The sequence below is a fragment of the Monodelphis domestica genome, chromosome 2 (genome assembly GCF_027887165.1).
Source record: "Monodelphis domestica isolate mMonDom1 chromosome 2, mMonDom1.pri, whole genome shotgun sequence".
Lineage (NCBI taxonomy): Eukaryota > Metazoa > Chordata > Mammalia > Didelphimorphia > Didelphidae > Monodelphis > Monodelphis domestica.
The window spans coordinates 528,073,701-528,145,789 of record NC_077228.1 but is presented as its reverse complement, the minus strand read 5'-3'; the positions used below and the strand labels follow the sequence as shown (position 1 = coordinate 528,145,789).

The following is a 72,089-nucleotide window of genomic DNA, read 5'->3' as shown; positions in this document are numbered from 1 at the left end:
TCTGGTGCTGAAGCTGGATAAGGGAAAACCTTCTTAAGGACTCTCCTTCCACTGCTCCTAGGCTCAGGAACATGGCAAGCAAGAAAGTCATTGTTGTGTTTGGGGCAACAGGTAAAAAGGACTCCCTTTTTCCAGGGGGTGGAAGGTTACCTGAAGATTTTGTCTATGCTTCTGACTGTCCTTCAGTGTGGGCAGGCTTAGGCTGACACGTGGAAATAATAGAAGCAGATGAGGCATTGGGCCTGGGTTCAATCTTTACTATTTAATACCTGCATGACCTTGGGACAAGCTTCTTAACTTCTGGACCTCAGTTTCTTCATCTATAAAATGGGATGGGGTTGGTCTTGACATTTCTATTCAATATTGGTCAGGTCTCTAAGCTTTCTTTGCCCTCAGTTTCCTCATCTGTTAAATAGGGGGGAGGGGGGTTGGGTTGGACTCATTAATCTCTAAGGTCCTTTTCAGTTTCTAATCTGTGATCCTTCTAGGGGTCATTAACAAAAAAAAAATATCCACTTTATTTCTTGTATTGGCACCAAGAAGGGAAATTAATTTGATGGGCTTTCAGGAAATGTTTCCTGAAAGAGTTTCCTGATTTTTTCCCTCTTTTGCTTATTATTGTTTTTGTGTCATGCCCTGGAAACCTGTGCTTTATTTACCAAGGTAGGCTGTGTCTTCAGTTCTCTCCTTTCCTCTATTTTCTGAGGTGAAAGAGAAATAAGAAAATGCATACTTAGAGGTCTGAGGTAAATGGAAAGAGTTAGGAAATGTATCCTTCTGGCAGGAAGGTAGGAGAGGTAGGGTGGAATAGTGGATAGAGAGTTAGATTTGGAGTCAGGAAGATCTAAGTTTAGTTCCTCCCCCCCAGACCTTAATGATCCATTGTGTGTTTTGGGAAAGTCCCAACCTAGCTGAGCCCCAGTTCCCTCATCTGTAGTCTAGAAGATATAGGTTTGCCAAATTACAGCTTTAACAACCCATAGCTTTTTGGATACTTTAACTAGAACCCATTGGGTTGCCATGCTTTTCATTTGTAAGTCTCCAGTTTAAATATAGACCATGTCCTCCCACTTCCCAAGTGTCCTACCTCATCAACTAACACCTTGTGGCTCAGCATCTTAACTGAATCTAGTGGTACTACTGGGGGCATCCTGGAGCAGAACAGATTGCTCAATTTTGGTGTCAATGATTATAACTCAGAAATCAGCAACTGCTTGATTTGTTGTTTTCTTAATTGTTCTAGACTTGAGAAATCAAATCAAAGTTAAAACTACAGGTTGTATAGATTTCCCACCCTGCCCCACCACACCTATATGATAAACATCTCCAAACACACCTCTGCTCAAGGCCATTTGGAGGAGCAGTGGATAGAGCATTGAGCTTTCAATCAAGAATACTCACCTTCATGAGTTCAAATCTGACCTCAGACACTTACTAGTTGTATGACCTTGGGGAAGTCACTTAACAAAAGCAGGAGGGTAGGAGAAGGCCTGGGGACAAAGTCATTGTTACACTAGTCACTATAGATTGCTGCTGATAGTAATAATTGGACATTTGTAGAATCATTTACAACTTCTGCTCCTGGCAGCCAAGATGACAGAATGAGAAACATTCTGAGTTGCCCAAACCAACCTCTGAACAACCACAAAAGAAAAATATGTCTCAATAAAAGTTTTTGAGAAACAGAATCAATAGTAGACAGAATGAAACAGTAGAATCAGCAGTGTGAGGAGGTACAGTGCAAACACACACTGAGGAGCTTGAGGAGTAACCTGGTGTAAGCATAGCTGAGGAGGAGCTCTCAGTGGAAGGAACATCCTCAGTGATCACATTCCAGGGGAACTAGCATCTGAGGAATGGAATCTAGCTAAATTCACTGCATGTAACACCTGGGAGAACACAGGGACAGTACTCTCTCCATCCCAGAAGTGGAGCTGAACCCCGACATATAGGCAATGTCTTTTTAAAAAGCACCCTAAAATAAGTAAAGAGACAAAGAAAATAGGAAAATAACTGAAAAAGGAAATACAAAGCCTCAAAGAAGAAAATGGCACCTAAAAATTAGAACTGAACAAATGGAAGCTAATGACTACTTAAGACCCCAGGAAAGAAACAAATTCAAAAGAATATATAGTGCTTCATATCTATTATCTCCCTTGAGTCTTAGGGTGCCCCCAGTCACTATTCCTCATCAGAGGTGTAGGGCAGAGTGGGATGGGGAAGGCACTGAAAGAAGAAGTGGGATAGAAGAAAGAAGAGCTCAATAGACTAAGTCCACATTTCTTCAGTTACATATTGTTAGTTGCTTCCTTGCAACCTTTTTTATATAACTCTAGTTGGGGCAGGGATGGGGAGAGATGGGATTATAATATTCCAAACCAACTCCTTAGTAGTGCTTGTATTATTAGCTCCATTTTAAAAATGAGGAAACAGGTGATTACAAAAGTGAAATGATTTAAGACAACTACTAATTATGGCTTGTTGTTCAGTTGTGTCTGACTCTTAGTGATCCTAGTTAGGGTTTTCTTGGCAAAGATACTGGAATGGTTTGCCATTTTCTCCTCCAGCTCATTTGATAGATGAGGAAACTGAGGCCAACAGGGTGAAGTGATTTCTGGAATTGAACTCAGGAAGATGTCATTATGACTTCAAGTCCTATGCTCTATCCACTGTACCATCTAGCTGCTCCAGTACAAATACACTAACCCAAGATTTGACCCTAAGAGAAGGGTTCTGAGAGTATCTCTTTCCAATCTTTCATACAAACACACACACACACACACACACACACACAATACACACACCTGTATACACACACATATATACATACACATTTGTTCATTCATTGATTTATCAAGTCTATTCATTTGCTTATTTTCTTCCTCATCAGGAAATCAAGGTGGTTCTGTGGCCAGAGCCATTTTGGAAGACAAAAATATTTGTGTAAGAGTAGCCACTCGGGATGTGACCAAACCTGCTGCTGTGGCCCTACAAGACCTGGGAGCTGAGGTGGTGAAGTGTGACCTGAATAGCAAAGAGGATGTGAATGGCATTCTAAAAGGTGCCTATGGCGCCTTCCTGGTGACCAATTTCTGGGAAGGCTATAGCAAAGAGAAAGAAGTAAAGCAGGTAGGGAACGGGACTATGTCCATCAAAGGAAGGGGTTCTAGAGCTCCAGGAAAGCACTGAAGGAAATTGACTTTGTGCCCAATAAGAGTACAATCTATTCTTTTTTTTTAATTCAAGTATTAAAAATTTTTTCCCAATTACATGTAATAATAATTTTCAACATATGTTTTCCAAAATTATAAGATCCAAACTGTCCCCCTTCCTTTCTTCCTCACCCCCCCCACTCAGAGATGGTTGGACAGAATATATTTAATTGGTCTCTAGGTATTTAATTACTAAATCCCAAAAATGAATGACTAAAGTCAGCCTTTACACTTACCATGTGTCAGTTCAATCAGCAGATTCTTTATCAGCCTCAACTCTAGTAGAACTGCTTCTTACAGGAGATTCTACTCCAAGTGTGAGTCTCCACTCCAAGTGTGTCTCTTCACTCCAACCGTGTCTCTCCACTACAAGTGTCTCTCTCCACTCCTAGTGTGTCTCTTCACTTCAAGTACCTTTGTGTGTTTCTGTTTCCAGTTTTAACGACTTCTTTTCTCTTGCATCACTTCCCCTAAATTTTTACGTCTACCAATCACAGCTGTCACTCCACTCCAGAACTGCTCACTCTTTCACACGTGGGTCACAGACCTCCCACTCAATGTATGAAATGGGTGTTCACACCTTTTTGTGGTTAAAATCCAAAATGGGTAGATCTCCATACTCAACTTTAAGAACTATGCTTAAATTTTGGGGGATTAAAATCTAAAAATAGACAGGGGAGTACAATTTAATCTTCACAATCAAGGAAGATCTAATTGCCTTCATTGTTACAATCAGGGGAAGGCCAAATCCAATCTTCACATGGTAAGCAATTTGATCTGGGTCATACGTGTAATATCACATAAAACACTTCTATATTGGCCATTTTCATAAGAGCACACTAAGAAAAAAAACAAAATCCCCAAATAATCCCATAAATACACTGATATGAAAGTTAGTATGCTTTGATCCACATCCACCTGACTCCAACAGTTCTTTCTCTGGAGGTGGATAGCATTCCCTGTCATAAGTCCTTCAGAATAGTCCCAGATAATTGCATTGCTGAGAATAGCTGTTTTCACAGTTGATCATCATACAATATTGCTTTTACTGTGTACAATGTTCTCTCAGTTCTGATTATTTTGCTCTGCATCAATTCATGTACGTCTTTCTAGTTGTTTTTTTCTGAAATCACCTTGCTTATCACTCATTATAGCACAAAAGTCTTCCATCACTAATATGCACCACAATCTGTTCAGCCATTCTCCAATTGATGGACATCCCATCAATTTCCAATTCTTTGCCACCACAAAAAGAGTTGCTATATAATATTTTTGTAAAAGTAGCTCCTTTCCCCATTTTTATTATCTCTTTGGGACACAGACTCAGTAGTAGTATTACAGGATCAAAGGTATGCAGTTCTATAGCCCTTTGTGCATAGTTCCAAACAGCCCTCCAGAATGGTTGGATCAGTTCACAACTCCACCATCAATGCAGTAGTGTTCCAATTTGGCCACATCCCCTCCAACATTTATCACTTTCCTTTATGGTCTATAATCTCTACTCATAAATTCTCATGACTTCATGTCAGCATCACCTTATTCTTGTCTGGTGACCAAAGCTGATGATTCTCACTCTAAGTACAAAGAAATGATGTTTAGGCAGGGCTCCCTTATCCAGAACAAACCTCTCCCTCTTTAAAGTAAACATGTGCATTGGTACCTTGAAAGGACAATTTCTAACTTCTGATTGGCTTCCAATGATTGGGGCTGTCCCCGAGGTGGTTGACTGGTTGGGACTCATAAGAATGATCTTGCTTGAAAGACCCACTTCTTTGTATTGGCAAGTAAAAGAGAATGATAGAAAGGACCATTCTTGCTTGTCCCTTTTGACTTTTTCTTGGATGGCAGAATGTTAGTGTATGGTTTGGAGAAGGGATTTCTCCTTTTTCCTCTCCCCTCAGGAGCATTGATGGGGACTTTCAGTACAATCACATCTGGAATCAACATGGGCTGAATGGATTTCCTCAAGAGTAAGAGATGCCGTGGTGGGGCTCTGAGAAAGTGCCTATAAGAATGCATGGCAGAAGCAGGCATGTGCCTGCCCACTTGGTCTGAGAAGAGGCCTAGTTCATTCTTGAACAACTCGGTCTCCTGTGCAGAAGAAGAAGGATTTAAGTTCTTGTAGTCATCATTGTTCTAGACTAGTTTTCTACCAAGAGAATGGAGATTTTTTGGCACCACCAGCCATAAGTGTTGTCTGGTTCTCTATCCAACAAACCATCTAGCTGCCCCTCCTTGAGGTTTTATGCTACAATTGTTGATTTTTAGGGAAAATTCGATGCTAACTTGTCTAAGCTATGTTTTGGTTCCTGGGAGCAAAATCTAGATAGAAACATAATAAGTAAAAAACAAGAAAAAATATTTCACTTAGGTCCATTCTCAGAACTTGTGTGTATAATCATGGAGGGCTTGAAGGGCCCTGGGGCACAAATTACAGGAAATGACTAGAAATATCCCAAAGGGACTTGGTAGGCTCTGGTTGAGATTCAGGACCTCTCCAAATCCTGTATCACTGGTAACTGTCAGGAAGAAAGCCAGCTCTTAGATACTTGGTAAGCCTCTGTTTACCTGGAGCCCACAAGTGCTGCTTTTAGCTTGAGTGGAGCTATCAGAAAATGGAGTAAAGAAACACCTCATTTATACATACTGAACCGGGGCAGGGAGGAAGGACTGACATCTTTATTTTTGTCTCTAACTGAAATGTAGCATTTCCTTCAATTACTTTATTATTTTTTAAACCCTCACCTTCCGTCTTGGAATCAATACTGTGTATTGGTTCCAAGGCAGAAGAGTGGTAAGCGCTAGGCAATGAGGGTTAAGTGACTTGCCCAGGGTCACACAGCTGGGAAGTGTCTGAGGCCAAATTTGAACCCAGGACCTCCCGTCTCTAGGCCTGTCTCTCAATCCACTGAGCTACCCAGCTGCTCCCTTCAATTACTTGAAATGCAGTTCTGAGAAGGAGTCCATAGGCTTCACCAGCCTTTCCAAGGGACCCAAGACACAAAAAGAGAACACCTGATCTAGGCTCACCTATCTAGCAATCTCAATTACTTTAAGTAATTATGGCTTTCCATCCACTGAACTACCCATTTGCCCTGAAAGCAATAACTTTGAAAAAGAAAAAAATTGAAAAATTCCTTTTATTTTTATTTTTTTGGTTCACAGGGGAAAACCGTAGCTGATGCCAGTAAACATCTAGGCTTGGAGCATGTGGTATACAGTGGCCTGGAGAATGTAAAGAAGTTGACCAAAGGGAAATTGGAGGTGCCGCACTTTGATGGGAAAGGCGAAGTGGAGGAGTATTTCTGGTCCATTGGAGTTCCCATGACCAGTGTCAGGTTGTCAGCCTACTTTGAAAACTTCCTAAACCTCTGGAAACCTGTGAAGGCATCGGATGGTGACTACTACAACTTGAGTATGTTAGAAGATGGCTGGGGGAGTTAGCAGGGATTACTACTGGGCAGTCATTCATTCAGTCATTCACCCAAATATATACTGAAAGACGGTGTGCACAGATGGCTGGATTTGGGCTCAGAACTTAGATTCAAATTCTACCTATGATGTTTGTTGGCTGTATGATCTCAGGCAAGTTTCATTCCTTCTCCAACCTCAGTTTCTTCATCTATAAAATGGGGAGGAAGGAGTTGGACTAGATGTCTTCTGAATTCCCTTTTATCTGCATATCTGTGACCCTATATCTGTGTGCAAGACCCTGGTAAAGTGAGGGAAAGAGGTACATGGGAGATACATTGAAGGAAAAGTGGGATAGTGGAAAGAACACTGGATTTGGAGACTGAAGACTTAGGTTCATATCCTGCCTCTGATATCTCCTACCCATGTGGCATAACCTCATCCCATTTGACCTCAGTTTCTTTATCTGTAAAAGGATGGAGTTAGACTAGAGGACCCTGCGGTCCTTTCCAGCTCTAGATTTATGATCCTTTAAGTCTCTTAAGCTCTCTTGGGTCTCAGTTTCCTCCTCTATAAAATGAGATGGGTTGGCCTCTAACGTCTGTTCCAGCTCTAGATCTGGAATCCTAAGGTTCTAAATCTAAGCAACTGGTCTTTGCTTGAGACCAGTCAAAGCAGAAGGGAGCCAGCAAAGGGTACTTAGTGAATATTTTGAATGAATGAGTAAAAGAAAAGCCCACTACAGTTTCTTGGGCTACCTGAGGTTTCAGGGACTTCCAAAGAAAGAAGATTCTAAAGCAATCTCTGATCAATCAGTATTTTAATTATTTGCCCCATCAATAATGTTTCTAGGATTGCTAATATACAGGTATAGAAATCTAGAAATGCTAATAAACCAGCATCTCTTAGACACCTACTATTTGCCCAGCACCATGCTACGTAAGTTGTATGGATACAAAGGCATGAGAGTTACTCCCCCAAATTCTGTCCTTCCAGGCCTGACATTCTAATGCAGAGACCCCATGAACAACAGATTTGTGTCCCAAATGTGGAAACAGTCCAGGCAATATTGATAGGGTTGGGTCTCACTCAAGATCATATGACTAGTTTCCCACGAGGTGGGACAGGGCAGAAGACACCACTTAGCAAGACTTCGAGGAAGATTCCAGTTATGGGAATTTCAAAGAAAGGGCTGCTGAGGGGACCAGGTGGGAAGGTCATCAGAAATTTAGAGGCCAGATAGTCTAACCCTCTCATTTTTACAAAGGATGAAATCGAATCCCAGGGTGGTATAGGGACTTGCCCAAGATCACACAAACACTAAAGATCAGAGGTAAGATTTGAACTCGGGTCCCGAGTCCAGAGGCAGTATTCTTTCCATTTTACCACACTGCCTCCTAGAGACCAACTCTATAGCATGGACAGACAGTCTGTGATCAGAGAGGTTGGATTTGTGGTGGTGGTGGGGAATATTTCTCCTTTGTATGGTTTTCTCTCTCCATCACACCTAAAATGCACTGACTTCTTTCTTCTGCTTCTTAGTCCCTTGAAAGCTTAACTAATGGACCAATTCCTCTGCTTTCCTTCAGGTGCATACTCGACTCATGATCTTGCATTTATTTTGTACATACATGGTCTCTCCCAGTGGAGGGCAAGGTCCTTGGAGGCCCAGACCATCAGACTTTTGTCCTTGCAGCCTTCATGTCTAACAAAGCACCTGGCCCAGGAGAGGGATTAAGAAATACTTATTGATGGATTGTGGTCTCCCGTAGATTTGTGGCATTTTTCTACTTATTCTGATAATATCTAACCCAAACTGCATTTGAATGACCAATGGATTGTGGGAAGAACCTGCTGTGGGAGGCTGTGTTGTAACTGACTGTTCTGTCCTCTTGGCCAGTGTTGCCTATGAAGGACATCCCCCTGGATGGCGTCTCTGTTGCTGACATTGGACCAGCAGTGGCCAGCATCTTCAGGTCCCCAGAGGAGTTCCTGGGCAAGGCTGTGGGTCTCAGTGCAGAAGCTCTGACAGTTCAGCAGTATGCAGACATCCTCTCCAAGACCTTGGGGAAGGTGGTTAAAGACTCCAAGGTGAGCCATGCCAGGGCAGAAGTGACAATGATGTCCTTTCCTGATTCTTCAGGGGAGGCATCTACTTCACTTGGGAATTCTGGGAAAATCCTTATGATGTGGGCTGAAACATCCCATAAACCCTCCCAAGTGACTAAAAACAGTCAAAAGAACATAGAAACACTATCCATTTGATTAACATGGGGCCATCTTTCATATAAAACCAGAGATGTTTAGATTCACATCGGTGAGAAAACTCACAACCTAGATCCTTGGTGGGGGTCTCTGAAAAGTGGTTCAGATTCCCAGCCACGGGACTAGGTTCCAACAATGCCCAATTCCTACACTCACTGCCTTCCTTAGAATCTGCAGAGAAAAGAGCAAACTTGGACCTAAAGTTAGCCCAGGGTGTTTAACCTATCACTAGCATCCCATTTCCATTGGGACTTGCTTCCCCACTCCCAGCCCCAGTGGGCATAGGTAAAGCCACACAGACCAGGGGTAAAGTGACACCAGTTCCTTGGAAACACGGGCAACGACTGCCCAAAGAAATGACCCCTTCTTATAACTAATCAAGATAAAAAGCATTCTTGAGAACCCAACCCACTCTTCCTCTTGCTTTTACCTTTTGCCTTGGCTTAGTGACTTCCCTACCTTACCTTACTTACTATACTGGCTGGCTAACTATAGCCACATTCTTTTTTTTTTTTTTAAAATATATTTTATTTGATCATTTCCAAGCATTATTCGTTAAAGACATAGATCATTTTCTTTTCCTCCCCCCCACCCCCCATAGCCGACGCGTAAGTCCACTGGGCATTAGATGTTTTCTTGATTTGAACCCATTGCTTTGTTGATAGTATTTGCATTAGAGTGTTCATTTAGAGTCTCTCCTCTGTCATGTCCCCTCAACCTCTGTATTCAGGCAGTTGCTTTTTCTCGGTGTTTCCACTCCCATAGTTTATCCTTTGCTTATGAATGGTGGTTTTTTCTCCTGGATCCCTGCAAGTTGTTCAGGGACATTACACCGCCCCTAATGGAGAAGTCCATTACGTTCGATTATACCACAGTGTATTAGTCTCTGTGTACAATGTTCTCCTGGTTCTGCTCCTCTCGCTCTGCATCACTTCCTGGAGGTTGTTCCAGTTCACATGGAATTCCTCCACTTTATTATTCCTTTTAGCACAATAGTATTCCATCACCAACATATACCACAATTTGTTCAGCCATTCCCCAATTGATGGGCATCCCCTCGTTTTCCAGTTTTGGGCCACCACAAGGAGAGCAGCTATGAATATTTTTGTACAAGTCTTTTTGTCCATTATCTCTTTGGCTATAGCCACATTCTTAATGGGTTCTCTTATAACAACATCCATCAATTCTTTGGATGAGACCTCAATCAGCCTAGCCTTAGCAGATGGAGGTATCAGGCATTGTCAGTTGGTGGTCCATTATGGGATTTGGTAGGCATCTGGGAGGAGGGATCCTTGAGCTCCCAGAATTAATAATAACTAACACTTCCATCAGGATTTGGGATTCACTAAGTGCTTTTCACATATTATCTCATTTGAGTCCAACAATGGCCCTGTAAGGCAGGTGCTGTTGTAATCTCCATTTTACAGATGAGGAAACTGAGGGAGGTTGAGTGATTTGACCCACCCTTCATAAGCTATTCCATCCCCATCTCTCATCTCTCTAGTCTTCCTATACCTTATACCTATTGACTTCCTGACTTAATTATTGTGGTTTCATAAGGGTCAGCCTTTCCACTCCAGCTGGACTCTTTGGGAGCAGAGACCATGCCTTAAATATAGAATTATAGGCTCATTCCTCTATAGTGTAAACCTTAAAATTCCTTGGCGACCTTAAATTAATATATATCAGTCTTTTAAAGTGATTTCCTTGTCACAATAGGTAGAAGAGACCTCAAAGGACCGTCTGGTCCAATTCTTGCATTTTGGAGAGAAGGAAATTGAGGTCCAGAGAGATGTCCCAATACTACAAAGGTAGTAAGAATAGGGGAGCTAGGGGGTATAGGGGAATAGAGTGCTGGACCTGGAATCAGGAAGATATTAGTTCAAACACATCAATTGTGTGACCCTGGGCAAGTCACGTCACCCTGTTTACCTCAGTTTCCTCATCTATAAAATGAGCAGGAAAAGGAAATGGCAAATCACTTCAGTATCTTTGCCACAAAAAGCCCAAATGGGGTCACAAAGGATCAGACCTGACTGAATAACAAAAGTAAGCATCATGTGTCTTCCTTCTAGCAGTTAGCACAGCCATGGGCACAACAGATTCACAATAAACTCCAAAACAGTTGAAGAGCTAATTAGTTCAATGTCCCCTAGGGAAGTCATTTAACCTCAGTTTCTTCATCTATAAAATGGGGATGGTAATAGCACCCAATCAGAGTTGTGCTGAGCATCAGATGGGTTATATAGACACATGTGGTGCTATGTAAACCTTAAAGCACTCTATAAGTCTTGCTTTTATTATAATATTATGATTATCATTGTTATTATCTCCCTTCTCCCTTCCTCTCCTTCCCTCCTACCCCCACACATAGATTTTCTGCCTCTTGCCCTGGGACTCAGAACTACCGGGGCATGATGAGCCTTGGGGTTCTCTTCACCATTCTGGTGACTTGCCCAGACCAGACTTCCCACTCTCACTTGGAGTTCCTTAGTCAGGGAGATTCTCTTCTTTTTATATTTGTGTCCCCAGCCCCTCCCATATATGGCTCCTGGTGCATAGAGGGCGCTTAATCACACATTTGTAATTTATCCATTCATTCGCTAATTCATTTATTCATGCATTCATTCACTCATGCAGTTTTGCATTCCTTCCCCCTCTCATTCCATCCATTCCTCCATTCATCCATTGGCTCTTGCCTTCATTCTCTCCAGACCTGGAGCTGCCTCCACCTAGGTGGGAGCTGGAAGGTTCCTCAGGAGTAGCCCAGTTTGGCTAGAATATAGTGTGTGAAGGAGGATAGTGGATGATAAGCCAGGAAAGGTCAGTTGGAGCAAGATTGTGAAGGACTTGAAATGCTAGACACAATAGGGAGCCATGGGAGCTCTTTGAGCAGAGGAGGAAAATGGTCAGTTCCCTCATTCAGGCATTTGTGATGCCAAGGGCCTGTGGGGCTGCATTCCACCACCTGCAAAGTCTCTTCCAGTGCAGCAATCCCCTAAGGGCCCGGAGGACTGAATTGAGGGAGTTGTTTTCTTTTCTTTCCTTTAAAGACGGGCTCTGGCCAAGTGGTGGCGCCTCCACCCTAGCAGTGGCTCCAGCCTGGGGTCTGCCATTTAAGGCTCCTGATGGTGTCTTGGCTAATGTGCTGGCCTAGAGGTGACATGGGGTGGAAAGAGCTGAGGTCCCTCAGGCAGCTCTGCTCTGGCTGGGCCTTGCTAGAAGGCTGGTCTTGCCTCAGGAGAGGTCTGGAGGCAGTTGTGCTTGGACAAGTGAGGCAGGCAACAGAGCTCTCCCTCTGTAAGGCTCCCAGAGCCTTTAGTCTATCCAAGGCACATCAATATCTCTGAAACAGATGAAGCAGATGAAGGGGCTGAAGCATAGAGAGGGTGAATGGTCACAAAGCCAGCAAATGGAAAGGCAGCAGGATGCGGTGGAGAGAACAGGGAACTTGGAGTCATGGCCCTGAGTTCAAATCCCTCTTCTGCCACTTAGCTCTCTGTGAGACTTGGGGAAAATAATTTAATCTTTCTGTGCCTCAGTTTACTCCTTTATATAATGAGGAGGGGTGGACTAGATGTTCTCTAACACCCCTTTTGGGGGTGGCCAGGTGTTGCAGTGGATAGGACACCAGACCAGGACCTCAGACACTATGTGACCTTGGGCAAGCCCCTTTACCTTTTAGTTTCTGTTTTCTCATTTGTGAAATGATCTGGAGAAGGCCATGAAAAACAACTCCAATGTCTTTGCCAAGAAAATCCCAAGAAGGGCCATGAAGAGTTGGACATGACTGAAAAACCACTGAACAACAAAAGATCTCTTCTAGCTCTGGTCTATGAGTCTCTGAAACCTCTCTGGGTCTGTTTCCTCTTTTCTGAAATGATGGCATTGAACTAAGCCTCTCAGGTTCCTGTAAGTTCTAGGTGTCAGATTCCCATATTCTATGTCAGTTAGCCCCCTGGGGCCTCAGTTTCCCCTGTTGCATAAAATGAGGAAGAAGGACTAGACTATGGCTTTTGAGGTCTTCTCCAGCTTCAGAGCTCTGATCCCAATTATCACAATAGAATTTGAACTCAGGTCTCCTACTGCCAGTGGAAGGTTCATCCCACTCTGCCATTTGCCTCTTTGGGACATAAACCTGCAAAGAGAATCTTCCATTTTCTTGTGAAGGATGGATATTTGCACATTTTCAGAGCTCCCATGACTGCCTCCAGCAGGCTGACCCAATCTGCCTTGCCAAAGCCAGGGCTGCCATCTAATCTTTCCCTTCCCATGGTCCTGCTCCTCATTCCATCCTCCAGGGTTCTCCAGCAGGCTAATTAACCTCCAGCTCCCATTATTGCCCATGCCAGCTTTCCTTTCCCCCAATGGATCAATCTCCCCTCATCTTTCCCATCAGTCTTCATATATTGTCAAAAGATGCAGGAACTATATTCTCCTGCAGGCTGCTTCAGCCCTTGTTATTGGGCACCCAGAAAGCACTCAGACCATTGGTTAATTCAATTGTGTTTCTGAGAGGAGACCAATGGAAGCGGAGCCTTATCATTAATCAGCAGATGGAGCCAGTGCAAAATCAGATTTTTCAGACCAGACAAATCAATGGCATTTAAAGCCCTCCCCAGACTTGTTGCATCACAAAAGGATTATTTCCTTTATAAAGGGGTTCATAGGAGCATAGTGCTGGATCTGGCCAGTGATCTCAAAGGCCATGTAGACCAAGTTTGCCATTTTACAGATGGGGAAATTGAGACCAAGGGAGGGAAAGAGTCTTGAATCACAGCTATAGACCTAGAAGGACCCTTAGAGATGATCTAGTCTAGTTCTCTCATTTTCCAGAAGAGAAACTGAGCCCCATGGTAATGAAATGACTTGCCTAAGGTCACTCAGACAAAGACAAAAGGAGCACAGCATTTCCAGGCTTCCATTTCCAAGGGGGTTTATTCTATGACTTCTAAGGCTCCTTTTGGCTTTATCTCTCTGATCCTAAATTAGACCAACAATGAATGGAAAACATTGGATTTGGAGATGAGGAAGTCATTGGTGACCTTTGAGAGGGCAGGGCAGTGAAAGTGGAGAGAATAGAGGCCAGATCACAAGGCTGGAAGGGGAAGGGGAGGCTTCCTGTGAGACAACTTTTTTCAGAAGTTTATCAGTGAAGTGGGGAGAGAGAGAAGGGCCAGTGACCAGAAGAGGTAGAAAGATTCAAGGATGGGAGAGCTTGCCTGGGCTTGTTTGTAGATTACTGGGAAGGAGCCAGTAGAGAGGGAGGAACTGAAGATGCAGGAGAAAGAAGGAGTGGATTCTGGGAAAGATTCTAGAGAAGATGAGGGAGGAGGAGCAGGGGCCCAGGAATAAAGACTAGCCCTAGTTAGGAGAAACTAATAAATCTTTTGGGCTTCTCACTAGGTTATTTCCCCCCATCACAATGTAATCTCTTTGAGGATAGGAACTGTTTTGTTTGTTTTTGTATCCTTAGCCCTCAGCACAGTGTCAATACTTAGTGTTTAGTAAGTTCTCTGCTCTCCCTCCCTTTCCTTTCCCTCCTTTCTCTCTCTGGCTCTCTGTTTCTGTTTTTCTCTGTCTCTGTTCACAACTTCCCTCCTTTCTCAGTTTATCTTTGTCTCAGTCTCTCTGTCTGCCACTCTCTCTTCTTCCCTCATTTCTGTCTCCATTTTTTCTCTGTTTCTGTCTCTATTCCCTCTTCTCTCTTTCTCTTTCCAGATCTTCTTCCCCTTCTTCCTCTCTCCATCTTTCTCTTCCCCTCCATTCTCTTTTTCCTTTGTTCTCCCTTTCCTTTCCCTCCTTTCTCTCTCTGGCTCTCTGTTTCTGTTTTTCTCTGTCTCTGTTCACAACTTCCCTCCTTTCTCAGTTTATCTTTGTCTCAGTCTCTCTGTCTGCCACTCTCTCTTCTTCCCTCATTTCTGTCTCCATTTTTTCTGTTTCTGTCTATTCCCTCTTCTCTCTTTCTCTTTCCAGATATTCTTCCCCTTCTTCCTCTCTCCATCTTTCTCTTCCCCTCCATTCTCTTTTTTCTTTGTTCTCTCTCTCCTTCCATTCTTTCTTTCTCTATATTACTCCTTCCCTTCATTCTCTCTCAGTTTTCTCTATCTTTCTCTGTCTGTTTGTTTCTTATTTATTCCAATGGCTAGAGAGGAAGAGGAGAGAGGGTGAACCTGCTGAGAAAAGGGGAGTGAGAACATTTCAGGGAAAAGGAACTGGCCACTAGGTTCAATCATCTCATTTAAAAAATGGGGAAACTGAGGTTCAAGGGGATTTGTCACATAGACAGTAGCGTTTTAGATAGAATTCAAACATAGGTCCCCACACTCCAGTGTTAATGCCGTGATGTTGCACAGAGTAGTCCAGTATGAGGGGAGCAGTATGAGAGAAGTCTTGGAAAGATGGAACTGCTTTGAATTCTAGGCAACTTTGAGCTTTACTCAGTGGATGATAGAAAGCAACTGAAGGGTGTAGATGGAGGAATTTCCCCCAAGTATCAAGGTTTTTAATAAAGTCTAGCCCCAAAGGAAAAAAGTGTCAACAAGAACGTTGACCAACATATTGAAATGTTTCAGGCATAAAAAATTCCCCCAAACATTGTAATGTTGTTACAGTGAAAAACTAAAAGGATTTCCCTCTTACTGTGGAACCCTGTTATTCTACAAACTCTTTTGATGGTTTCTCTACAGGAAACACTGGCGAATAAGTGGGCTCCTTCTTGGTCCTGGTTCTAATTCCAATTTAATGACAACTTCAATTAAAGGAATGATTGGCAAAGTCCCACATTCTTTTTTTTTTTTAACCCTCACCTTCCCTCTTGAAGTCAATACTGTGTATTGGTTCCAAGGCAGAAGAGTAGTAAGGGCTAGGCAATGGGAGTCAAGTGACTTGCCCAGGGTCACACAGCTAGGAAGTGGCTGAGGCCAGATTTGAACCTAGGACCTCCCATCTCTAGGCCTGGCTCTCAATCCACTGAACTACCCAGCTGCCCCTAGTCCCACATTCTTCATGAATTTTTCTTTGGAATTCTGAGGAACATGACAACTAGGTCTATGTAAAAGGGCATAAAAAAATCTGGAAGCAGAGTAAAGAGTGGATTGGAAGGAGGAGAGAGGACTCTATCGGGGTAACCAGAGGAGTGGTGCTAGGAAACTCTCCTGAGGCAATGAGAATAGAGAAGGGCATGTGACTAGCATATTGGAGAGGGACAACCAATAGAATCATGGGAGAGTTGAGGGGGCACTCAAAAGAAAACAAAGTTTGGAAATGGGAGACTTGGTGAAGGAATGGGAGCTCCCCAGACAGAAAGGGAAATCAAAGGGAGTTTAGGAAGACAAATAATGAAGTCATTTTTCCAACTGGAGCTCAAGCACTGGTGGGAAATCCAGGTGGAAATCATGGTTGGGTGGTGATGGTGGTGGCAAAGATGAGAGCAGAGTTCAGGAGAGGTCCGGGAACTTTTGCTTTAAGTAGGAGTCAGCCCAGGTTACCCTATGAGACCTCTTTCCATGGCTGAGGTCCAGGTGATGATTGGCTTAACAACAACCAACCCTGTGTGCGAATCTTTAGTTGGCACGCCACTCTGAACTTGGCCCATAATGGCTTTCTAAAATTTTCTTTAAAAAAAATGTGTCATCTGGCAAGTTGCTCCTGGACTGTTTTCTCAACTATAAAATAAATGAATGGTAATATAGATGGCCTCTGAGGTACCTTCTAAGTCCCTTTAGAAATATAATCTTGTGATCCCTACCTGTGCATCCTTAGGCAAGTCAGTGTAGCATCTTGTGACTCGCTTTCCCTATTTGTAAAATGTGGGAATGGACTTAATGTCTTCTAAAGTGTCCTCCAGCCATAACACTACACTCTTAGAATCTCATCAACAAAGATGAACATTTCCATGGACAAAGAACAGAAAAGGAGAATTATATGAAACTCTGAATCTCGATTATATACAGTTTGTTTTTTAAAACGTGTATCTCCTACATTTAACATGCTGGTAGGACAATAACATTTCCTCTTTTGTTCTCTTTCTCTCTGTTTCCCTTCAAAGATCACCCCAGAAGCTTACGAGAAGCTGGGATTCCCTGGAGCCAAGGAAATGGCTGACATGATGCGTTTCTATCACATGAGGCCAGACAGAGATGTGCAGCTCACCCACAAGCTCAACCCCAAGGTCAAGAGTTTCTCCCAGTTTGTCTCTGAGAACAAAGGTGTCTTCACAGACTTGTAGGAACCATTCAAGTGCTTTGGACTGGCCAGCGGTTACACATGATAATTTCCTCCATGATTCCTCCATGATAATTTTAAAGCACTCTGCGTGGTGGCCTGGTGTGGTGGTCAGAAGACTGCATCTACAGTGAGGAGATCTGGGTTCAAATCTTGGTTTTGCCACTTATAATCTCTGTGACCTTAAACAATTCTTTGACTTCTCTGGGACTTAGTTTCCCCATCTGTAAAATGAAGGGGTTAGCCTAGATGGTCCTTTCTAGCTTTAAATCCTCCGATGATCCTCATATAGGAAGAATGGGAAAAATTTTGAACTGATTCAATCCAGTCCTGTGGAAAGTGATTTCTTTCCATTACAGAAAGAATCCTTCTCATCAGGGGAGAATGAGGGCCTAATTTCTAGAATTTACCCAGGGGCATCAGAGCATGATGGATGGATAAAGGGCTGGATTTGTTGTCAGAAGATCATGGATTTAGACCTGGGAAGGAACTTAGAGGTCATCTAATCTGAGGTCCAAACAAGGGGAATGACTTGTTCAAGGCCATACAAATAAGTAGCAGAGCTGCAACCTAACTCCCAATGGAACACTCTTTCTACCTCACCATGCCAGGAAGGTTCAGATTCAAATCCTGCCTCTGCCCCTGAGAAATGAGATCATGAGTGGTTTCACCTTTTTAAGCTTGTTTGCTCCTCTATAAAATGCAAATAATTATACTTGTAGTTCCTCATGTGATTGCTAAGAGATACAGATGAGATTCATATCTGTTAAGGGCTTTAGAAACATTAAGATGCATAATATCTGTTATTAGACTTGTGAATTCTAAAGCTACTTCACCCTAATCAGATCTTACTTTAGAAGATCTGATTTAGCTATTTCCTGATCAATAACAATAGAGATACTTGGACTAACAAAATCAAGTCTTGGGAACTCTACATTTCTCCACCCTCCTTAATTTAACAAGATTAGGAAGGTCTGCACCAAACTCAAGGATTAAGTATCTGAGAAAAATGGCCTTCAACAGACATGTGCAGAAAAAGCCGACAGACCCCTGGGTGGTCCCAAGTCAAGCTAAGCTATGATTGGTACAGATGAGATGCAGGAGAGTGACGTAAAACAGTCTATAAAAGGTACGTCACGGGCTCTCTGCTCCCTCTTTCCCTGGAGAGGTGACACTGGCTGGCAGCATGCTAGGCATTCCAACATCTTGGAGTGGTGGCAGTTATTTGTCTGGGTTTGGTGGTGAGTTTGCCCTTGAGCTGATTCAGGTTCAGGCACCTTGGCTGAGCCCTTTGGAGTTCAGGCAGATTCTTTTCCTTCTTAGTCTTCAAAAAACCTTACTTTCTATATCTCCTAATCTTTCCATCTGGTACTAGTCAGGCGGGAGAAATCCTACTCTTTTTCCTTCTTCCTTCTTCTTAATCTCCTCCACTATATCAAATAAATCACCATAAATTTCCAGCTGACTTGGGTATCTTATTATTTGGGCTTTTTCCCTAGCGACCAATTAAATTTTAGATTTTAAGTCACAACGCTAAAATTATCCTTTACAGACTTCCTTGTTGTTGTCATCATTGTTGTTGCCCTGCCTCCTCCTTTTGCTTCTCCTCCTTCTTTTCCTTTTCCTCCTTCTTCTCCTTTTTCTTCTTCCTCCTCTTCCTTTTCCTCAGCCTGGGCTTCTGACCACTTCTGCCTCACCAGACATTCAGCCTCAGCATGGTTTGGGCTCGGAGGTCATCAGATCTTGATTTCAGGCAAGTAAAAAGTCTGCTACGTTGGGCAAATGAATCTCCAACTCCTTGATCACAGTACACTGACCAGCCAGAAAAGAGCTGCTAATTAATAAATTACTGAATCCATCTATCCATCCATTTATCCATGCATTCAATAGATATCCCATAATGAGACCTCAGTAAGGGCTTAACAAAGGCTTTGCAATTAATTTATTTTAAACGCCTACACTGTATTGGATACTTAGTTGGATACCAAAATTGTCCTAGAGCATTGTGGGTATAGAATCAAGTCTTCCTGATCCTGTATCTCCCTGGAGGTGGTTCTTTCCTAAACTCTTGTGACATGACTGACTCTAAACATGGGGGGGGGGGCGGGACTTTTCAAGGATGCACCTAAAAAGTACCTCTCTGCCTATTTCCTGATGCTCTGACCTCATTCAGAAAGAGCACTGACCTGAGAGTCAGGAGACCTTATTCTGGTCCTGGCTCGGCTTCTCACAAGCTCTCTGATATTTGGCATGTTATTTCTCTTTTCTGAGTCTTGGTCTTCTCATCCACTAAATGGACATAATAGTGTCACCATACCATGGTTGTTGTAAGCATCGAACTAGAAAATGGCTATGAAACTATGAAAGAACCATCAGAAAAGACATGTGAACTTCCTTGATCCATAACCAATACTCCTCTCCCCCCCCCCCATGACAACCCTTTTCCCACGTCTCCCTGATTGGACAGTCTTGACCTGAGGCCAGGCCGGATGCTACCCTTCTGGATGGGAGACAAGCGGAAAGTGTCTTCTGAGATGTCTGGAGTTTATCTCATTGATCAATTGCCCCAATTAATAGACATTTTCTATGAGAAGAAGAAACAGAGACAATGAAAACAGCATCAAAACTGGTCCTTTAGGCCTCAACCTAAGGGCACAGAATGCCATGCTTGGCTTCGAGTAAGAGGAGAGATAGGCAGCAGCAAGACCAGAAGGCAGATCTGTGAGCATCTCTCCTATGGGTAGGAGGACAAAAGAGAAATAGTGGTTAGGGAAGCCTCCTCCAGCCCTCCTTCCTTTCCCTGTGGCGAACTCTTCAAAGAAGCCTTGGTTTTACTAAAGAGAGCAGTCAGATTGCTGCGCTGCATCAGTCCATCAGGTCTGAGTCCTGTCAAACTGGCCTCGAGACTGATCTGGCCCGAGGAGTTACTTGATCAAGTTACCATCAAAACCAAGTCAAATAACCTCTATGTTTCACAAGACAAAGAAGGGACTGCTTCAATGCTCTCTATTTGAAATGGGGCTTAGGTGGAGAATAGAAGACTGGTTTTGATGGAGAGGATCCATGATGCCATCTTAGTGATTCTTTGAGAGGAGTCCACCATCTTTCTGACTTTATCTCTCACACCCTGAACCTGTCTAGCCAGAGAAGACCATCCCTGATGACCACCTTTAAGAGGATATAGATGGCATATAGTATTTCTTCTTTCTAAGATCTGCATATCTCTTTTAAAATTTAAAAATGTTAATTTATTATTAATTTAAAATCCTTTCCTTCAGTCCTGGAGTCAAGAGTACTTGTGTATTGGCTCCAAGGCAGAAGAGCAGTAGGGGTTAGGCAATGGGGGTCAAGTGACTTGCCCAGGGTCACACAGCTGGGAAGTGTCTGAGGCCAGATTTGAACCCAGGACCTCCTGTCTCTAGGCCTGACTCTCAATCCACTGAGCCACCCAGCTGCCCCCTACATATCTCTTGATAAACAACTTCTTCAACCCCCAATTTTCCCCCAGTGACCTGCCCTTGCCAGTCACAATGCCAACCTCAGGCCCTCTGTCAACATGGAATCTAGAAGTCCCCAAACTTATGGCCTAGAAAGATTTAGTGGTGGGAAATCCTGGGAAATCAGGACAGCTCTCCCCATAATGCTTCCAGATACATGTTAGATGTTATAATGTGATTGCATACTATTTAATCATTACCACTTACAAGTTCTTACTACACTGGGAAGACCTACCAGACCTACTAAAAAAAAGAAAAAGAAAACAAAGCTCAAAGGTAGGTACTACAGGAAAGATGTCCTTTCAAGAGGTACCTCCCAGCTCAGGGTTGGGACTTGACTTAGTGGCAGTGATTTACATAACAAAAGGTGATATGACTGGGGAAACCAAAGATTTGGCATCAGAGATCTACAAACTTTAAGAAAGTTAATCTCAGTTTCTGACAGTTAGGACAAGCCCTGTCAAATTTGAATCCAAGCCTCTCCTTTTAGCCAGGCAATTTGCAAAAGGCTGGCTCTATCTGAGAGGAGAAAAACTCAAGCTAAAGGCTCTTGGCCACTTTTTGCTGTACTTAAAGCTTCTTTCTCCTCTACTCTCCCTGAGTATTTTCACATTTTTTCACATGAGTAAGATCACATTTTTTCCTTCCATTTTCTAGCTAAAAAACCAGAGGTTGTAAGTCACAGACACTCACGTATACATGTGGAGACAAAATTCTCAACTACTCCCTATTTCAAGATTGAGGGGTTCCAGAGCTGAAAAATTGACCTCCCTTCACTAAGAGGGGATCCTGCCCCTTAAGAAGTAATCTTGAGTGTATGATTTCCTCAAAGGGAAGCCACTTCTCTTGCCCAAAGTCTGTAAGAGTTCATCTTCCCCTTTTCCCCCACAAAGCCCCTATTTATTTTGGGAACCCATTTACCCAAAATGCCCTACATTTCAGAAGAATATTCTAGTTCTCTTTCTTAATTTCTCACAGTCTGAAAATGGGTGAGTCACCTTGGAATTATCTGTGTCCAGTTATGAGAAATACAGGCATGGAATGATACATTTAACATGAGCCAAAGAGGACACACACAAAAGACATATGATTCTTACCCACAGCAGAACTGATCATCAGGAATAGGGAGGGACATCTATTAAACCCCCACTTTACCTATCAAAAAAGGAACCGCTCCACGTAGAAAAAAAGTCTCCTCTTGAGCCCAGTCCTAGAGTGAAATATTTTCTGGTAATCAAAAGTGTTGTGGGAGGGCTTTGAAGTAAAACCCTTTGCAAGAATGCAAGATTTCACAATTTAGCTTAAAAAAAAAAAGAGAAACATTAATTTGGGGGTAATGTTGAACTGCTAGGAGACAGGTGCAAGAGTACACTGCCTCCCTGAGGTGATAGGGTCTGGGTTGGGGGGAGGGAATATAAGGGATGATCTGTGGAATTCAAAGCATTAGGTACATCCAATGCTTGTCAGGGTGGAATGGAGATGTGCATATCTATGTTAATTGAAGATCTAGGGGAAAGGCCAAAGGGGATGTTTCTCTCAGGGAACAGAAAGGAATTTTCTATGTCGTTTTTGACCTGGGACACTTTCTGGGGTTTTGGCGTGTCTAGAGGGAAACCCTGAGTCCTGTGCCAAAAGGATTCATGATCAACAAAACTGTCATGATTAAAATATTTCAAGAAATGCTAGCTTTGGCAATAAGAGAAGAAACAAAAATTGAAAGTGTTAAAGTAGGCAATGAAGAAATGAAACTATTACTCTTAGTGGATGATATGATGGTATACTTCAGAGAATTCTAGAGAATTAACTAAAAAAACTAGTCGAAATAATTAAGAACTTTAGCAAAGTTGAGGATGCAAAATAAACCCACATAAATTGTGAGAGATGAAGTTCAGAAAGATGGTGGACTCCTCTCAAAGAATTACCAAAATGGAGTCAGGGACTCTTTCCATCAAAACAAGTTAAGTTTCCTGTTCCCAATCTAAGCTCCATTTCAGATAGATAGGATTGAAACATTCCTTGTTTTGATTGGTTAAAACCTGCTCAAATAATTAGGATAATTGGTTTTCTATTGTTAAAGGAGTTTTCTTAATCTCTCCCTCTGTCCCTTTAAGAGGCAGAGGAGCAAAGAGATTTCTCAATAAGAGTCAGTTAACTGACAGTCTCTGAGAAAGGGAGTGAAACTGTTACCTAGGAGATGAAGGAGGTATATAAGCAAAAGTGACTGTTGTAAGGGGCTTTTGTCTCTGGGTCCCCTATAGAGCAGGAATCTGTCTCTGTGTCTCTGAGACTGAGAGTTTTGACTGACAGTTGGGGATAGAAAAAATATGGGCTTAAGGCCTTAAGAGCCTGTAAGGAGATAGTAGGTGATTAATGCTTATTAATTAGATTAGGTAGGAAGTTAGATAGTGATTAAATTCTTAGATAGGCAGTATAGGCAGAGTAGGCCAGGCTTGGTCCTAGCAGAAAAAACTGCCCTCAAAGGCAAATAGATTTAGGGTTTTCTTAGAAATTTTAGATAGGATTGGGGCTTTAGGCCTAGTTATAAAATATTATAGTAATATTCTCATTTTCCTCCTTCCTATTTCCTATGCAAACTTCTCCTCAAATAAACTGTTTTGTGTTTTACTAAACTGCTCTCCTCACATTTTGTCAAACTCCTACCAAAATTTTAACCCTTCACAATAGCCAAAATGTAAATCCACCTCAACGAGAGGAATCTCAGAGAGGTACACATGGTCCTTTATGAAGGTTAGACAGGGAAGAAAGGACTCTGGAATCAAAGATTGAAATACTTGTTTTTCCAGACACAGATATAATTACACCAGTCATCCCAGTCCATTCTCCCCAAGATAACAATAAACCACATGTGACATTGAAAGTAGGAAATATGATTTTCTTCTAGATACTGGGGCATCGAGATTTGTACTAATGGGTATACCTGATCCTAATTGTAATTCCATTGGTTTGTCTGAGTGTCTGGAACACCTTTGGAAGTTCAAAAGCTTTCACCATGAATGGTGTCTGTGGGACCTTTATCTACGGAACATTCCTTCCTGCTAATGCCTAACTCCCCAATGAATTTATTAAGGAGAGATCTGTTGTGTAAATTAAAAGCCATGATAATATGTACTCAAGATGATGATATTACATTAGAACTACCTGAAGAATCTCTAAATCTATTCCCAGTACTCTTTCTAAATGATCAGGAGATAGATAAAACTCCAGCTTTTAAAATACCATCAGATATACCTAAATCCCTCCGGGCTACATCTTTTACCAATGTAGGCCCACTTAAATCAGTGGTTCAGGTTCAAATTAGAACAAGAGGTGGTCCACTTCCATCTATTCCACAATATTCATTATCAAAAGAAGGAATGGAGGGAATTACCCCAGTGATAAATTCTTTAATCAAACAGAAAATGATCCCCTGAAAATCTGAATATAATACACCTATCTTGCCTATTAAAAATTGAAATTAGATGAAAATGGAAAACCTGTTTATAGATTTGTTCAAGATTTATGGGCTATTCATAATCATATTATTAAAAGAAACCCTGCGGTTACAAGTCCATCAACTATTATTCTCTCTATTCCTAACACCACTAAATATTTCACAGTGATAGATCTGTGTTCTGACTTTTTTTCAATACCCATCCATGAAGATTCCTGAAACATATTTGCATTCACATGGAAAGGGTCTAAATTTACATGGTGCTGCCTACCTCAGGGTTATGTAGAAAGTCTAACTTTATTTTTCCAAATTTTGACACAAGAGTTGGCAAATATCAAATCTAAGGAGAGCCATTTAATACATTTTTTTTTAAACCCTTACCTTCCATCTTGGAGTCAATACTGTGTATTGGCTCCAAGGCAGAAGAGTGGTAAGGGCTAGGCAATGTGGGTCAAGTGACTTGCCCAGGGTCACACAGCTGGGAAGTGGCTGAAGCCAGATTTGAACCTAGGACCTCCCGTCTCTAGGACTGGTTCTCAATCCACTGTGCTACCCAGCTGCCCCCCATTTAATACATTTTGTAGGTGACTTGCTCTTGACCTTGCCAAATGCTGAAGTATGCCAAAAAGACAGCAAGCATCTTCTGTTGGAATTATATAAGAGATGTAAGTGTTAAAAATCAATGGTTTGACTGAAATATATGAAAATTACAAATAACAATTGTAGTTGCTGATTCAAAGTATTATTGCTCAAAGTCGAAATGATTTTAATAGCTCTTATTTACCAAAGAAGTGGAAGGAGTGAAAGCAGTGAAATACAAAAGGGTAGAGAAGACATTAGCTTATCTAACGAAATATTGTTCTGGTGCTCGATTTAGCCAGGGCTTTTTGACCCTCAACTGGAATTAAACTCTCTCCAGAAAATAGGAAGGGAAAGCCAATTATCCACTCACCCAAGTTCCTTCAAAGAGGCAGTTCAAGATGATGACTCAAGCTGAAAGTGATTCCTAAGGCCAACTTTCTTCCCTGAGCTGACTTTCTTCTTGAAGCTGACTTCCTTCTTGAAATCCAACTCCTTCTTGAGGCTAACTTCTTTCTTGGAGTTGACTCCCCTCGCCCCAGAAATTCAGAGCCTTTTATAGTAGCAATTTTATCTGCACCTGCTCTAGGCATCCCAGATGACAAAACAAACAAACAAACAAACAAAAAAAAACCATTTACACTGCATGCACATGAACGAAGAGGAATAACTTCAGGCATTTTAACACAGGTTTTAGGACCTGTTCAATGTCCAATTGCATATTATTCGACTCAATTAGACCCAATAGCTTCTGGGAAATCACCATGCCTTAGAGGAGTAGCGGCAACAACTTTGCTAGTAACAAAATCTGCAGACTTAGTATTGGGGTGCCCACTAATGATAATGTGCCCTCATGAGGTTGAAGCATTACTTCTAAGACACAGAACACAGGTGTTCTCAGACCAAAGGCTTACAAGATATAATATTACTTTATTAGGCAATGAAAACATCACTTTAAAACACCACACAACACTTAACCCTGCTACCTTGCTTTGAGATTTACCAATCATAGGAGAACCATTACATAGTTGTGAATCATTAGTATCTATGGCAGAAAAACTTCGTAAAAATCTCCTGGACACTCCTTTAGAAAACTAGTTTTGTTTATTGATGGTTCTTCCTTTATGAAAGATGGTATACAGTACACTGGAGCAGCTGTAGTCACAGAATTTGCAACAAGTTTTGAGTTCCAATTAGCTAGCTTTCAAGATAAGATTGTAACTTTCAAGTAACTAACCAGCCAATGGTGAATGAGAGGGAGATCATCTTTGCATCAGGAATTAGGATAAAAAGGAATCTGCCTGCTCTCATTCTTTGTACTTTCTTGCTGGATGTACCACTTGTCACACTGGCTCATGAGTATCCATTCTTGAGAGGACGAAATAAAAGAACCTTTGACACACTGATACTGAGTTCAAGATTCTTTTGAGTAGATGTTCGTTCCTCTCATAAATCATCAGCATTTCCATATATTTCCAACAAAGTCTAGCAGCAAGAGTTATAAAGAAAAATTCCATTTAACATTACTCTAGACCAGTATTGGCGAAGGCCCAGCATGTGTGCAGAGCTGGTATTCCCCCTCCTCTGTCCAGCCACCCAAAGTGAGCACTTCCTCCCTCCACTCTCTGGGGTAATGAGGAGGGCTCACAAGCAGCTTTAAGTTGCAGTTTGGGCACCCAAACTTGAAAACCTTAGTCAACACTGCTCTAGACAATATCAAACATTTGGGGAATTTATTTGCTAAGGCAAATACAGGAATTATATGACCACAATTACAAAACACTTTTCACATAGTTAGATCTAAACAATTGGAAAATTAATTGCTCATGGGTAGACCAAGGTAATACAATAAAAATAACAATACTACCTAAATTAATTTGTTTATTCTTTGCCATACCAATCAAACTACCAAAAATGATTTTATAAAAGTAGGAAAAATAATAACAAAATTCATATGGAAGAACAAAAAATCAAGAATCTCAAGATGAGATGGAAACATAGGGTTCCCTGGATACCTCAAGTCCCTAGAGGAATCTCAGGTCAAACATTACATGAGGAATTTCTCAATATTGCACCCCTGCAGTGATGGCTGAAGAAAGTTGGCCCTTCTGCAACCAAGAGATGGCTGAATAAACAAAGGATTCTATGCCTCTTGTTTTAGATGCACTTATACTAGTTTTATGATAGGGCTCTTAGCACAGAAGGATACCTTCTGTTTGTACCTCAAACATCACCAGATTCCTCATGATAGGCAACTCACCCACCTTTATGATCATGATGTCATAAATGGTGTATACCTGTGATTCTGCCCCCAGACTCTAAGGCACCACACAATATCCCTTTTGTTTGTTCCTCTCCCCATATTTCTTACCAAGTCATGTAGACCCTATTTCTTTAGGATATGAACATCCTGGACTCCTCTTCAGAGAGGCAATTTGGTCCTACACCTGCCTCCTGACCATTCAACGCAATAAACTTCTCTATTTTTAAAGATATTCATCAGAAACTGTTCATTCTTTGAAAGAGAGCACAACCAAAGCACAACCAGATTTATATCAAGCTCTCCCACAACAAAGAGAATTAATGGGAAAAAAATGTTATGGATAGTGGCCTAGTGGTACCAGGTCTTTAACTACAGCATTTGACAATATGATCTAGTACTGGCTAAGAAATAGAAAGATAGGGGGCAGCTGGGTAGCTCAGTGGATTAAGAGCTAGGCCTAGAGACGTGAGGTCCTAAGTTCAAATCTGGCCTCAGATACTTCCCAGTTGTGTGACCCTGGGCAAGTCACTTGACCCCCATTGCCTAGCCCTGACCACTCTTCTGCCTTGGAGCCAATACACAGTATTGACTCCAAGATGGAAGGTGAGGGTTAAAAAAAAAAGAAATAGAAAGATAGATCAATGGAATAGACTTAGGGTAAATGACCTCAGCAATCTAATATTTGATAAACCCAAAGATCCCAGCTTTGGGGATAAAACTTACTATTTGACAAAAACTGCATGGAAAATTGGAAAATAGTATGGCAGAAACTAGGTGTAAACCAGTATCTCACACACTATGTGTGAAATTAACATAAAGAGATAACCCATTGCTTGGCACATATGCATTAAGAAAGAAAATAAGGAAAATATATAAAGAGATGAAAAGAGAATAAGAATAATACACACCATGAATACATAAAAAATTAATAGCCACAAAAAAAAGAGAAAAAAGAACCCAAGTTAAAAAAATCCAAAGGGAACTCAAAAACAGAAGATATATTAGCATACATTTATAATTTTACTATTTTTAAAGAAATGATAAACAAAGAGGAATTTATGGTCCAGTACATCATCTTTTTTATGCATTTATTTAGTTAAAAAATTTTGTTGGTGATGTTGGTTACTAACTATATAATTAAAAAAAATTTTTTTTTAAAAGATGATATAGGGGTGACTTTTACAGTGTGGGTCCAGGAGATGAAGGTTCAATACTATTATTTTTAGAAGTGTTCATTTTTACTACTGATACTTTTACTAAAATAACAATTACATTATCAATAAAATATCATTATTTCTAAAGCATAAAAATGAAAATAAAAGAAGCTAATGCTAATATCTAGAATATACAGTCTAGTATCACTGACAGGGAAAAACAAGAAGGTACTCTCCTGTACAAAGCTAGTGGTCAAAGCATCTGACGTACTTTGTCCCTACTGGGGTCAGAATCCCAGACACTTCTCCATTACCTTTAGATTACCCAGTGTGGATATTTCTGGGGGTAGTTAGCCCCAATGAGGCCTTTCTGCAATTTTTCTTAGGGGCCTAAAAAATTGTCTTGAGCCCAAACCAGGAAGGAAGAAGGTATATTCTTCTTCACCATTATCTGCCCCCTTCCTCATTTCATCAATAGGTTTCTGGATCTAGAGTTGGAAGGGACCTCAAAGGCCATTTGGCTCAACTCATTAAATTTACACTGAGGAAACTGAGGTTGAGGGAAGTTAAATTACTTTCTTGTTTTCCTTCAGTCATTTCTGATTTTTTATGATCCCATGTACAATAGCCATCCATGGGACTATTTTGGAAAGGATACTGGAGAGTCAGGAAGACTAGAGTTTGAATCCTGCCTCAGACACTTATTAGTTGTTCAACTTTGGGCAAGTCACTTATTTCCCCATCTGTAAAATGGTGATAAACCTCCCAGGGTAGTTGTGAGGGCCAAATGAGTTAACAGGTAAAATGCTTTATAAACCTCAAAGAACTATATAAATGTAAACTGAGGAAACTGAGATCCAGGGAAGTTGAGACTGAAGATCATATCTCTAAAATTATGAGACCTCATGAACCTTCTTGTTCAGATCCTTCATTTTATCAATGAGGAGGCTGGGACTTAGAAAGAGCACAAAATTCTGTAAGTGGAAAAGCTATAAGACCATCTAGTATAATCCCCTCATTTTAAAGATGAAAAAGCTGAGGCTCAGGGAGGCCATAGGACCATGGGTCTAGAGGTGTAAAGGACTTCAGAGGTTGTCTGATCCAATCATTTCATCTTTCTTGCTGTTGTTTAGTTGTTTCAGTCACATCTGAGAATAAGCCAAGATTAGGTGGGGTTGATTGAAGTGCTGACGTGCACTGGCATGAAAGGCAGGACTTTCCAGTCTGATGCTGAAGCTGGAGAAGGGAAAGCCTTCTTACGGACTCTCCTTCCACTGCTTCTAAGCTCAAGATCATGGCAAGCAAGAAAGTCATTGTAGTGTTTGGTGCAACAGGTAAAAAAGACTCCCCCCCCCCACTAGGTAGAGATTGTCTGAGGATTTTGTTCATGTGTCTGAATGTCCACACTTTCCTCCAGTGTGGACAGGTTTAGACCATTGTTCACTGGAGTTCTGTGGGAACATAGTACATAGAAAGAACAGAGGTAGAAGAGGCATAGGACCCAAGTTCAAATCTTTGCTAGTTGATAGCTGTATAACTTTGGCAAGGCTTTTCACTTGTAAACCTTAAAATTTCTTAGACTTATAAATGTTGGAAATTTCACCATTGGGAAATTTCATACTTGAAAAATTCCCTATTGATAGTGGGAACTCTATTGGAATGTGAACCCCATTGGCATGGGAGGTTTCTCCTCCTCCCTTCTTAAGATTACTTTAGGACAGAAACCTTTTGCTGAACAATGGAAAGGGCTTTGACCTATGCTTAAGCATAGAACAGGAATTTCTTTGAGTCATGATTGATTTTAGAATTGATACAATAGAGATACTTGGAATGACAGAACCAGGTCTTGGAAATTACAATCTCCACCCTACTCAGAGTAAAAGGATTTAGGAAGGGCTGCAGCAAGAATCAAGATTTAATTATTTGAGAATATGACCTTCAACAGACATGTGCAAAGCCACAAACCTCTGGGCGGTCCTGGGTTAAGCTAGAGCCACCATTGGCACAGGGAAGACATGGACAGTGATTGTGAGATGTGAGAACTGAGGGGAGGGAACTTGGATGGTTTCCTTAAAGAGAGAGGGGTCTGAGGACTGAGGGGTGGTTGGTTGGAGAGGTTTTTGGTCTGAGTGGTTGGAGAGGTGCTCTGAGAAGCTTGCTCTGAAGGAAGCTGGAGGTGGAGGCCCCTGAGACTGTTTCTCCATTTTGGTCACGTGAGTAATAGGGACTGATCTCCTTTCTTTGCCCCAGCTATCTAAGGGCTTGGGCCTTTTGGCCCAGCCTAAACAGAAGGGGTATTTAAGCCCTATTCCCTTCTCTCCCCTTTATCTCTCCCTCTCTCTCTCTATCTCTAATACCTTTCTTCATCCTGTTTGTAATTAAACTCCATAAAAGGTTGACTGCTGACTTGAGTTTTCATTTAGGAATTACATAGCTGAATTCCTTGGCGACCTTAAATTAATATATATCAGTCTTTTAAAGTGATTTCCTTGTCACACACTTCTGCACCTCTGCTTTTTCACCTATAAAATGAAGGAAGTTTGACTTGATGTCCCTGTTCAACCTTGGGCAAATCTCTAAGCCCTCTTGTTTCCTTATCTGACAAATGAGAGGGAATGGGAATCATTAATCTGTGGTCCTTCTAGGGGTCTTTAACAAAAGGATCCACTTAGATTTCTTGTGTTGGCAACAAGAAGAATTAATTTGACTTGCTTTAAGGAAATGTTTCATAAAAGAGTTCCCTGATCCCCCCCTTTTAAGTTATTTTTTGGGGAGTCATGCCCTGGAAACCTGTGCTTTATTTAACAGAGTAGGTTGTATCTTCAATTCTCTCTTTCCATTTTCTGTGGTTGAAGAGGAATAAGAAAATGCATATGTTAGGGTCTGGGGTGAATGGAAAAAGTTAGGAAATGTATCCTTCTGACAGGAAGCTAGGAGAGGCAGGATAGTGGATAGAGAGCTGGGTTTGGAGTCAGGAAAACCTGGGTTTAGGTCCCACCTCAGACATTAATGATCTATTGGGTGCCCTGGGGGGGGATAGAAATAATAATAGTAATACCTTTCTCAAGGGATTGATCATTGAGTTAGTCAAAAGGGAACCTAGAGGTCATTTTACAGTTGAGGAAACTGAGGCAAAAAGAGATGAAGTGATTTGACCAGGGTCACCCAGACAGTAAGTATCTGGGGCTAATTCAGACTTGGGTCCTTCTGGTTCCAGTCTCAGCTGGATGGATTCCACAAGCCCAGGGATCTCCATTTTCTCTGCTGGTAAAATTCTTGAACCTAGTTTTAAAAGGATGATCTATGAGTATTTGGAAAAGGAAACAGTGATGGCTTAGAGCTATCAGTGCTGCTTCTATAGAACTTGGGAAGATGACAGCAATAAAAGAGCGGACTCTGATAGTGAAGGTTTTCTACTTTGGTTTGGAGAACAAACAGAGTACCCAGGGTAAGAGCAAGAAGTACTAGAAAAGCATGGGAAAAAGAATACTTGAAGGGATTTTTCTACCAAGTTAAAGCATCAATGTCCTCTAACTTTTCGGGCACTTTAGCTGGAACCCATTGGATTGCCATGCTTTTCATTTTTGAGTCTCCATTTTTAATACAGATCATGTCCTCCCAGCTCCCAAGTGTCCTACCTTATCAACTAACACCTTGTGGCTCAGCAGTTTAACTGAGTCTAGTGGTACTATTGGGGGCATCCTGGAGAGGTAGAGATTGTTCAATTTTCAGTTTCAAAGATTGTCTCAGAATCAGCAGCTGTTGCAAGTCAGGACTTGATTTCTTCTTTTGCTCATTGTTGGAGACTTAAGAAAGCAAGTGAAAGTTAGAAGTGTAGGGTGTATAAACTCCCCACCCTACTCCACCCAGCCTAGTTGTTGAACATTTCTCAATAAGCCTTGGCTCAGGGCAACTAGATGGTGCAATGGATCAAGAACCTAATTTGGAGTCAAGAAGAGCCATCTTCATGAGTTCAAATCTGGTCTCAGACACCAGCTATATGACCCTGGGAAAGTCACTTAACAAAAGCAGGGTAGTAGAAGGCTCAGGAATTAAATCTTTATCATGCTGGTCACTATAAGCTGCTGCTACTAATAATAACTGGCATTTATTAAATGCTTTCCATCTATTATGTTCTGGGTACTATTCCCCATAAGAGAGCTCGAGTAGAGTAGAGTAGAGTGGGGTTAGGGGGTGTCCTCAGAGGAGGAGTAAAGTATAGATAGGAAGGAAGGCAGAGCTCAATGGACTAAGTCCACATTGCCAGTTGCTTCCTCTTAATCTTTTTTATATAACTAGTCAGGGTAGGGGTGGGGAGAGATAGGATTATAATCCTCTGATCCAACCCCTGGGGGGTGCTTGGATTATTACCTCCATTTTAGAGATGGGGAAACAGATGATTACAAAAGTGGAATGACTTAACACAACTAGTAATTATTAGTTCTTATTTAATCTTATCCTATTCTCCATGACCCGATTTGGAGTTTTCTTAGCTAAGATACTGGATTGGTTTGCTACTGCCAGCTCATTTAACAGATGAAGAAATTGAGGTCAACAGAGTGAAGTGACTTCCCAGAGTTACATGGTGTCTGAAGCCAGATTTGAGTCTGTGTAAATCCCTAGCCACTGCACTACCTAGCTGCCCCAGTAATTATTAAATATACAACCCCAAGATTTCTGACCCTAAGCAAAGGGTTCTAAGAGCATCTTTTTCTGATCCCTCACACACACTCAAACACTGCCCCCCCAACACACACATATCGTATGCGTTTGTTTATTCATTCATTTGTTAAATCACTTATTCATTGGTTTGTTCTTTTCCCTCCTCACCAGGAAATCAGGGTGGTTCTGTGGCCAGAGCCATTTTGGAGGACAAAGATATTTGTGTAAGAGTAGCCACTCGGGATGTGACCAAACCTGCTGCTGTGGCCCTACAAGACCTGGGAGCTGAGGTGGTGAAGTGTGACCTGAATAGCAAAGAGGATGTGAATGGCATTCTAAAAGGTGCCCATGGTGCCTTCCTGGTGACCACCTACTGGGATGACTTTAACCAGGAGAAGGAAATAAAGCAGGTGGGGAACAAGGCTAAGCCCATGAAAGGACAGGGTTCCGGAGCCTGGACAGGCGCTATCCAGTGCTGAAGTAGAGTGGCTTTGTGCTCAATAAGAGCCCGATCTATTCCTGTAAACTCTTAGGACTTCATGTCAACTTCACCTACTTCTTGTCTAGTGACCAGAGTTGATGATTCTCACTCTAATCTGTATAAGGAAGTCATTATGAAGCAAAGTTCCCTCATCCAGTGAAACATATCTCCCTCCTAGAGTACATACACATGTGTATTAATACCTTAAAAGGATAATTTCTAACTCTCGATTGGTTCCCAAAGATTGGGGTTATACCCAAGATAGTTGACTGGTTGGTCCAACTTGATCCTCACAACAACCCTACAAGGTGGATAGAGGATTCTCCCTATTTTCCAAATGAGGAAACTGAGGCTGAAAAAAGCCGGGATCACTTAGCTAATAATTGTCTAAGGCTGGATTTGAACTCAGGCTTTTCTGATGCCTAGTCAGGCACTCTACCCACTTCACCACTTAACAGCCTGAAATCTTCTAACATGTATCCATTTTAGTTCATGAAATCCTACCACTCTCAATTTTTTGAAATCTGCTCTCTTCAAGCCGAGGTCCCATGACAGGCCATTGCTAGCTTTCCTCTAATTCTCTATTCCAAATTCTTACATAGAGTAGTCACTTTTCCTCATAGTTCCCATCATTTCCACCCTAGCAACCAGTTCCTACTTGTTGATAAGAAGCAGACCCCAGAGTTGTCCTCATGAAACACATCAAATAAGAGAAGGCCAAAGTAATGACTAGATATGGGACAGAGTAGATAGCTGGCCTTGGACACAGTTCATGTTGCTCCTCAGATGTACCCTGGTTGGGGGGGACCTTGGGCAGAGCATTCCCTTCTCAGAGCCTCAGGCAGCTAACTCCAGAAGGGGAAAAACTTCAGAGCAGGTGCCTCTCTGCATTGGTGGAGAGAGTTCCTCCTCCAAGTCATTCCCTGGGCCAATGAAATTCCAGGTCCAATCTCTATCCCATGGGGGAGGAGGGGAGGGGAGGGGAGGGGAGTCAGAAATACAAGGGAAGGGGGCAGCTGGGTAGCTCAGTGGATTGAGAGCCAGGCCTAGAGATGGGAGGTCCTAGGTTCAAAACTGGCCTCAGACACTTCCCAGCTGTGTGACCCTGGACAAGTCACTTAACCCCCATTGCCTAGTCCTTACCACTCTTCTGCCTTGGAACCAATAATCAGTATTGATTCCAAGACAGAAGGTAAGGGTTAAAAAAAAAAAGAAACACAAGGGAAGAGATGAAGGAGGAGGGAGGAGCAGAAAATGGAAAACCCAAGAGAAAGTCAACACAAGATAGCAAAGAATTGTGTTACTAGCCTTGGCTCTGCCCCATTCTGTTGGGAGGGAAACAATGATTTATTTCCATGAATTTAAATACATACAATCAATTCAGGAATTCCTTGTTTGAACTGATGGACACCAGGCTGTACTTCATACAGGAAACTGTGCTTGGGGAGGGGGTGTGTAAGAATAAAAAAGAAAAAGACCCAGAGTCTGTCTTAGGAGAGTTTTCAGTTTAGTCATTCAGAGACCTCAGAACTCTTTGTTCCAAGAAGGCAGTGGAAGAGAGAGAGAAGGTTTCAAAGTGAGGGAATCTGTTTTGGGTTGACAGAGAGATGGACATTTCTGCTCAGGAGGGATCCTTTCCAATAGCTTGGAATATAAGAACCAGGATGGGAATCATGATGAGGAAGTCAGAGACTGTCTTGGTTAAAATGTAAGGAGCAAGAGGTGGAACAGGGACAGTCTTGTTTATCTGTTTCAGGGACAGCTCAGGGCTAGTTTGATGGTGTCAATTCCAGGCCCTGGTCATTGTTCTATCATTTTAAACCTAGTGATCCCCCTCAGAATTTAGAGCAGTGATGGTGAACCTTTTAGAGATTTATAGTGCCAGGCCTTACCCCCATCCTACCCCCCAAGGCCTGCACCCCCACCACTATCCTGACTGAGTGACATGCACAAATCCCCTTGCCCCCCAAATTCCCCCCTTACCCCAGACAGGGGAGGAAGAAAGCACTCCCATTGGGCTGCTGAGTAGAGGGGAAATGAAGTGAGGAATATCCTCAGGTGTATGGAGGGGGGGGAGGGAAACAGCTCCACTCTGAGTCCCTCTGGCTTTCTAGTAATGAATTCTGGCAAGGAACTGTAGGTGTGCCCACAGAGAGGGCTCTACATGCCATCTTTGGCACATGTGCCATAGGTTCGTCATCACTGATCTAGAGAGTAAGGCAATTCTAGTAATGCAGAGTTATCAGAAATAGTGTCAAGGGTGGCCAATTCTCTATTCATACTCCTAAAACCTTCAAGTCCTGAAGAAATGTGGACAGTTTTGGGAAAGATGGGGTCATCCATCAGTCAGACTATTTTCAATAGCACATTGCTGAACACAAAATGAATGTTTTATCAGTGCTTGAACCCTTCTCTCCCTCTTCCACTGCCTTCTGGGAACAAAGAGTTTTGAGGTCTCTGAATGACTAAACTGAAAACTCTCTTAAGGCAGACTCTGGGTCTTATTCTTTTTTATTCTCACCCACCCCCCTTCCCAAGCACAGTTTCCTGTATGGAGTAGAGCCATGTTTTCATCAGTTCAAACAAGGAATTCCTGAAGTGGTTGTATGTACTTAAATTCATGGAATCTGAAGTTTTATATGTATGCAAAATATGTCATTATTTTAGCCCAACAGAATGGGGCAGAGCCAAGTCAAGTAACATCAATTCTTTGCTATCTTGTGTTTACTTTCTCTTGGGTTTTCCATTTTCTGCTCCTCCCTCCCTCTTCCTTCATCTCTTCCCTTGTGTTTCTTTCTTTAAAAAAAAAAAACCCTTACCTTCTGTCTTGGAATCAATACTGATTATTGGTTCCAAGGCAGAAGAGTGGTAAGGACTAGGCAATGGGGGTTAAGTGACTTGTCCAGGGTCACACAGCTGGGAAGTATCTGAGGCCAGATTTGAACCTAGGACCTTCCATCTCTAGGCCTGGCTCTCAATCCACTGAGCTACCCAGCTTCCCCTTTCCTTTGTATTTCTGATTCCCCTCCCCTCCCCTCCCCTCCTCTTCCATGGGATAGAGATTGGACCTGGAATTTCATTGGCCCAGGGAATGACTTGGAGGAGGAACTCTCTCCACCAATGCAGAGAGGCACCTGCTCTGAAGTTTTTCCCCTTCTGGAGTTAGCTGCCTGAGGCTCTGAGAAGGGAATGCTCTGCCCAAGGTCCCCCAGCCAGGGTACATCTGAGGAGCAACATGAATTGTGTCCAAGGCCAGCTATCTACTCTGTCCCATATTGAGTCATTACTATGGCCTTCTCTTATTTGATGGGTTTCATGAGAATAATAACGATAATCAAGGAAGAGACTAGAACTTCTAAAAAGAAAAACTAAAAGAAATGAAAACAAAACCAAGGAATAACAAATGTATTTATTTTTATATTATATATTCAATAAAAATAATTGTTTTTATTTTTTTGGCTCCCAGGGGAAGACTGTAGCTGATGCCAGTAAACAACTGGGCTTGGAGCATGTGGTGTACAGTGGCCTGGAGAATGTAAAGAAGTTGACCAAAGGGAAATTAGAGGTGCCGCACTTTGATGGGAAAGGCGAAGTGGAGGAGTATTTCTGGTCCATTGGAGTTCCCATGACCAGTGTCAGGATCGCACCTTACTTTGAAAACTTCCTAAACCTCTGGAAACCTGTGAAGGCATCTGATGGCGACTACTACAACTTGAGTATGTTAGAAGATGACTGGGGGAGTTAGCAGGAATTGATGCTATTCATGCATTCATTCATTCATTCACCCAAATGTTTACTGAGAGGCAGTGTGACAGGGGGCTGGACTTGGGCTTAGAAAGATTTGGATTCAAATTTTACCTCTGATACTTCCTGGCTATATGACATCAGCCAAGCCTTATCAATTTCTCAAGCCTCAGCTTCATTTATAAAATGGAGAGTGAAGACTTGGGCTAGATGAGCTCAGGTCCCATCTGGCTTCTGGACTGGTGCCCTATATCTGTATGCAAAACCTTGGTGGAGTAAGGGAGGGGAGTACAAAAATGAATAAGATATTTAGGAGGCAAAGTAGAATAGTGGAAAGACCACTGGATTTGGAATCTTGAGACTTAAGTTCAAATCCTGCCTCTGATACTTCACACATGTGACCTTGGTGGGTTAGTTATCTTCTGTGGACCTGTTTATTCATCTGTAAAATGAGGGAGTTGGACTTGAAGGCCTCTGTAGTCCTTTTCCAACTCTAGTGCTATGATCCTATAAATCACTTAAGCTCTCTTTTGCCTCAGTTTCCTCCACTATAAAATGAGAGGGTTTGGCCTCTGAGGTACCTTCCAACTCTAGATATGGGATCCTAAGGTTCTAAGACAAAGCAGCTGGTCTCAGATTGAGACCAGTCAAAGCAGAAGGAAGCCAAAACAGGGCATGCTGTTGTAACTCTTTGCTTGGTGAATATTTTTGAAAGAATGAATAAATGAAGAGTCTCTTTTTTGGCTCCCTAAGGTTTTAAGAACTTTCAAAGGATGAAAATTCCATAGCATCTCTTATTAATCAATTTATCTATCAATTAATCTAGAAATAAAATTATCTACAATTGCTAATAAATGGGCATCTCTTAAGCACCTAGGATCTGTCCAGCACCGTGCTAAGAAAATCCTGTGGTCTAGAATTACACCAAAAAGTATTGTCCTTTAGGGGCTCACATTCTAATGGAGGAGAGACCACATGAATAACAAATAGATTTTCATCCCAAATATGGAAGACACCCAGGTATTTGATAGGGTGGATCTCACTGAAGATTATACAATTAGTTTGTTACGTTTCTGATGTCCACAGGGTGGGGGACACCAATTAGCAAGACTTCAAGGAAGATTTTAGTTATGGGGGTTTCAGTGAAAGGGCTGTTTAGGGAATTAGATGGGAAGGTCCTCACAAATCCAGAGGCCATTTAGTTTAAATCTCTCATTTTACCTAGGATGAAATCGAGGACCAAGATGCTAAAGGAACTTGTCTAAGTTCACTGAGACTCTAAATGTCAGCGGTGAAATTTGAATCCAAGACCTCTGACTCCAGAAGCAATGTTATTTTCATTTTTAGTGCACTGCCTCTAAGAAGCTAACTCTAGAGCATGGACAACCTGTGACCAGAGAGGTTTTTGGCCACAGAAAAATCAGAGGTTTCTTTGGAGACATCTCCCCTTTGCATGAGCTTCCTCTCTACCCCATACCTGGAATGCACTGCCCTATTAGTTCTGTCTCTTAGGCCCTGGAGGTTATATGAAAGCTTAGCTCATGGGCCAGTTCCTTTGGTTCCTCTCAGGTGCTTCTGTCCTCCATACACTCCACCAAGTACCTTGCGTTTATTTTGTGCATTTGTGGTCTCTCCCAATGGAGAACAAGGTCCTTGGGGGCCCACATCATCAGGATTTTATTTTTGTAGCCTTAATGCCCAATCAAACAACTGACTCAGAATAAGTATTAAGAAAAACTCATTGATGGAATGTAGTCTACCATATATGCGTAGCATTCATCCACTTATTTTTATAATATCCAACGCAAGCTGCAATTGAATGACCAATGGATTGTGGGAGGAACCTGCTGTGGGAGGCTGTGTTGTAACTGACTGTTCTGTCCTCTTGGCCAGTGTTGCCCATGAAGGACATCCCCATGGATGGCATCTGCATTGCTGACATTGGACCAGCAGTGGCCAGCATCTTCAGGTCCCCAGAGGAGTTCCTGGGCAAGGCTGTGGGTCTCAGTGCAGAAGCTCTGACGATTCAGCAGTATGCAGACATCCTCTCCAAGACCTTGGGGAAGGTGGTTAAAGACTCCAAGGTGAGCCTTCTTAGGGCAGAAATGACAGTAAAGGTGAAATCCTTTTCTAATTCTTCAGGAGAGGCATCTGCTTTGCTTGGGAATTCTGGGAAAATCCTTGTGAATGGGAGCAGCCAATCATTGTCAGTGGGTGATCCATGATGGGATTTCATAGGCATCTGGAGAGGGGGAAGCCTTGTGCTTTCAAAATTAATTTAAATTAGCATTTATATCAAAAGTTGAGATTCGCAAAGTGCTTTTCATATACTATCTCATTTGAATCTGATAATGCCCTATGAGATGAGCTATTGTATCCTCAATTTTACTGATAAGGAAACTGAGGGAAATTGAGGGACTTGACCCACCTTTAATAACCCATTCCATCTCCATCTCTCATTTCTAGTCTTCATATACCTTATATCCCATCTCCATTTTTCCTTGTACGCATTGACTTCCTCATTTAATCATTGTGGTTTCATACAGGTCAGCCTTTCCACTCCAACTGGACTGTAAGCTCTTTGGGGGCAGAGACCATGCCTTAGACACTTATTCCTCTACAGATAGAAGGGACCTCAAAGGGCCATCTGGTCCAACTCTTGTATTTTAGAGAAAAAGAAACCGAGGCCCAGGGAGATGTCCCTATAACACACTGGTAGGTAGGTAGTAAACATAGAGGAGATAGGTGGAATAGAGAGCTGGACCTGGAGTCAGGAAGACATTAATTCAAACATTTATCAGCTGTGTGACCCTGGGGAAGTCACTTAACCCTGTTGGCCTCACCTATTCCTCATCTGTAAAGTGAGCTGGAGAAGGAAATGGCAAAGCACTCCAGTATACAAATGAGGTCACAAAGGATCTGACCTGACTGAACAACAAAAGTAAGCATCATGTGTCTTCCTTCTAGCAGTTAGCACAGCCATGGGCACAACAGATTCACAATAAACTCCAAAACAGTTTAAGAGCTAATTAGTTCAATGTCCCCTAGGGAAGTCATTTAACCTCAGTTTCTTCATCTACAAAATGGGGATGGTAATAGCACCCAATCAGAGTTGTGCTGAGCATCAGATGGGTTATATAGACACATGTGGTGCTATGTAAACCTTAAAGCACTCTATAAGTCTTGCTTTTATTATAATATTATGATTATCATTGTTATTATCTCCCTTCTCCCTTCCTCTCCTTCCCTCCTACCCCCACACACAGATTTTCTGCCTCTTGCCCTGGGACTCAGAACTACCGGGGCATGATGAGCCTTGGGGTTCTCTTCACCATTCTGGTGACTTGCCCAGACCAGACTTCCCACTCTCACTTGGAGTTCCTTAGTCAGGGAGATTCTCTTCTTTTTATATTTGTATCCCCAGCCCCTCCCATATATGGCTCCTGGTGCATAGAGGGCGCTTAATCACACATTTGTAATTTATCCATTCATTCGCTAATTCATTTATTCATGCATTCATTCACTCATGCAGTTTTGCATTCCTTCCTCCTCTCACTCCATCCATTCCTCCATTCCTCCATTGGCTCTTGCCTTCATTCTCTCCAGACCTGGAGGCAGCACCTAGGTGGGAGCTGGAAGGTTCCTCAGGAGTAGCCCAGTTTGGCTAGAATATAGTGTGTGAAGGAGGATAGTGGATGATAAGCCAGGAAAGGTCAGTTGGAGCAAGATTGTGAAGGACTTGAAATGCTAGACACAATAGGGAGCCATGGGAGCTCTTTGAGCAGAGGAGGAAAATGGTCAGTTCCCTCATTCAGGCATTTGTGATGCCAAGGGCCTGTGGGGCTGCATTCCACCACCTGCAAAGTCTCTTCCAGTGCAGCAATCCCCTAAGGGCCCGGAGGACTGAATTGAGGGAGTTGTTTTCTTTTTTCTTTCCTTTAAACAGTGAACAATGATTTTTTTTTAAACCCTTCCTTTCTGTCTTAGAATCAATACTATGTTTTGGTTCCAAGGCAGAAGAGCAGTGAGGGGTAGGCAATGGGGGTTAAGTGATCTTTCCAGAGTCACACAGCTAGGAAATGTCTGATGTCAAATTTGAACCCAGGACCTCCCATCTTCAGGCCTGGCTCTCAATCTACTGAGCCACCCAGCTGCCCCCATAAACAATGATTTTTTTTGGAAATTTTTATTTAGTCAAGTTAGAACATTATTTCTTGGTAACAAGAATCATACTCTTTCCCTCCCTTCCCTCCCACCCCTTCCAGTAGCTGATGTCAATTCCACTGGGTTTTATATGTGTCCTTGATCAGAACCCATTTCCATGTTGTTGGTGTTTGCATTAGGATGTTCCTTTAGAGTCTCCATCCCCAACCATATCCCCTTTGACTCATGTAATCAAGCAGTTGTTTTTCTTCTGTGTTTTTACTCCCACAGTTTTTCCTCTGAATGTGGATAGTGTTTTTTCTCCTGTAACCCTCTGAGTTGTGCATGATCACTGCATTGCCACTAATGGAGAAGTCCATCACATTAGATTGTGCCACAATGTATCATAGTCTCTGTGTACAATGTCCTCCTGGTTCTGCTCCTCTCACTCTGCATCAGTTCCTGGAGGTCGTCCTAGTTCACATGGAATCCCTCCAGTTCATCATTCCTCTCAGCATAATAGTGTTCCATCACCAACATATGCCACAATTTCTTGAACAATGATTTTTAAAGGAATTGAGAGACTGACTCTGGCCACGTGGTGGCACCTCCACCCTAGCAGTGGCTCCAGCCTGGGGTCTGCCATTTAAGGCTCCTAATGGTGTCTTGGCTAATGTGCTGGCCTAGAGGTGACATGGGGTGGAAAGAGCTGAGGTCCCTCAGGCAGCTCTGCTCTGGCTGGGCCTTGCTAGAAGGCTGGTCTTGCCTCAGGAGAGGTCTGGAGGCAGTTGTGCTTGGACAAGTGAGGCAGGCAACAGAGCTCTCCCTCTGTAAGGCTCCCAGAGCCTTTAGTCTATCCAAGGCACATCAATATCTCTGAAACAGATGAAGCAGATGAAGGGGCTGAAGCATAGAGAGGGTGAATGGTCACAGAGCCAGCAAATGGAAAGGCAGCAGGATGCAGTGGAGAGAACAGGGAACCTGGAGTCATGGCCCTGAGTTCAAATCCCTCTTCTGCCACTTAGCTCTCTGTGAGACTTGGGGAAAATAATTTAATCTTTCTGTGCCTCAGTTTACTCCTTTGTATAATGAGGAGGGGTGGACTAGATGTTCTCTAACACCCCTTTTGGGGGTGGCCAGGTGGTGCAGTGGATAGGGCACCAGGCCTGGAGTCAGAAAGGCTAATCATGCTGAGTTTGAATCTGACCTCAGACACTATGTGACCCTGGACAAGTCCCTTTACCTTGTTAGTTTCTGTTTTCTCATTTGTGAAATGATCTGGAGAAGGCCATGAAAAACAACTCCAATGTCTTTGCCAAGAAAATCCCAAGAAGGGCCATGAAGAGTTGGACATAACTGAAAAACCATTGAACAACAAAAGATCTCTTCTAGCTCTGGTCTATGAGCCTCTGAAACCTCTCTGGGTCTGTTTCCTCCTTTATGAAATTAAGAGTTTGGGAGCAGGTGAGTGATTCAGTGGATTGAGAGCCAGACCTAGAGACTGGTGGTCCTAGGTTCAAATCTGGCCTCAGACATTTCCTAGCTGTGTGACCCTGGGAAAGTCACTTAACCCCTACTGCCTTACCACTCTTCTGCCTTGGAACCAATATATAGGATTGATTCTAAGATGGAAGGTAAGGGTTTAAAATTTTTTTTAATTAAATGAGGAGGTTGAACTAAACTTCTAAGAACCCTGTGAATTCTAAGTCTTAGATTCCCATATTCCATGTCACTTAACCCCCCCCCCCCGAAACCTCAGTTTCCCCTGCCCATGAAATGGGGAAGGAGGATTAGACTATGGCTTTTTAGGTCTCTTCCAACTCCAGAGATATGATCCTAAGTATCAGGTGGTATTAAAACCCAATGTCTCCTATTGCCAATGGAAGGTTCTTTCTGCCCTGGCACATTGCTTCTTTGGGACACAAACATGCCAGGGAGAACTTTACATTTCACCTGGCAAAGCTCCCATGACTGCCTCCAGCAGGCTGACCCAATCTGCCTTGCCAAGGCCAGGGCTGCCATCTAATCTTTCCCTTCCCATGGTCCTGCTCCTCATTCCATCCTCCAGGGTTCTCCAGCAGGCTAAGCCTTTAACCTCCAGCTCCCATTTCTTGCCCATGCCAGCTTTCCTTTCCCCCAGTGGATCAATCTCCCCTCATCTTTCCCATCAGTCTTCATATATTGTCAAAAGATGCAGGAACTATATTGTCCTGCAGGCTGCTTCAGCCCTTGTTATTGGGCACCCAGAAAGCACTCAGACCATTGGTTAATTCAATTGTGTTCCTGAGAGGAGACCAATGGAAGCGGAGCCTTATCATTAATCAGCAGATGGCGCCAGTGCAAAATCAGATTTTTCAGACCAGACAAATCAATGGCATTTAAACCCCTCCCCAGACTTGTTGCATCACAAAAGGGTTATGTCCATTATAAAAGGATTCCTAGGAGCATAGGGCTGGATCTGGCGAGTGATCTCAAAGGCCATGTAGTCCAAGTTTGCCATTTTACAGATGGGGAAATTGAGACCAAGGGAGGGAAAGTAACTTGAATCATGGAAACAGATCTGGAAGGGCCTTTATCAGTGTTCTAGTCCAATTATCGCATCTTACAAAAGAGAAACTGAACCCGGTGGTAATTAAGTGACTTGACTAAGATCACTCAGGTAATACCAAGGAAAGGAGTGCAGCATTTCTAGGTATCAGTTTCCAAGTCTACAAAATGAGGGGACTTTATTATGACCTCCTAGATTTATTCTGGTTTTAGCTCTTTGATCCTAAATTGGACTAACCATGAATGGATGTTGGATTTGAAGATGAGGAAGTCATTGGTGAACTTTGAGAGATCAGGTTATGGAAGATTTCTGGTTGCCAAGATGGTGGATGAAGAAACACTCAGAGGCCACCAAGTACCCTCTAAATGACCATAGAACAAACAGGCTTCAAAATGAATCCTGGAGAATGGCTGAACAAATTGTGGTATATGTTGGTGATGGAATATTATTGTGCAAAAAGGAATAATAAAGTGGAGGAATTCCATGGAGACTGGAACGACCTCCAGGAAGTGATGCAGAGCGAGAGGAGCAGAACCAGGAGAACATTGTACACAGAGACTAATACACTGTGGTACAATCAAACGTAATGGACTTCTCCATTAGTGGCAGTGTAATGTCCCTGAACAATCTGCAGGGATCTAGGAGAAAAAACACTATCCATAAGCAGAGGACAAAGTGAGGGAGTAGAAACACCGAGGAAAGCAACTGCCTGACTACAATGGCTGAGGGGACATGACAGAGGAGAGACTCTAAATGAACACTCTAATGCAAATACTAACAACATGGCAATGGGTTCGAATCAAGAACACATGTGATACCCAGTGGAATCACGCGTCGGCTATGGGGGGTGGGAGGGAGGAAAAGAAAATGGTCTTTGTCTTTAATGAATAATGCATGGAAATGATCAAATAAAATACTATAAAATTTAAAAAAAAAGAAAAAAATGAATCCTGGAGAAGCAGAACCAACAGGGAAGTGAGTAAGTACTTCAGGTTAGGACAAATGGAGAGAGAGCAATGAGCTCCCATCTTTCCTACTGTAGGAGCAGAGACCATTGAACAAGCCTTGGCAAAACTTGGATGTGTTACAACCTGAGGGATAGGGGAAAAAACACAGCTGGCTCAATATAGGCTCAGCAGGGGAAGAGTGTGAACCAATGAAATACAAATCAGGTGGCAATGGGAGGAACAAGGCTCTTCATAGTCCCACAGTAACAGAGGCTGAGTGCAGCCCAACCCAGACAGCAATGAGAAAAACTTAGCCCAATGGGTCTAGCCTTGGCAAAATTGTGCAGAACCCAACTGAACTCTCCATGAACAAGATCTGAACTGAAGAACTGCAAATTTCCCCATACCCAGTCCAATCAGATCTCCTGTGCTGAATACTCAATCTGGGACTGAAACAGCTGAGTTGACCCTACACACTGGAATAGACTACAGTACAAGCTTAGGATAGTACTCCCTTCATCCTAGGAATGGAGCTAAGTTTCAGCATATAGACACATTTAAAGAAAAAAAATTCCCAAATAAGCAAAAGACAAAGGAAAAGCCTGACACTAGAAAACATATTTCAACAAGGAAAATGACCAAAATGCTAGTTCAGAAGAGGATAGAAATGCAAAAATGAAAATGTGTGAAGCCTCAAAGTAAAGTGTAAAAGGATGTCAAGCTCAAAATGAGCTCCTAGAAGATCTCCAAAAAAGTGTAGAAAAACAAACCAGAGACTTAGAAGAAAAAGTCGAAAAGAAAATGATAGAAAAAATCAATAGCTCAAAACAAAAACTTATTAAAGAAAAGTTTCCTAAAAAAGGAAATACAAGACTTCAAACAGAAAAATAGCTCCCTAAGGAAGAAAGTATGAAGTCTCAAAGAAGAAAATGCTCCCTAAAAATCAGAACAGGACAAATGGAATCTCATGGCTTCACAAGACAGCAGGAAACAATAAAGTAAATCCAAAAGAAGAAAAAAATAGAAGAAAATCTGAAACTCTCATTGGAAAAACAACTGATGTGGAAAATAGATCCATGAAATATAATCTATGAATCATTGGATTATCTGAAAGCCATGATCAAAAAAAGAAACTGCATACCATATTGCAAGAAATTATCAAGAAAAACTCCAGATGTTTTTCAACAAGAGAGGGAAATGGAAATGGAGAGGATCTACCCATTACTTGTTTTTTAAACCCTCATCTTCCATCTTATAATCAATGCTATGTATTAGTTCCAAGGCAGAAGAGTGGTAAGGGCTAGGCAATGGGGGTCAAGTGACTGGCTCTCAGTCTACTGAGCCATCCAGCTGCTCCCTACCCATTACTTTTTTTTTTTTTTTTTTTTTTTTTTTTAAATATATTTTATTTGGTCATTTCCAAGCATTATTCGTTAAAGACATAGATCATTTTCTTTTCCTCCCCCCCCCAACCCCCCATAGCCGACGCGTAAGTCCACTGGGCATTAGATGTTTTCTTGATTTGAACCCATTGCTTTGTTGATAGTATTTGCATTAGAGTGTTCATTTAGAGTCTATCCTCTGTCATGTCCCCTCAATCTTTGTATTCAGGCAGTTGCTTTTTCTCGGTGTTTCCACTCCCATAGTTTATCCTTTGCTTATGAATGGTGTTTTTTTCTCCTGGGTCCCTGCAAGTTGTTCAGGGACATTACACCACCACTAATGGAGAAGTCCATTACGTTCGATGATACCACAGTGTGTTTGTCTCTGTGTACAATGTTCTCCTGGTTCTGCTCCTCTCGCTCTGCATCACTTCCTGGAGGTTGTTCCAGTCTCCATGGAACTTCTCCACTTTATTATTCCTTTTAGCACAATAGTACTCCATCACCAACATATACCACAGTTTGTTCAGCCATTCCCCAATTGATGGGCATCCCCTCATTTTCCAGTTTTGGGCCACCACAAAGAGCGCAGCTATGAATATTTTTGTACAAGTCTTTGTGTCCATTATCTCTTTGGGGTACAGACCCAGCAGTGCTGTGGCTGGGTCAAAGGGTAGATATTCTTTTGTCGCCCTTTGGGCATAGTTCCAAATTGCCCTCCAGAATGGTTGGATCAGTTCACAGCTCCACCAGCAATGAATTAATGTCCCTACTTTGCCACATCCCCTCCAGCATTCATTACTTTCCTTTGCTGTTATGTTAGCCAATCTGCTAGGTGTGAGGTGATACCTCAGAGTTGTTTTGATTTGCATCTCTCTGATTATAAGAGATGTAGAACACTTCTTCATGTGCTTGTTAATAGTTTTGATTTCTTTATCTGAGAACTGCCTATCCATTTCCCTTGCCCATTTATCAATTGGAGAATGGCTTGATTTTGTGTACAATTGATTTAGCTCTTTATAAATATGAGTAATTAAACCTTTGTCAGAGGTTTCTATGAAGATTTTTTCCCAATTTGTTGTTTCCCTTCTGATTTTAGTTATATTGGTTTTGTTTGTACAAAAGCTTTTTAGTTTGATGTAGTCAAAATTATTTATTTTACATTTTGTGATTCTTTCTATATCTTGCTTGGTTTTAAAGCCTTTCCCCTCCCAAAGGTCTGACATGTATACTATTCTGTGTTTACCCAATTTACTTATGGTTTCCTTCTTTATGTTTAAGTCACTCACCCATTTTGAATTTATCTTGGTGTAGGGTGTGAGGTGTTGATCTATTCCTAGTCTCTCCCACACTGTCTTCCAATTTTCCCAGCAGTTTTTATGAAATAGTGGATTTTTGTCCCAAAAGCTGGGATCTTTGGGTTTATCGTATACTGTCTTGCTGAGGTCGCTTTCCCCCAGTCTATTCCACTGATCTTCCTTTCTATTTCTTAGCCAGTACCAAATTGTTTTGATGACTGCTGCTTTGTAATATAGTTTTAGGTCAGGGACTGCAAGGCCCCCATCATATGTGTTTTTTTTCATTATTTCCCTGGATATCCTTGATCTTTTGTTCTTCCAAATGAACTTTGTTATGGTTTTTTCTAAATCAGTGAAGAAGTATTTTGGTAGTTCAATGGGTATGGCACTAAATAGATAAATAAGTTTGGGTAGGATGGTCATTTTTATTATATTGGCTCGTCCTATCCATGAGCAGTTAATGTTTTTCCATTTGTTCAAGTCTAGTTTTAGTTGTGTGGCGAGTGTTTTGTAGTTGTGTTCATATAGTTCCTGTGTTTGTCTTGGGAGGCCTACCCATTACTTTTTAAAAGAAATCTTAAATTTAAAAATTCCATGACTATTATATCCAAATTTCATGACTCCTAAGTCAATGAGAAAGTACTATAAAAAGCCTTAAAGCAGATCATAGAAAATAGAGGAAGCAGAGACCAGATCAAAAGGGTGAAGGGGAAGTGGAAGCTTCCTGCAAGACAACTTTTTCCAGAAGTTTATCAGTGAAGAAAAAGGGAGAGATGCACCAGTGGCTGGAAGATATAGAAAGATTCAGGGGTGGGAGAGCATTCCTGAACATGTTTGTAGATGGATAGGAAGGAGCCAGTAGAGAGGGAGGAATTTAAGATGTAGGAGAAACAAGGGATGGATTTTGGGAAAGATTCTGGAGAAGAGGTGGGAGGAGGAGTGGGGACTCAGTGAAAGACATTAACCTTGTGAAGAGAAGCTAATATCTTTTTTTCTGCTTCCCATTATGAGCTATCTCCCATTTCTCCTCCCATTACAATGTAATTTTGTTGAGCATAGGAACTGTCTTATTTGTTATTGTATCCTTAGCACTTAACATAGTGTAAATACATATTAAGCAAATGTTTAGTAAATGCTCTGCTCTGCTCTCTGATTCTCTCTCTGTCTCTCCCTCTCTCTTCCATTTCCTTCCCCTCTTTCTATTTCTCTTTTTCTGTTTTTCTGTCTTGCTTTCACAAATCACTTCTCTCTTAGTTTCTCCTCTGTCTCTTTGATGATTTCTCTCCTTTCCTCCTTCTAGCCTTTCTGTATTTGTCCTTCCCTCCTTTCTTTCTATCTTTTCCCTCTCTCTCCCCTTCTGTCTTTTCTCTCTGTTTCTCTATCTTTCTCTTTCCTGCCCTCCTTTCTCTCTCTCTAATTTTCTCTATCCCTACTTACTTTCTTTCTTGGTCTCTCTTTCTTTGTTTCTTCCTGTCTCTGTCCATCACTCATCTATTCCTATGGCTAGAGAAGAAGAGGGAGTGTGATCCTGCTGAGAAGAGGGATAAGGAGGATATTCCAGGGAAAAGGAATAAAGTCACCACAGGAACAGAGGATCACATATCTTAGGAGCCATTGAGAACAATCCTCTTAATTTTAAAGATGGGGAAAATGAGATCTCAGGAGGTATATAACATCAAAATCAAGATTTTAACTCAGATTCCCAGACTGCAGAGCCAATGCCATGCTATCAGGCATAGAGTATTCCAGTTTGGCTAGGTCATGGTGTGGAGAGAGGGGAGCAATATGGCAGAAGTCTTGGAAAGACTATGAGACCTTTTGAATTCTAGACTTTGAACTTTACCCAGTGGATGCTAGGAAAACTACTGAAGTATTTTGATTGAGATAATGAAGTGTTTTGATTGAGGAATAGAATGACTAGGTAGGGGGCAGCTGGGTAGCTCAGTGGATTAAGAGCCAGGCCTAGAGACGGGAGGTCCGAGGTTCAAATCTGGCCTCAGCCACTTCCTAGCTGTGTGACCCTGGGCAAGTCACTTGACCCCCATTGCCTAGCCCTTACCACTCTTCTGCCTTGGAGCCAATACACAGTATTGACTTCAAGAGGGAAGGTGAGGGTTAAAAAAAATAAAAAAAAAGAATGACTAGGTAAAAGGGTAATTTGTTTGGAAGTGTCATTTAAGGCTTTCTTTCTGGAGGTGATCTGTGAGTTCTTTGATTTCAATTTTATTTTCTTGTTCAAGAATCTCTGGACAGTTATCTTTGATAATTTCTTGTAATATGATGTCCAAGGTTTTTTCTTGATCATGGCTTTCAGATAGTCCAATAATTCTCAAATTGTCTCTCTTAGGTCTATTTTCTATGTCAGGTGTTTTTTATAAGATATTTCATGTTTTCCTCTGTTTTTTTTTTTCATTCCTTTGATTCTGTTTTATTGTTTCTTGATTTATCATGAAATTATTATTTTCTAGATCATCAGTTCTGATTTTTAAGGCCTGATTTTCCTCTGTCAGTTTTTTTGTTCTCCTTTCTCAACTGGTCCATTTTTTCTTGTATCACTTTCATTTCTCTTTCCCACTTTTCCTCTGCCTCTCTTAATTGGTTACGAAGGTTTTTTTTCAGTTCTTTCAGAACCTGTGTCTGGTCCATATTTTTCTTTGGACTTTGTGTGTATTTCCTTTGCTTTCACTGTCCCCTTCTGTGTTTGTACCTTGCTCTTTGACTCCATAAAAATTTTTTAGAGTTAGGTGCTTTTTTGTTGTTTGATTATTTTTCCTGTCTAATTATAGGTAGGCTTGGGGGATGATGTGATGGTCTGAAGGCTGAGAGCTCTGAGAGACCCCTGCCCCTGATGATTCAATTGACCCTTGAGATGCTGATATCTTAAAGACTTGCCTCATGCTTACGTGCAAACTTTTGATCTCATGCTGACCTTGATCAGGTCAGGCACTGAACAAATATTAGCCCCAGGCTTAGGTGCAAGTTATTGGTCTCACTGTGTATTTGATCTAACCAGGCACACACTTGACTCTCCTATCTTAGAGTTCTGCCCTGAGCTTTAGGCAAACAGATCAGTACTAAGTACTTAGTACTTCAGCAACCCCAAAGTGTGAACTAAGTCCTTATCTGAAGCCTAGACTAGAATCCCCTGGGCTGGGGCTCAGAACTTTTTCACATATCTGAAATTTCAAGGGGTATGGGTTGGCTTGTACCACTATTTACCCAGGCAGGATGTCAGGGTCTGGATGTTGACTTGGTCATGACAGCAGATGTGGGGTGTGGGGTGTGGCCTGCTCTTCCCTCCTTGCTATAGCTTCTTGCTGGCTCTGCTCTCATCTCACCCCAGTATCCCAAATGTTCTTTGGCTACCTTTTGGTTTTTTTTTTTTTCTTGAAAGTTGTTTCACTCTGTCTCCTTGTTGACTCTTTCACTCCTGAATTCATTTTGTGGTGATATTTTAATCTTGGTCAGAAGGATTCTCATGGTGGCACAGAGCTGTTCTGGTTTACTTGACCATCTTGGCTCCCCTCCCCCAAAAAACTCCAAGTTAATTTGTTTGAAAGCAAAGAGTGGATTGGAAAGAGGAAAGAGGACTCTATGATAACCAGATGAGTGATGCTAGGGATCTCTCCTGAGGCAATGGAAATAAAGAAGAGACACATGACAGGGATATTGTAAAGGGACAACTAAGAGGACTTAGTAACCGATGCCATGGGAAATTAGAAGGAGTATTGTCAAATGATAACAATGTTGGGGTATCTAGTTGGCTCAATGGATTGGGAACCAGGCTTAGAGATGGGAGGTTCTGGGTTCAAATCTGGCCTCAGACACTTCCCAGCTGTGTGACCCTGGGCAAGTCACTTAACCTCCATTGCCTAGCACTCATTGCTCTTCTTTCTTGGAAACAATACACAATATTGATTCTTTCTTTTTTTTTTAATAATTTTTTATTTGATCATTTCAAGCATTATTCATTAGAAACAAAGATAATTTTCTTTTCCTCTCCCCCCATAGCCGACATGTGATTCCACTGGGTTTCACATGTGTTCTTGATTTGAACCCATTTCCATGTTGTTGGTATTTGCACTAGAGTGTTCATTAGAGTCTCTCCTCAGTCATTTCCCCTCAGCCCCTGTAGTCAAGCAGTTGCTTTTTCATTGGTGTTTTTACTCCCACAATTTATCTTCTGCTTGTGGATAGTGTTTTTTAGATCCCTGCAAGTTGTTCTGGGATATTGCATTAACCCTAATGGAGAAGTCCATTACCTTCGATTGTATCACAGTGTATCAGTCTCTGTGTACAGTGTTTTTCTGGTTCTGCTCCTTTCGCTCTGCATCACTTCTTGGAGGTTGTTCCAGTCTCCATGGAATTCCTCCACTTTATTATTCCTTTTAGCACAATAATATTCCATCACCAACATATACCACAATTTGTTCAGCCATTCCCCAATTGAAGGACATCCCCTCATTTTCCAATTTTTGGCCACCACAAAGGGCGCAGCTATGAATATTCTTGTACAAGTCTTTTTCCTTATTATCTCTTTGGGGTACAAACCCAGCAGTGCTATGGCTGGATCAAAGGGCAGACAGTCTTTTATCTCCCTTTGGGCATAGTTCCAAATTGCCCTCCAGAATGGCTGGATCAATTCACAACTCCACCAGCAATGAATTAATGTCCCTACTTTGCCACATCCCCTCCAGCATTCATTACTTTCCTTTGCTGTAATGTTAGCCAATCTGCTAGGTGTGAGGTGATACCTCAGAGTTGTTTTGATTTGCATCTCTCTGATTATAAGAGATGTAGAGCACTTTTTCATGTGCTTATTAATAGTTTTGATTTCTTTATCTGAAAATTGCCTGTTCATGTCCCTTGCCCATTTATCAATTGGAGAATGGCTTGATTTTTTGTACAATTGATTTAGCTCTTTGTAAATTTGAGTAATTAAATCTTTGTCAGAGGTTTTTATGAAGATTGCTTCCCAATTTGTTGCTTTCCTTCTGATTTTAGTTACATTGGTTTTGTTTGTACAAAAACTTTTTAATTTGATGTAATCAAAATTATTTATTTTGTATTTTCTGACTCTTTCTAAGTCTTGCTTGGTTTTAAAATCTTTCCCTTCCCAAAGGTCTGACATGTATACTATTCTGTGTTCGCCTAATTTTCTTATAGTTTCCTTCTTTATGTTCAAGTCAATCACCCATTTTGAATTTATCTTGGTGTAGGGTGTGAGGTGTTGATCTAAACCTAATCTTTCCCACACTGTCCTCCAATTTTCCTAGCAGTTTTTATGAAATAGTGGATTTTTGTCCCAAAACCTGGGATCTTTGGGTTTGTCATATACTGTCTTGCTGAGGTCGCTTGCCCCCAGTCTATTCCACTGATCCTCCTTTCTGTCTCTTAGCCAGTACTAATTGTTTTGATGACCGCTGCTTTATAATATAGTCTGAGATCTGGGACTGCAAGGCCCCCACAGTATTGATTCTAAGAGAGAAGGTAAGGGTTTAAAAAAAAGATAATAAAATTTTGAAAATAAGCAATTGAATGAAGTAATGGTGGCTCCCTAGACAGAAAGAGAAGTCAAAGAAAGGGAGGCTCAAGAGGAGATTTAAGAAGACATAATGAAGTCACTTTTCAATCTGGAGCTCAAGCAATGGTGGGAAATCAAAGTGTATATCATTGTGTGGTTGAATGGGGGTAGTGACAATGAAGGCAGAATTCAGGAGAACTCTGAGATCAGGGTTAGAAATACAAATTTGTAATTCTTCTGTGAAAACCTGCTAGTTGAAACTTTAAGAATGAGACTAGAATGGGACTTTAAGAGCAAGAGAAGAGAGAGAGAGGAGAGAAAAGATCCCAGAGAGTCTTTAAGGGGAGGTTGGTGACTTTGTCTGCTTACCTGTAGAGAGAATTCTTGCTTTGAGTACAGGTTGGTCCAGACAGTCCTCTGAGATTCCTTTCCATTGCTGAGGTCCAGGTGATGGTTGGCTTGACAAGAATTAGTCCTATGTGTGATCTTTAGTTGGCACACTCTCTCTTTTTTTAAAATAATGTCTCTTTTTAAAAAAATGACACCAGGCAAGTTGTTTCTTGATTCCATTTTCCCAACTATAAGTGAAGGGATGGCAATAGATAGCCTCTCAAGTACTTCTAAGTATCTTTAGAGATATAGGCTTGTGATCCCTACCTTACTACATCCTGTTATGCTTATTGTATTTGCTGGTTTTTGTTTTAAGCTTTTATTTTGTTTTTAAGTTCACATATTGATCTAATCTAATATATTCTGTTACACTATGTCACTTTAAGTTACTGTATTTTGACTATTAACTATATGTTCTGTTACACTGTTTTTATTTGTACTGTCCTGTGCCTAGACTGGAGATAATACCACTGTAAAAGCCCACAGTCTAGTTGGGCAAACCCTTTCCATGGCTTGACCACAAGTTCTTATGGATACTGGGTTTGCCACCAGATCTATTGAGGTCACATATTGCCTATACAACCTTTTGTGCCTTTTTGCCTTTGTTAACTGTCACATAGATGATGAATGTACTCCATCAAAATGGTTAAAACCTGTTTCAGTAACCTTTGTAGAATTTATGAGCTCTTATGGTTTGGGGGATTTGGGTTCTTCTTAGAATGGGCATTAGCTATTGTACTGTTGTATCATTGTATTGTATTGTACTATTGTATTGTTGTTGTTGTTTTTTTATAAAGCTATTACCTGGTAAAAAATTATTACACTCACACTGTGGATCATGGCCAAGTTAAGAAAGAAAGAAATCTCAGTTTTGAGTGAGAAACCTTTGTATTGTGCCTTTGTGTGGCTTACACAGTGTCTCATGAAATGTACAGAATGAATTTTTGATTTAAAATTTTTATTATTTTTTTCTTTTATGTGTAATATGATACTTGAATTTTCTTTCTTCTCTTATTTTTTGTACTTGTAGTACTAGCAACCAGTATCAATGTCTTTTTTTTTAATTTTGCACTAACATAAATTTACAATATCCATTAGCCCTAATATTAATGCATATCCAAAAGCTTTAGCTTGTGGAAAACTGCCATTGATTGGTAATATTATGGGACTTTGACTAAAAACTGGATCTGATTTCAGAAGAAGGGATCACAAAAGAGCCATTATAAAATGCCAAGAAACACAAGGTCAAGGAGACCAGTCAATTCCATTGGGATTGATGAGAATCTGCACCAGGACAAAGAACTTGTTTTGAGGTTTGAGGAAGCATCTGTTTGACAACATCAGATGCAGGATTTCCCCATGCCAGATTCAGACAAAGCACCTTAGTTTGGCTGCCATTTTGGCTCCCCTATCCCTGTAAGTGAAAGTAAAATCAGACCAAGGGATGATATTTCCCTTCTGCTTCAAAATCTAGTCCTTTTTCTTTCTCTTTCACAATGTGGCAATTTTCTGTAGTCTTGGCTGCTGATTGGGTAAGTGCATATTGCTGCAATGGTCCTACAAGATTTTGGGACATAAATCACTTTACTGGGCTCTAATTCTAAGACCTGTTATGGACTTATTCTTGCTTACTCAGAATTTTTATATACTATTTAATTTTGACTTTTTTTTTCTTTTGTTTTGGTTTTTTTATGTTTTTTACTTCCTTTTAACAATTGATTCACATACCTCAGAACTCAGCCATGTATTGTGAATTTTAAAACTATTCCACCCTAATCAGACCATTCTTTAGAAGATGTGATTTAGCTATTTCCTGATCAGTAACAATGGAGATACTTGGAATAACAGAATCAGGTCTTGGAAACTCTACATTCTCCACCCTACTCAGTTTAACAAGATTTTGAAGGACTGCATCAAACTCAAGATTTAATTATCTGAGGAGATGGCCTTCAATAGACATGTGCAAAAAAAAAAGGACAGACCTCTGGCCTGTCCTAAGTCAAGCTAAGTCCTCATTGGTACAGATGAGATGCAGAAAAGTGATGTAAAAACGTCCATATAAGGCAAGTCACTACCTGGCTCTTCCTCCTTCTCTGGAGAGGCTACTCTGACTGGCAGCTTGCTAGGTGTTCTGACATCTTGGGAGTGGTGGCAGTTATTTTCTGGGTTTTGGCGATGAGTTTTGTCCTTGACCTGATTCAGGTTCAGGCATCTCAGCTGAGCCCCTTTTTGGAGTTCAGGTTGATTCCTTCCTCCTTCACACTCAAAACCCTTACTTTCTAGATCTTCTAATCTTCCCACCAGGTATCAGCCAGGTGGGGGATGGGGGAGGGATCCTTCACCTTTTCCTTCTCCCTTCCCTGGTTACACAACTTCCTCCATTTCACCCTTTACAGTATGTGGGAGTGATCCATGTGTTGGGCAATACCCTCCTCAGGGGGGGATTGTATTATTGTCATAAGATTCTAGATTTATAAAATTTTTTCTTGTTTGAGAGTAACTTTAGGATAAGAAACTTGTTACATCCCTGAATCAAGAAAGTGAACTGTTTGGAAAAGGCGCTATAAAGAAGCCTGCAAAAATCACACACGGCAACAAAAGATCCAGAATGAACTTTGGGATGTAGTGAAATTGAACTGTGAGGGTTTGGATGCATTTATTTTGGATGTAAACTCCTATGCCAAAGGGGCTTGCTCCTTAATTGTTTTGTTTTGTTTTTTTGTCAGCACCTAGCAATCATTGGTTCTGTTTTCTTTCTCTTTTATTTACTTCTTATCCACAAATTATTGTAATTTCCCCTTAGAAAGTACAAATATTTTATGTACCTCTAGTTAAAGATCTTTAGGGATATAAGTTGGTTATATGTACTAATTCATTGGGGAAACTAGGCATGTAAATCTGGGAGATTTCTACATGCTCATTTTCTAATGGAATCACAGGAGGGATTATAGAATTAGAATCTGCTCCCCAGGACTCTAAATCCCAGCATCCCACTTTCATTCTCACATTCTTACATTTTGGAGATAAAGTTTTGTGTAGCTCCACCCCTCATTCTCTTCCCCCCTGATCACATTTTGTGGAGGTGTGGGTAAGGTGAGAGGCAGGAGAGTTTTACTCAGGTTTTACTTCTATTTTTGTTTTTTCTTCTACTTCAAGTGATTATGAATAAATATTATAAAATATAATACTTGGAGGTTTTGGATATTTATTTAAATCTTATTATCTTAAGGCAAGCCACTGTAGTACTTTGTGGCTCAGTTTCCCCATTTATAAAATGTAGGCATGGACTTAATGTCTTCTAAGTTCTCCCCCAGGCTGCAAACATATTCTTATGATCTTATCAACAAATATTGAGAATTATGAACATTTATAAGGACAAAGAATAGAAAAGGAGAATTATATGAAACTATTGAATCTTGATTATATACAGCTTTTTTTTGTTTAATGTGTATCTCCTATATTTAACATGCTGGTAGGACAATAACATTTCCTTCTTTGCTCATTTTTCTCTCTTTTTCCCTTCAAAGATCACCCCAGAAGCTTACGAGAAGCTGGGATTCCCTGGAGCCAAGGAAATAGCTAACATGATGCGTTTCTATCACATGAAGCCAGACAGAGATGTGCAGCTCACCCACAAGCTCAACCCCAAGGTCAAGAGTTTCTCCCAGTTTGTCTCTGAGAACAAAGATGCCTTCAAAGACTTATAGGAACCACTCAAATGTTTTGGTCTGGCCATTGGTTACACAACTTCCTCCATAACAATTTTAAAGCCACTCTGTGTGGTGGTCAGAAGACTGCATCTGCAGTGAGGAGATCTGAGTTCAAATCTTGGCTTTGCCACTTATAATCTCTGTGACCTTAAAAAAATTCTTTGACTTCTCTGGGACTTAGTTTCCCCATCTGTAAAATGAAGGGGTTAGCCTAGATGGTCCTTTCTAGCTTTAAATCCTCCGATGATCCTCATATAGGAAGAATGGGCAAAAATTTGAACTGACTCAATCCAGTCCAGCGGAAAGTAATTTCTTTCCATTGCAGAAAGATTCCTTTTCATCAGGGGAGAATGAGGGCCTAATTTCTAGAATTTGCCCAGGGGCATCAGGGTATGATAGATGGATAAAGGACTGGATTTGTTATCAGAGGATCATAGATTTAGACCTAGGAAGGAACTTAGAGGTCATCTAGTCTGAGGTCCAGACAAGGGGAGTGACTTCTCCAAGGTCATACAAATAATAAGTAGCAGAGCTGCAACCTGACCCCAAATGGAATACTCTGTTTAATGTACCAAGTCTGGAAGGTTCAGGTTCAAATCCTGCCCCTGAAATGTATTAGAAATGAGATCATAAATGGTTTACCTTTTAAAACTTTAGTTTGCCTATCCATAAAATGGAAATGATCATACAGTCCTTCACAGGGTTGCTGTGAGACTTGGATGAAATTTGTATCTGTAAAAGACTTTACAAATATTAAAGTGCACATTATCTGCATTAGTCTTCCTCCTGGTCAGCCTCCTCCTTTTTATTTCTCCTCCTTCCTCCTCCTCCTCTTCCTTTAAGCCTCAGCCTAAGGGCACAGAATGCTTTGTTGGACTTCAGGTAAGAGTCATAGTTAAATTTTTTTTTTTTTAAACCCTTACCTTCCGTCTTGGAGTCAATACTGTGTATTGGCTCCAAGGCAGAAGAGTGGTAAGGGCTAGGCAATGGGGGTCAAGTGACTTGCCCAGGGTCACACAGCTGGGAAGTGTCTGAGGCCAGATTTGAACCTAGGACCTCCCATCTCTAGGGCTAGCTCTCAATCCACTGAGCTACCCAGCTGCCCCCCATAGTTAAATTTTATACAAAGTTCCACTTCTATTTCTAGGGGCCCAAAGCTAGCCTCAGAATTCAACCAGTGAGGAATAATCCTCTTTAAAGGGAATCATCATAGTGGGAAACTGAATCAAGAGAATCCTCCCTATACCTTCCCAAGTTCATACCCTCAGCCTTCCCAGGGGTCCTCAGAATCTAGTAGAACATGATTGTTCTCTTTAAGAAAGGAATAAAGGCCTTCATGGATGGTCAGACTCATATCTAGAATTAAAACTTAGACTAGCAGTAGATTAAATGTTCCAAAATCTTTTCCTCAAACACAAAACCATCATTTATAGCTTAGGGCTTGTTTTTTTCCTCATGTTTTAATGATCAATCAAGTTATACTACTAATCTGTCATCTAAAATTATACAGTGAACAGTAGAGTCAAAAAAGTAGCTCCAATATATTCAAGTTACTAACAAATTTAATTACACGGTTTTCCAAGTGATGCTTCCTAGATATGTGACCTTGGGCAAGTCACTTTTACCTAGCCCTTGCCCTTTTGTCTTAGAGTTGTTACTAAGACAGAAAGTAAAGGTTAAAAAAAAAAAAGAGAAAAGCTAATGCTGATACCCAGAATGTGAACCCCAGTATCACCCCGAGGAGAAAGCCAGAAGGTGCTCTCTTGCACATAACCAATGGCCAAAGAATCTGTTAAAGTGATCCCTCACCTTTTGTGGGAGTTACATTCCAGAGACCGCCATAATAGGTGAAAATCTGCCAAATAGGGACATTATATTTATTTTATCATTTATATATATATTTAAGGCTTTATAATCCCTTCCCACCCTCCTATAAACACTCTTATTAACCTACAGTCACTGAGAATAGAACACTGAACCACCTAGCTGTCTCCTAGGATCATGGAATCACAGGTTCAGTGGGAAGGAACCTCAGAGGCCATCCAGAAGACCAGAGTTTGAATCCTGCCTCAGATAAGTATTAGCTATTCAGTGTTGGGCAAGTCACTCATTTCCCCATCTGTAAAATGATGATAAACCTTCCAGGGTTGTTGTGAAGGCTGAAGATTATGTCTCTAAAGCTGTAAGGGACCTCATGAACCTTCTTGGTCAGTCTCTTCATTTTACTGATGAGGAACCTGGGGCTTAGAGAGGGCATAAAATTCTAGCCCTGTAGCTGGAAAAGCTATGAAGCCATCCACTATAATCTCCTCATTTTACAGATGAAGAAACTGAGTCTCAGGGAGGATATAGGACCAGGGGTCTAGAGGTATAAAGGACTTTGGAGGTTATATAATCTAATCATTTCATCTTTATTGTTGTTGTGCCATCATTTCATTCATGCATTTATGCCATCATTCATTCATTCATTGTGACCCCATTTGAGGTTTTCTTGGCAGAGATACAGGACTGGTTTGTCATTTCTTTCTCCAGCTCATTTGACAGATATGGAAATTGAGGCAAAGAGGGCTAAGTAATTTACCTTTAGTGAGTATCTGAAGTTGGATTTGAATTCAAGTTTTTCTGACTCCAGGGCAGATCCTGTACCCAGTGCATCACTTAGTTGCCCTCATCTTATAGATAAGGAATCTGAGGCTGGGAGAAATAAAATGACTTGCCCAGAGTCTCATAGGAATAAGTATCAGGGGCAGGATTCAAACCCAGGTCTTTGACCACAAAGTCAGTGTTCTTTGCACTGAATATGCGGACTAACTTGGCATGACTCTGATGCTATTGACACTGTTTTGCTCTCCAGTCATGGGATTTTGCTTTCGTAGAAGTTGTCCAGTGTTGCTGGCCCCTCGAGCTGCTATTTATTTATTTACTTACAAGAGGTTCTGCACACCAGCTCTGCCCACTAAGGTGGCAAGGACATTTACATGGGTATTTCATAGCCCATAAATTATTCAAACTAGAAGGAAAATTCACACCATTTCCCCCTAGTTATCCCATTTTGTCATCATCATCATCATCATCATCATCATCATCATCACCATCTTCTGGTTCTTCTTCATTATGCACATTTACTTGTTGTTTTAAGATTCCAAACTGTTTTCCACAGCAGCACCTTTGGGTCCTAGCTGGTATGATTAGAATGATTACAGCATATTAAAATGTATAGATAATAATGATAATAGTTAACATACAACCAATTTACATATAGTAACTTATTATTATCTCCACTTTTCAGAGGACAAGATAGAGGCTAAGAACTTGACCAAGGGCACAACACTAAGTCCAGCATTCTATTTACAATACTCTGCATCCTCTGCATTGAGGAAAATGACAGACCAGCTCTCATGACTAGAAATCAGTGCAAGCATTTATTTTTTTTTAAATCCTTACTTTCTATCCTAGTAACCATCCTAAGACAGAAGGGCAAGGACCGGGTAAATAGGGTTAAGTGACTTGCCCAAGATTATACAGCCAGGAAGTGTCTGAGACTAGATTTGAACTCAAGTCTTCTTGACACTAGACCTGGCAATCTATCCTCTGTGCTACCTAGCTGCCTCTCCACTATTATAGTTTACAAAGATTTTTCTTCCTTTCCTTCATTTTCACATTTCCTACATTTCCCAAAGTGTCCCTCCCAGAGAGCCTCCAGTAAATTCCCAGGAACCTGTTCCTTATAACGAAGAAGAGAAAAAGAGGAAAAAGAAAAAGATTTAACAAAATTAACAGACTGAAAAAAAGTTGACATCAATTGTGGTGTTTTATTCCTGCAATTAGTTCCTCATTTCTGCAAAGGAGCCCTTGGGTAGGATATGTTTCCATATCTCTCCTTGAAGCCTCATTATTTTTTATGGGTCTCTCATTCCTTGGGCTCCCCACCCTACCTAGAAACCTGGGAAACACCTCCTACTGGACCCACCCCCTTTTCTTATTATGATTCCATTTCAGTTGTTATCACTTGATGTCTGCTTAAAGTATGCTTGCTATTGTAAAATGGCAGCCACAGGATTCTGGGAAATGTGCCTCTCTGAAGAAGAAAGAATCATCAAAGAGAAGTGGGTGATTCTAATAATCCTAGTGGGAAAGAGCTCAGGGCCAGGCAGTTATCTTAGCATCTTACCTACATGAATGAACTCCTTTGAATGCCCCCCTCCCAAAGGCAGCCCAGCACGGGGCAAGAATTTGGAAGCAGAAAGAGATAGTCCTTTGGAAATGGGAAATGGTCCAGCTGAGCATCAAAGAGTCTTTCTGCTGAGATCATAAGGCTTTCAGAGAGACTCATCACAGCTCACATTTGGATCACACTTCAAGGTTTTCAAAGTTACCTACTTCACAGTAGGGAATACAAACAGCACGGGCCCATTTTGTAGATGAGAAAACTGAGGCTCTGAGAGAAAATGACTTGTTCTTCTGATATAGCTAAGAAGCATTAAAGGTCAGTTTTGATACTTTATAGTCAGGGTTCTTTTTACCATACCACATTGTCTCCTAAGTAAAATTGAAATATTTGATCAGGAAAAGAAACATTTCTTATTTCCCTGCTTTCCTTCTCCTTCCTCCCCCAGATCCAATCATTTCCAAATCACCCTTGCTCCATTCCCTTCTCTTTGCCCTTTTTCAGGTCCTCACCATCTCTCCCATGGACTTTTATAATCACTCCCAACTGGTTTCCTTGTCTACAGTCTCGAATTGTCCTCCACTCAGTTAACTAGCATTTATACAGCACATCATACATTTCAGGGTGACATCTCCTAATTGTCCAATGGGTTTGAGGCCTCTCAACCTGTCTTAACCTGTCTGCCTAAGATGGCTTTACCAGTGTGTGGCCACTGTGCATGCTCTGAGCCACAGGTGAGAGCTGGGTGAAAGGTGGATGAGCAGCCCTGAAAAGCACACTGCAAGCCCTCCCACCAGAGATGCTAGTCCCCATTTGGCTGCTAGGTGGCGCCAGATTGTACAGAACACTGCCCTTCCCAAGAGAGGTGTTGATCTTCTCTGAGCCAATAGGTGGCGCCAGAGTGTACAGAACAATGGCCTTCCCAACAGAGGTGTTCATCCTCTCTGAAACACTAGGTGGCGCCAGAGTGTACAGATCACTGGTTCTCCCCACAAAGGTGCTAGATGTCCTTAACACCCCATATATCACTCTAAGGGAACAACCTCTTTGAAAACGAAGGCTGAACAACAACAAAAAAGTTCTGGGAATAAAAAGAAGTACAGGAGAGAGCCCCTGCCCTCCAGGAGCTCACAGCTGAATGGCGGGGACTACATGCAAACAAGTATGAAGAGACAAACCGTAGACAGGATCCTTGGGGGTAGACTTTGGAAGAAGGAACCACAATTAAGGAGGACAGGGATATGTTTCTTTTAGAAGAATTTTAGTTCACTGAGCCTTGAAGGAAGCTTAGAGACAGAGATGAAGAGGAAGAGACCTCTAGGCAAAAGGGACAACCAGTTAAGTGAAAACACTTGGGGTTAGGAGATGGACTGTCATTTCTAAAGCATGAGGCTCACCATGTTTAAGCTCTGTTCAAGAAGTGTCAGTGGTTTCCAATTGCCCCTTAAATAGAATACAAACTCTTCTATGGGCCATTTAAGAATCTTTCCAATCTGGATCCCAATATCTTTTCAGATAGATTTCAAATTATTTTCCTCTGGACAGTTTAGAGTCTAGCTGACATGGCTTCCTTGCTCTTCTCCCTATGTGATATTTCATATCCCATCTCTATGCCTTTGCCCATGTTGTATGTCATTCCTAAAATTTGTTCCCTCCTCATTTCTGCCTAGCTACTCTTAAAGGACAATTCAGATCCCACCTGGTACTGTCCTTAAGATTCTCTCAGCTACCCTTAATCCTCCTCCATTACTTTGCGCATGTTTTAGATTCACTTGTGCACATACACATTGTAGAATGTGAACTTCAGGGCACTGAGCTTTTAAAATTCTTACCTTCTGTCTTATTTTAAAATATCAATTCTAAGGCAGAAGAGCAGCAAGGGCTAGGCAGAGTTAAGTGACTTGCCCAGGGTCACAGAGCTAGGAAGTATCAAAGGCCAGATTTGAACCCAGGACCTGTCTCTAGGTCTGACACTCTACCAACTGTGCTACCTAGATGCCCCACAGGCTTTGTTTTATATTTATCTTTGTAATCCCAGTGCCTGTATAAAAGCTTGTTGAATTGGAATGAATTCAAAGCTCTTTTTTGTTTTCTGGACTTTTCAAACAACTGCAACTGCCTACTTTAAGCTTATTTTAAAACAATGTTCTCCATTATGTTATCATCCAAGTTTAATAGCAATAAAAGAATTTTTAAAACTCCATTCAGGACATGCTATACATTGCTACTACTACTAATAAATAACTAGTATTTATCCTAACACCAATTTAGGATTTGCCAAGCACTCACACATTTTATCTCATTTGATCTTCACAAATGGGATGGAGAGAGGGTGAAGCCAAGATGGTGACTTAGTAGCAGTGACAGCTGACACTGCTCTGAGTATCCTTCCAAATTGATCTTTCAAAGGTGCCTCAAAATGACAGGAGTCAAAGACCAATTGCAGGACAGAGTGAGGAGGCTCTCCTGCTGAACACAGCTTGAGGGGTAGGCAGAGAGAGTTAATTTTCACAGGTCAAGGAAGAACTAAAACTGGACACAGAGGAGTGTGCATCTACTATACCAGGTTCTGCACCTGGGTGTGGACTAACTTTGGGGTTCCAAGACTTGGGCTACACCAAAAAAAAAGCACCTCAGACCCATTCCTTAAAGTCCCAGACCCCAGCATCAGCCTGCAGTGAGTTCAGAAAGTTCATAGCTTTGGACCCTTTCAAGCCTGTGCTGCTGCTATAAAAACTTAAGCCCAGGGCAAAATAGCTAACAGGATTTATCTCTGCAATCCAGCATCAGTGGAAACAGAATCATCATCAGCTTTTAGAAGTCCCTGTCTAAAAGCAAAAATAAAAAAGGCTGGGAAAATAAGCAAACAGGAAAAGAAACACTTAACCCTTGAAAATTTCTCTGGGGACAAAGAACCAAGAACAGAACCAACAGGGGATGGTGAGTTCCAAGCAATCACATGCAAAACATCAAAAAACAAAACAAAACAAAACAGGAATTGATCTCAATCTCCAGAAGAACTCAAAAAGGAATTTTAAAAATCAAATGAGACAGGTTGAAGAAAAATGGGAAAAAAGAAATGAAAGTAATGCTAAAAGAAAATATGAATTTTGTGAATCTTAAAATTTCTCAAACTCTACCTTAAAACATTTGGTTAAGGCTATTCCCATTTAAACAATGGAGGTACTTGATCAGGAATGTTTTGGGAACTTTAAAATTATTCCACCCATATTTAGGCATACCTTAAGGGGAAGATAAAGTTGTAAACTCCTTACTGAACAATGAAAAAAAGTACTTAACTCATACTTATAGTGAGGCAAAAGCCCTTAAGCTAGGTCTATTTTTAGATCTAATACAAAAGGGTGCTAAGTATCTATGAAGGTCAAATTAATCACTAAAAGGTCAGGCAACTTGCAAGGGACAACCTTAGCAAAGAGGTGTGAAATACTCAGAAGTTTTAGTCTACCCAGAGAAGGTGATAACAAGATGTGAATTAAGAAGGTGATAAGATGTGAATTAAGAATGGTCGGTCCTTTGGAAAACGTCTACTGTGATTGGTAGATGTAAAAATTTAGGGGAGGTGACATAGGAGAAAATTCTCTTTAAAAGGAGGTCAGAAGCCTCTGGACTTAGTTCAGCTTGGGAAGCTGAATTGGAGTCTCTCAGTGGCTGAACTTAATTGAGCTCAGGAGCTGAACTGAAGGGTCTCTCTGAACACTAGAGTTTTGCTTGGGACAATCTTGTGGTGAGTGATTAAAGACTGACTTTGTTTTTTCTCTTAAAAGAAAGGCCTAGGCCATTGGCCTAGGCCCTAGCCTTCCTATTATTTCCCCTTACTCTGTCTCTCTCCCTTTCTTTAATTCCTTCATTTGTATTAATTAAAATCTCCATGAAACCCAGTTGACTTGGATATTTCATATTTGGGAATTTTCCCCATGGCAACCACTTTATTTTTTATATAAAATCGAGACACTAAAAATTATCTTTACAGCTTTTGGCAATTCACAGTCTTGAAACCCACATTTTCGTGGTCACAGTTTATGGCAACTACTCTTTTGTCTGTAACAATTTAAAAAGCACAATTGGTCAAATTGTAAAAAGAGGCATAAAAGTTCAATGAAGAAGAAAAAGTTTTCTAAAAAATAGAATTGACCTACTGGAAAAAGAGGCAAAAAAAAATCCAATGAAGCAAAGAGTATCATAAAAAGTAGAATGGGCCAGATGGGAAAGGAGGATCAAAAGGTCATGGAAGAAATTCAGTCTTTAAAAATTAGAATTGGGGGTGGGAGGGAGCTGGGTGGCTCAGTGCATTGAAAGCCAAGTCTAGAGACGGGATGTCCTAGGTTCAAATCTGACTTCAGAAACTTCCTAGCTATGTGACCCTGAGCAACTCACTTAACCCCCATTGCCTAGTCTTTACCACTCTTCTGTCTTGGAACCAATACACAGTATTTATTCTAAGACAGAAGGTAGGGGTTTTATTAAAAAAAATTAGAATTGGGCAAATAGAAACTAATGATTTCATAAGACAGCAAGAAAGAATAAAACAAAACAAAAAGAAGGAAAAAACAGAAGAAAATATGAAATACTTCATTGAAAAAACAGCTGATGTACAAAATAAATCCAGGAGAGACAATTTAAGAATTATTGGACTACCTGAAAGACATGACCAAGAACAAAGCCTAAACACCATATTACAAGAAATAATCTAAGAAAACTGTCCTGATATTCTTGAATATGAGGGGAAAATAGAAATTGAAAGAATCTACAGATCACCTCCTGCTATAATCCCCAAATGACAACTCCCAGTCATGTTATACCCAAGTTCAATAACTCCCAGGTCAAGGAGAAAATACTACTAACAGCCAGAAAGAAACAATCCAAATATCATGGCACCACAGTCAGGCTTACATAGGATCTGGCAACTTCCACATTGAAGGACCACAAGATTTGGAATATATTCTGGAAGGCAAGGGAACCAGGTTTACAATGTAGAGTCACCTACCTATCAAAACTGACTATATTATTTCAGGGGAAAGTATGGTCATTAAATAAAAGAGAATATTTCCAAGTATTCTTGAAGAAAAGACTAGGCTTAAATAGAAAATTTGATGTCCAAATTCAAAATTCAAGAGAAACATAAAAAGGTAAATAAGAAAGAGAAAAAAAATGTAAGGACTTCAGTTAGATCAAATTGTTTATATGGAAAGATGCTATCTATAACTCTTAAAAATTATTATCATTATGGTGGTTAGAAGAAGTATACATAGACAGAGGGTATGATATACTAAGCTGTTTAGGATGATACATTAAAAAAATCAGGGGTGAAAAGGAGGATTGTAATAAGAGAAATGGGAAGAGAGAAGTAAAATAGGGTAAATTATAACACAAAAAGAGGCATGGGGAGAGGAAATATTATTATAATGGAGAGGATGAGGGTGATGGTGGGTAATACTTAAACCTTACTGTCATTGGAATTGGTTCAGAGAAGGAAGAACAGCCATATTCATTGGGGGTATAGAATCCTATATTACCCTATAAAGAAGTAGAAGGGAAATAAGAAAGAGGGAGGTGGGGAGGGAAATAATATAAGGGAGGGAGAAGTTGGGGGAATGATTAAAAGACACTATAGAGAAGTAGGAGGAGAGTAAGAAGGGAGGTGATGGGAAGGGAAGTAATATAAGGGAGGGAGAAGCTGGGGGTGATTAAAAGCAAAACACTGGTGCAGAGGGAAAGAATGAAAGGAGAAAGGGCAAGATTAAAAGAGAAAATCAAGATAGATGATTAATTAAACTACTAAAATTAGTTGGAAACTAAATCTAATTCTTCAAAACTAGTGGGAACAAATCATAGAAACAATCACTGATTTTATTGAAGAGAATGACAATGAGGAAATGACATATCAAAATTTATGGGATATAGCCAAAGACGTTCTCAGGAGAAAATTTACATCCCTGAGTGCTTATATCAATAAAATAGAGAAAAAACAGATCAATAATGCAACTAAAGAAAAAAAACAACTAGAAAAAGAACAAATTAAAAATCCCCAGTTAAAGACTAAATTAGAAATCGTAAAAGTGAAAGGAAAAATCAATAAAATTTAAAGTAAAAGAACTTAAGAATAGGAGCTTGTTCTATGGGGAAAAAAAACCCACAAATAAAATGGAGTATTGGTTACTTTGATTGAAAAAATGAAAGAAGAGAATCCAATTACCAGGATCAAAAATGAAAAGAGTGATTTCACCTCTATAGAAGAGGAAATTAAAGCAATTATTAGGAGCTATTTCACCCAATTATATGGCAATAAATCTGATAATCTAGGTGAAATGGATGAATATTTACAAAAAATATAAGTTGCCTAGATTAATAAAAGAGGAACTAGAATACTTAAATAATCCCATCTCAGAAAAAAGATGTTGAACAAAGCCATCAATTAACGTCCCAAGAAAAAATCCTCAGGGCCAGATGGATTCACAAATGAATTCTAGCAAACATTTAAAGAACAATTAATCCTAATACTATACAAACTATTTGGCAAAATAAAGCAAAGAAGGATTTCTACCAAATCCTTTTTGTGATACAAATATGGTGCTGATACCTAGACCAGGAAGATCAAAGATAGAAAAAGAAAATTACAGACCAATCTCCTTAATGAACATAGATTCAAAAATCTTAAATAAAATGCTACCAGAGAGACTACAACAATGTATTACAAGGATTATTCAATATGACTAGGTGGGATTGATAGCAGGAATGGAAGGCTGGTTTAATATTAGGAAAACCATCAGCAAGGAAGGAAATGGTATCCCAGACCATGTTAGTTTCTTTTTATACCCCCTTTCCTGTGTAATTTCCTGTCTCTCTTCCTCTTCACAGACACCAATAGCAGTTTTTCAATTTTCCTAATACTGCCCGGGGGGTGGGGGGATGGGAGTGTTTGTGGGATCCACTTCTCGTCCTCTGAGGGTGTAAATTCTTATCAAAGGATTCACAAGTTTTTTACTGATTGAGTTAAAAGGGTGGAGCTCTCCAAGTACTTAATTGAGTTAAGATAAAGAAATTTCCTTTCACACACTCTTTGTGAATGATATGATGATATCCTTAGAGAATCTTAGAAAATCAACTAAAAACTAGTTGAAATAGTTAATAACTTTAGCAAATTTGCAGGATACAAAATAGAGGCACATAAGTCATCAGAAATTCAACGTATTTCCAATAAAAATCAGCAGCAAGAGTTAGAAAGAAAAATTCCATTTTAAATAATTTTGGATAATATAAAATATTTGGGAATCTATTTGCCAAGAAAAATGCAGGAATTATATAAACATAATTACAAAACACTTTTCACACAAATAAAATTAGATCTAAACAATTTGAAAAACATTAATTGCTCATGGATAGGTCTAGATAATATAATAAAAATCCCACCTAAATTAATTTACTTAATCAGTGCCATACCTATGAAACTACCAAAAATTTTACAGAACTAGAAAAAATAATAACACAGTTCATCTGCAGGAACATAAGGTCAAGAATATCAAGGGAAATGATTTTAAAAATGTGATGGATGCTGCCCTAGCAGTACCAGATCTTAAACTGTACTATAAAGCAGTAATCATCAAAACAATCTGGTACTGGCTAAGAGATAGAAAGGTAATCATTGGAATAGACCAGGGGTAAATGACTTTAGCAATCTAGTTCTTGATGAACTCAAAGATTCCAGCTTTTGGGATACTCACTATTTGACAAAAACTGCTAGGAGAATTGGAAAACAGTATTGCAAAAATTAGGTTTAGATCAATGTCTCACACACTATACCACAATAAGGTCAAAATGGGTATAAAGGGTATAATAGGTATAAAATTCATGGGTATTTAAACATAAAGAGTAATATTACAAATAAATGAGTGGAATGTAGCATAGTTTATCTGTCAGATCTATAGAAAAGGGAAGAATTTATGACCAAACAAGAGACAGAGAACATTAAAAGATATAAAATGAGTAATTTTGATTATATTAAATTTAAAAGTTTTTGTATAAACAAAATCAATGCAACCAATATTAGAAGGGAAGCAACAAACTGGGAAAAAAGTTTATAAACAATTTCTCTGATAAAGAACTCATTTCTGAAATACATAAAGAACCAAGTGAAACATTTATAAGAATCCAAGACATTTCCCAGTTGATAAATGTCAAAGGATTTGAATAGGTTGTTTTCAGATGAGGAAATTAAAGCTATCAATAATCATAGGAAAAAATGTTCTAAATCCCTCCTGATTAGAGAAATGCAAATTAAGACACTTCTGAGGTAGCACCTTACATTTATCAGATTGGCCAATATGACAGTAAAGGAATGTTGGAGGGAACATGGCAAAATTGGGGCACTAATGCATTGCTGGTAGAGTTATGAATTGATTTGACCATTCTGGAGGGCTATTTGGAATCATACTCAAAAAGCTATAAAAGAATGCATACCATTTGATCCAGCAATACCACTGTATCCCAAAGAGATTTTTTTAATTGGAAAGGACATCTTGGCACAAAAATATTTATAGCTGAGCTTTTTTTGTTGGCAAAGAATTGGAAACTAAAATTGGGAAATGGCTGAACAAAATGTGGTATACGATGGTGATGGGATTCTATTATTGTGCTATAAGGAATGATGAACAAGATGATTTCAGAAATAACTGGAAATAACTGGAAAGACCTATGTGAACTGATGCAGTGACATAAATAGAATCAGTGAATATTATACACAATAACTGAAATATTGTGGAACAATCAAATGAGATATATTTTGCTACTAATAGTAATACAATGATCCAGGACAATTCTGAGGGACTGAAGAAAGAGAATGCTATCCACATATAGAGAAAGAACTGTTGGAGTATAAATGCAGATGAAAATATATGATTTATCACTTTATCTGGGTATATGATTTAGGGTTTTGGTTATATAAGATTATTCACTTAAAAATGAATAATATGGAAATAAACTTTGTGTGATAATACATGTATAACCCAGATTGAATTGCTTCTCATCTCTGGGATTGGGGAGGAAAAAAGGAAGGGAGACAACATTAATCACATAAGTTTGAAAAACTTATTTGGAAATTTGTTATTAAAATAAAATAAAGATAAAAGAAAAACGAATTGGATGGAGATACCTGCTTATCATTCCCATTTATATATGAGAATACTGAGGCACATAGAGGTCAAGTGACTCAGCCAGAGTCACACAACTATTATTATGTTTCTGAGACTGGATTTGAATTTAGGTCTTCCTGGCTCCAGCAGGACCCACCAAAAAAAGGGGGGGGGGATGACAAATCTGGGTGGAATGTGCAGGGAAGGTTGAATTTGGAGCCAGAATTATTTGAATCTTGGCTATGTCATTGGCCAACTGTGTGGTTTAGGTTGGTCATGACTTCTCTGCTAAGAAGAGAGGTTCTATCAGATCACCTGGAGTATCTTTGGGGTTAGAGGACCTAGGTACAAATCTTCTGATGCCTACTTACTTGATGAGGTTCACTCAACTATGCCTCTTCCTTCTATTTTTATTGAAATTTAAAATCTCTGTCAATTTGTCTATAAAAATGGACAAATCATTAGAATACTATTCAGTTTTGGATTACTATTTGGATTACTATTAGGATTAGACCATAAACATTTATTAAGTACCTACTATGTGCCAGGTACTTTGTTAAGGACTGGGAATACAAACAGGTAAAAGATAATCTCTGTCCTCAAGAAGTTTATAATCCAGTGGGAGAGACAACAAGCCAAGGTCTATACAGAATAAGTAATTAAATAAATAAATAAGTAAATAAGAAGTAAACAAGAGAAGGAAGGTACTGGAATTAAGAGAGGTTGGGGAAAGCTTCTTGTAGATGGAATTTTAGTTGAGACATAAAGGAAATCAAGGCAGTCAGGAGACATAGGTGGCGATGAGAAGGGAGAGCATTTCAGGCATGGGGAAAAGCCAGAGAGAATGCTTGTGGAATAGTCAGGAGGCCAGGGAAGGGATGAAGAGTATGTGGTGGGCAGTAAAATGTAAGGAGATTAGAAGAGTAGGAGACAGCTAGGCTACGAAGAGCTTTGAAACTCCTAGGATTTTGTATTTGCTCCTGGAGGTAACAAGGGGCCACTGGATTTTATTAGGTGGGTGGGTGGATGGGAGGTATGGCCAGATCCACATTTTAGGAAATCACTTTAATGACTGAACGGAGTAGGGAGAGAGTTGATGTAGGCAGACCCACCTCTAGACTGTTAAAAAATCCAGACACGAGATGCTGTAGACCTACTTTTGAGGGTTGGCATTTTCAGAGGAGAAAAGGGAATGCATTCAAGAAATGTTGCAAAGGGGAAACCAATAGGCATTGGTGACAGATTGGATATAGGAGTGAAGATAGTGAGGAGTTCCAGATGACTTCTATGGTATCAGCCTGAAGGATTGGGAGGAGGATGTTGCTTTCTACAGTACTTGAGAAATTTTGAGGTTTATGGGAAAGGATAGGGGTTCTGTTTTGGATATGTTGAATTTAAGTTCAAGATATCCTGAAAAACAAATGGAAATATGAGAGTGGAGGTCAGTTGAAAGTGTTGGGTATAATAGGTAGATTTGAAAATCTTGATTATAGAACTAGAGCTGGAAAGGAACTTAAAGATCATCTGGCCCAATTCCCTCATTTTTCAGAAGAAGAAACTGAGGCCTAGATCACATAGGTTGTAAGTAGCAGAGGCAGGATTCTAAAGCATAACAAATAATAATTATTCTCCATCACCTTGATCAGCTAATAACCAATACCAATACTTGGGTTATTTTAGGTGAGAAAGGTCAGGCGGATGTTTGGGGCTAAGTAGGGAAGTTCCCTCCTTACCTAGAATTGAGATAAGAAGAGAAATGCATAGGGCGACCCCATTACAGCTGTTTGGTCACATCAAGCCAAGCCAAGCCAAGCCAAGCCAAGCTAAGCTAAGCCAAGTCTTGACTGTGTTCCAGTTAAGGCAAAATCACTACATGGGCAAATTCACT

General features: G+C 40.8%; 2 protein-coding genes across 3 annotated transcripts in view; both read left to right on the top strand.

Moving 5' to 3' along the window:
- LOC100026707 (nmrA-like family domain-containing protein 1) overlaps positions 1-18,968 on the top strand; it is a 22,100-nt gene extending 3,132 nt beyond the window's left edge. Inside the window, exons 1-5 of one of the 2 annotated variants that reach the window (XM_056819864.1) lie at positions 1-111; positions 2,891-3,129; positions 6,378-6,627; positions 8,524-8,714; positions 16,939-18,968. The exon at positions 1-111 is cut by the window's left edge and continues 35 nt beyond it. In XM_056819864.1, the coding sequence (XP_056675842.1) occupies positions 72-111; positions 2,891-3,129; positions 6,378-6,627; positions 8,524-8,714; positions 16,939-17,118 (900 nt within the window). In that variant the 5' untranslated portion in view covers positions 1-71 and the 3' untranslated portion in view covers positions 17,119-18,968. The remainder of the gene's footprint in view (positions 112-2,890; positions 3,130-6,377; positions 6,628-8,523; positions 8,715-16,938) is intronic. The other variant, XM_056819865.1, reaches the window with a different exon arrangement.
- A 10,298-nt stretch (positions 18,969-29,266) lies between these two features.
- On the top strand, positions 29,267-57,666 carry LOC100026729 (nmrA-like family domain-containing protein 1). Its single transcript, XM_001377208.3, has 5 exons — positions 29,267-29,392; positions 32,892-33,130; positions 36,668-36,917; positions 38,839-39,029; positions 56,705-57,666. Exons 1-5 carry the CDS (start codon positions 29,353-29,355, stop codon positions 56,882-56,884), a joined length of 900 nt encoding a protein of 299 aa, XP_001377245.2. The 5' UTR covers positions 29,267-29,352; the 3' UTR covers positions 56,885-57,666.
- Positions 57,667-72,089: the final 14,423 nt, after the last annotated feature.

Bases quoted from the DNA above. Each gene is read 5' to 3' on its own strand.
- LOC100026729 (XM_001377208.3), top strand. From the start codon at position 29,353: ATGGCAAGCAAGAAAGTCATTGTAGTGTTTGGTGCAACAG. The intron at 36,918-38,838 runs GTATGTTAGAAG...CCTCTTGGCCAG, and splicing joins TGGCGACTACTACAACTTGA to TGTTGCCCATGAAGGACATC. The intron at 39,030-56,704 runs GTGAGCCTTCTT...TTCCCTTCAAAG, and splicing joins AGGTGGTTAAAGACTCCAAG to ATCACCCCAGAAGCTTACGA.